General features: G+C 45.5%; 1 protein-coding gene across 7 annotated transcripts; it reads right to left on the reverse strand.

Annotated features, from left to right (window-relative positions):
* Positions 1 to 23,871: 23,871 nt before the first annotated feature.
* Positions 23,872 to 50,024, reverse strand: GJC1 (gap junction protein gamma 1). 7 transcript variants are annotated; one of them, XM_034756106.1, is made up of 4 exons: positions 45,689 to 47,352; positions 38,926 to 39,054; positions 26,148 to 26,223; positions 23,872 to 26,017 (listed from the first exon to the last, which is right to left on the reverse strand). In XM_034756106.1, exon 4 carries the CDS (start codon positions 25,996 to 25,998, stop codon positions 24,817 to 24,819), a length of 1,182 nt encoding a protein of 393 aa, XP_034611997.1. In that variant the 5' UTR covers positions 25,999 to 26,017; positions 26,148 to 26,223; positions 38,926 to 39,054; positions 45,689 to 47,352; the 3' UTR covers positions 23,872 to 24,816. The 7 variants fall into 7 exon arrangements, with proteins under 7 accessions (XP_034611997.1, XP_034611999.1, XP_034612001.1 ...); XM_034756108.1 differs by lacking the exon at positions 38,926 to 39,054 and adding an exon at positions 43,647 to 43,758; XM_034756110.1 differs by lacking the exons at positions 38,926 to 39,054; positions 45,689 to 47,352 and adding an exon at positions 49,925 to 50,024.
* Between the last annotated feature and the right edge of the window lie 22,065 nt (positions 50,025 to 72,089).

Raw genomic sequence — 72,089 nt, forward strand, 5'->3', positions numbered from 1 at the left:
TCTCACAAACTAAAAAGGTCAGTCAGCTGTTACAACGCACGTTCATGCCGGGCCTGAAGGGAATGTCAAATGGTCAGAAGACAATGCTGCAGTGGGAAATGAAACGGCTAGATGTCATCCTCAAGAGGAGGCTGCCCAGGAATTGCAAGGGTTCGTGTTACTTTAAGGCATCAGTCCCAGGCAAAGGCCATTAAAAGCATGAAGGCTGGATTCTGAGGCCTTTTATTTTATTTAAAGTGAATTTTGTAATGTAGTATTACACCAGTAGTGGCTGGTGGGTCTCTCAGTAGAGGGATGGTTCCTGCTGGAGTCTCCCGAAAGGAGCTCAATTTTCCCATTCTGGCCATCCCCTTTTTATAATGTGATTCTGTCTATACCTACATTCTGCTCATCTTCATAAAAGTGTCAGCCCCTACATTCTGCTCATCTTCATAAAAGTGTCAGCCCTCTTTTCTCTTATTGGTCTGTGTCCCCCAGAAACTTAGGGGGCCCCCAATTTTCTATAAGCTGTGTAAGTTCCCTTGGTTCTCATTACCATTGGTGTACAACCTGTATCCTGTGGTTTAAGACACGTCTGAGACAGATGTGCCTTTAGAGTATTTTTATGATCTAATATTAATCTTCTGGGTAATTTTGCGCAATATTACCACTTGGTACCTCTTTTCCCATAATCTCAGGGCATTGGGTTATTTCTTGGTCATTGGCTTAAATCATCATTTCTTGTCTCCAAGGCCTAAAATAGCTAAGCAGAAGTTTTGCAGGCCTCAACCTACAGGTCTTGCGTTTCAGCTTGTCTTACTCATGTCTAATACTTGGTTCCTTTAAATACTGATCAATCTTATACTTTTATAATCCTACAAATTAACTGTAATTAACATACAACGAATATTTGTAATATAACACACTGATTAATCATAATACCACACAATAAATGGATAATAAACTAAAATCATTGGCTCTAATTCACACATCACACACCCAGCCCTCATGCACTCACAAACTGTGCCCTCGTTGCCATCTAGGAAAGGGCACACACAGGTCAGTAGAAGCAGATGCTCTTTGCCTGCAGGGAGCAGCTGCCAATTCCCTCCCCAAGTGCAGCGCATTTGGGATGAGGGATGCCGTAGCAGGAAGCATTTCCACCCAGTGCGTGGGGAGTGCAGGTAATAGATCAGCTGATGAGCCTGGTCTGTTAACACCTGCAGTTTCGCACCTTCACAGCCTCAGTCATGCCCTTTGCTGCACACAGGCAGTGGGGCTCCCGGATACAGGGCTGCAGCAGTCTGCACGTGTGCATTGAATTGCAGAATCAAGACCTAATTCCAAACCCGCCCTGTAAGGTGCAGTAAGCGTGAGCCACGCTGTAGGGAACGGCTTAGGCCCTCAGTTTGCCCGGAAGCTAAGCATCTGCACCGTCCATCATTATTATGTGCATTCGAGTAGCACCTAATGCCCACACCGAGAGAGGGACCCCGTTCCACTAGGCGCCTACTCCCATAGTGAGAGGTGGTTCCTACGTCGCAGCGCTCACACTCTGAAAAGGCAAGACAGCCAACGGAAGCCTCATTCTCCTCGTGTTACACACGGGCAATCGGCGCCTAGCGGGATTACATCCCTAGTCTGTGGCAGAACCACAACCAGAGCCCCGATTTCCTGGGTTGCAGCCCAGGGCTTTAACTGCACGACTCTTCTTCCTCTCTACAGAGCTGAGCACGGGCTGCTTGTCTGAGGAAAGACGCCTGAACAGGACCTTCATTTCTCCTGTCCAGCTGGGGAAGTTTGGGAACATTCCCTGGGACCAGGGAGCGTTTGCAGTCAAACAGCTGCAAAGGGAACAAAAGCAAGATGGGGATTTAAAATAAAAGCAGATTCATTTCTTTCCCCCCTGCTGTGGGACATTTGCTAATTAGGCTCCAGCTGCAAGCGTGAGAAATCAAGGCACAGGCAGGAGGCAGCATGGGGAAAAGCTGGTTCGGTTCTGTCAAGCAGCGCACACAGCACTGTCAGTCTGAACCGCACTTCAGTCCGGCTGCTGCTGTCTGCAGCACGTGCGCTCAACAGAAGCCTTGCCCTGAACGTTGGGTACAGCTCCAGGCTGAGATCGGGGTTAATTTACTAAGCATGAAACGTCTGAAACAGGGGGTTATGTATCGCGTGTCCGGTGACTGTTAAGAATCGGGGGTATGCTGGGACGGCCTCTCGCTCCAGCTGTATGCTGGGTCGAAGCTGGGGAGTGTGAGGTGCTTGCAGAATCTCGATGAATGTTCACAGCAGCTTCTCAGTTACAATGGGTCATAGTTAGAAAGCGACTGGAGCCCATCCTCTGAATTTTCTCTTAGTCACACACATTTAGAATAACAAACAAGCATCCTTGGCCTTAGCTCCCACTGATGTCAATGGAGGCTGTACAGACTCAATGCCCTTGAAAAGTCAGGCTCCCAGGCTCCCTAAGTAAGAGGCCACTTTTGAACATTTGGGTCTAAATGACTTTCCCAAGATCACACAGTGATTCGCGTAGGGTGACCAGACAGCAAATGTGAAAAATCGGGACAGAGGGTGGGGGGGTAATAGGAGCCTATATAAGAAAAAGACCCCAAAATCGGGACTGTCTCTATAAAATCGGGACATCTGGTCACCTTATTTGGGGCAGAGCCAGGAGTAAAATCCAGGGTTTCCCTGCCTCCCTGTCTCATGCTGCCTCCAAGACACTGAAGTAGCACGGCACACTACTAGGGCTTACAAATAGGTTTTACCCTCTCTCTCTTTATGGTTCCATGGGGAGGAGGGTCCTGACACATTTTACTGTTGTAACACAGGGTCGCGGTGTGAAAAAAGGTTGAGGAGCAAACCACATTTTCTGCAAAACTGGGAGCACATTCTCTGGAGCTCAGCTGAGCCCACTGAAAGCAGCAGCAAAAGTCCAAATGGGAGCAGGATCCAAGCTCTCACAATCCAGCGTTACTGCTTGTATAACACAGTCAAGCAGCAGCAACCTGATGGACTGAAGTGAGGGTCAACGCCTGTCTGATCCCTCATGAGTACGACTCCAAAGTGGGACATACTTGTGCTACGGGCAAAATCAGCTTCTCTGTCAAAATGCTGCTGCATCAGTAAGGAGAGGTTACTTACTTGAGCCCTTCAAGATGTTTTGTCCCTGTGTGTGCTCCACCACGCGATGCATGCGCACCTGTGCGCTGTCAATCGGAGAAGGCAAAGCAGAGTGTGTGGGGCCAGGCCTGCACAGAGCAGCGCCTCCTGCCTCCAAGCAAGGGCATACAAGGAGTCCGGGCCTGCTGGCACTCATTTCCTCCAGTTACAAGTGTTTGTCTCTCTGCGTATTCCATTACCCGCACTCCTTCCCCTCTGCTCCGGATCCTGTTGGATTGCGGTGTTCAGAGCGGAGGAGGGTGCGAGGAAGTTGGTAGCAGGGATGCTTGTAGTACTGCCGTTCCTATCCGCAGCTGCAGCTCGAGTGACAGCGGAGTGTGACGCGAACGTGTGGACAGAGCTCCAAGCTGCCGCTCTGCACATGTCCTCTAGCGGAAAGTCAAATAAGGATGCCGTAGAGGCCACCTGTGCTCGCCTGGCGTGATCTGTAATACCACCACGAAGCTTTGCTATTTTGTAGCATTCTGATGTGCATCCTGAAACCCACATAGAAATCCTCTGTGAGGATATGTCCTGTCCATGTGACCAACAGAGTCCGAGAGATTTTCTAATGGGTTTGGTTCTTGGCAGGCAGAACACCAGGGCACACATGATGTCGAGGGAGTGAAGCCTCTTGGCTGTGGAAGAGGAAGGGGGTTTCGGGAAAAATACAGGTAAGTGAATCGATGGATTGATATGGAACTCAGACACAATCTTGGGGAGGAATTTGGGGTATAACCTAAGGGAGACCTTCTCCTTGTGGAATGTTTTATATGGCGGGTTACCATCATGGCTCCTAGCTCACTGACTTTGTGGCCGAAGTTATGGTCACTAAGAACACCACCTTCATAGACAGGTGGGTCATGGCACGTTGCCATAGGCTTGAAGGGCAGACCTTTGAGTGCTGATATGACAAGGTTAAGGTGCCATTGAGCTGTAGATTTAATGACTGGTGGAAAGGTCCTGATCAAGCCCGGGCTGCGGTGGGGACGGGAGAGACGCCTCTCCCCTAGTCCCAGCTCCGGGGTTGTCTAGAATGCCTAGAACTTTAAGGAGAGGAGATATCTAGGATGCCCCTCTCCCGGCCTCAGCTCCGGGGCTGCGGTGGGGACAAGGGAGACGCCTCTCCCCAGGCCCCAGCTCTGGGGCTGCAGCAGGGACGGGAGAGACGCCTCTTCCCTGACCCCAGCTCTGGAGCTGCGGCAGGAAGAGACGCCTTTCTCTCAGCTCCAGGGCTGCAACAGGGACAGAAGAGATGCCTCTCCCCGGCCCCAGAGCTGCAGCGTGGAGGGACACCTCTCCCACAGCTCCGGGGCTGCGGCGGGGACGGGAGAGACACCTCTCCTCCTCTTTGCTTTAAAAAGTTAAGCTTTCTAAGTAACATTCTCTAACTAGCTTCTGTCTTTTGCATGGCTTTTGTTTTACGTGTATACAATTTTGCCTAAAAGTTTAAAAGTCAAGTGATGGAAAACTTCGAAAGTATTCATAAAAATCTTGCGGTTTTAGAGTCTAGTGAATGGTATGGACCTGTGGAGGGTGGAAACAGAGGAGGAAGGTGGCTAAAAGATTTTAGTGATGAGAAATGGCTGGCATTAGCTGCTGGTCTGAACGTTGAAAATATGAGAACTTGCAGTAAAACAACTCAAAACTCAGTAATCGAAATGTAAAAAGTCTTTATTTTTATATTGCTGTTATCAGTAACATTCAAAGCTGTAATGAACGATTTCTTCACCTGTTGGCATACAGCACCGTTTCCCTTCACTTTTAGCCCTAGCATTTGAGGATGCACCATCATTAGAGTGTATTTGGAGAATCCAGACACCTCAGAGCAGCATTACCTAAAAAGAGACATTTTTGCATTTATGGGGGCAGGTATTAGGGTTCACACTAAATAAACATCTCAAGCAGTGCACCTTGTTATTTATTCCTTGTTTTAATGTTCTGTCTTCTTCCATACCTGTAGTAACTTTTAAAAAATATGTATTATATCTAGGTTTTTTGTTTCTACTGATGGCGCACATCCGCACATCACCTCGGTATTGGTGCTGCACATAACAAAATTCATTCCGCACATGGATGGAAAAAATTAGAGGGAACATTGATCATGTCCCCCCCCCCCCCCCCAAATCTCTTTTCCAAACTAAACTTATCCATTTCCTTCAGCCTTTGCTCGTACAGCTGCAGCCCACCCCTTTGATCATCTTTGCTGCTTGCCTCTGGAGCCTTTCCAGTTTCTCCACATCCGTTCTATACACTGGTGACCAAAATTGGACACAGTACTCCAGCTGAGGCCTAAGCAGAGCTGAGTACAGTGGTAAGAGATTGAAGTCCAGGACCTCCATGGTAGCATTCTCTGAAATGCTTCCAGTTCCACACGCAGGGCCAGTTAGACAGGCAGAACCGCAGGGTCTCAATGTGTGGATGAGACGATGGTGTAGGAGGAGGGGTTTAGATTTATTAGGAACTGGGTAAACTTTTCAGAAAGGGGGAGCCTATACAGGAAGGATGGGCTCCACTTAAACCAAAATGGAACCAGATTGCTGGCACTTAACATTAAAAAGGTTGTAGAGCAGTTTTTAAACTGAGAGCTGGGGGGGGGAAACCAATAGGTGCAGAGGAGCACGTGGTTCGGACAGAGACAGCCCTTAGGGGAGACTCTATGAATGGAGACTCTCTATGTCCTATAAAGGAGAAGAGGATGGAAGATGATAAAATATGGGTAGGATCTGATGAGAAACAGTCAAATGGAAAAGAGTCCCATTCAATTACATCATGTAATGGCACACAGCTAAAAAGTGACACATTTTTAAACTGCTTATATACAAATGCTAGAAGCCTAAACAATAAGATGGGTGAACTAGAGTGCCTCGTATTAAATGAGGATATTGATATAATAGGCATCACAGAAACTTGGTGGAATGAGGATAATCGATGGGACACAGTAATACCAAGGTACAAAATATATCGGAAGGACAGAACAGGTCATGCTGGTGGGGGAGTGGCACTATATGTGAAACAAAGCGTAGAATCAAAGGAAGTAAAAATCTTAAATGAATGAACTGTACCATAGAATCTCTATGGATAGTAATTCCATGCTCTAATAATAAGAATATAGCGGTAGGGACATATTACCGATCACCTGACCAAGATGGTGATAGTGACTGTGAAATACTCAGGGAGATTAGAGAGGTTATAAAAAATAAAAAAAAATGAGGAGATTTCGACTATTCCCATATTGACTGGGTACAGGTCACCTCAAGGAAGGGATGCAGCAATAAAGTTTCTTGACACCTTAAATGACTGCTTCTTGAGAGAGCCAATTCTTGATTTAGTCCTAAGTGGAGCACAGGATCAGGTCCAAGAGGTGAATATAGCTGGACCGCTTGGTAATAGTGACCATAATATAATTAAATTTAACATCTCTGTGGCGGGGAAAACACCACAGCAGCCCAACACGTAGCATTTAATTTCAGAAAGGGGAACTATACAAAAATGAGGAGGTTAGTGAAACAGAAATTAAAAGTATCAGGGGGTAGCCGTGTTAGTCTGTATCTACAAAAACAGATGTTTTTGTTTTGTTGTTTTTGTAGAAATTAAAAGGTACAGTGTCAAAAGTGAAATCCCTGCAAGCTGCATGGAAACTTTTTAAAGACATCATAATAGAGGCTCAATTTAAATGTATACCCCACATTAAAAAAACATAGTAAGAGAACCAAAAAAGAGCCTCCGTGGCTAAATAACAAAGTAAAAGAAGCAGTGAGAGGCAAAAAGGCATCCTTTAAAAAGTGGAAGGTAAATCCTAATGAGGAAAATAGAAAGGAGCATAAACACTGACCAGTGAAGTGTAAAACGATAATTAGGAAGCCCCGCAAAAAATTTGAAGAACAGCTAGCCAAAGACTCAAAAAGTAATAGCAAATTTTTTTTATGTACACCAGAAGCAGAAAGCCTGCTAAACAACCATTGGGGCCACTGGTCGACCGAGATGCTAAAGGAGCACTCAAGGACGATAGGGCCATTGTGGAGAAACTAACTGAATTCTTTGCATCGGTCTTCACGACTGAGGATGTGAGGGAGATTCCCAAACCTGAGCCATTCTTTTTAGATGACAAATCTGAGGAACTGTCCCAGATTGAGGTGTCATTAGAGGAGGTTTGGGAACAAATTGATAAACTAAACAGGAATAAGTCACCAGGACCGGATGGTATTCACCCAAGGGTTCTGAAGGAACTCAAATGTGAAACTGCAGAACTAGTAACTGTAGTCTGTAACCTATCATTTAAATCAACTTCTGTACCAATGACTGGAGGAGAGCTAACGTGACTCCCAGAGCCCGAAGCCTCACTGTCTAGAACACCTGCAGCTTCCTGGCACTTCGACTGTCTCTTTGCAACAACTGTGGCTTTACCTGAAGTTGGACTTCAAACAGCAGCCAGTATTTCACAGGACACAAGTTATCAAAGTTTTTGAGCTGAGCCACCCCCACCCCGCCTTTGAGTTACAATTTTTGGTTGCGCCCCACAACCCAGACAGGCTGGGTGGCCCACTGAAGTGAGTCAGGGGGTGCAGGTGGCGTTCTGAGCCCCACCATGTGGGGCCTGCCTGAACCACCTGGGCATTGCTTCTCTCCCCCCGCCCCAAGTTTCTCCACACCCCCGGTTTGAAAACCTCTGACTCTGACTCACACTGCAGAAAGGAAACATACACGAATATGGCTGTAGTTTTAACTGCTGAAAGGAGATTATTAAACGCTGATTAGATTGCCAAATCCTACTAAAGAAAATGCGTTGTCCTCCATTACAGGTTTTTCTCGCATATCCTAATTTGAAAACCACTGGTCTAGTAGATAGCTTCAGGTTAGCAGCCTTGGGAGCCATTGTCAGCTCTTCTTCTGACTGGATTTTACATGAAGGGCACAGCACTTTGCCTCTCTGTGCCTCAGTTACCCTACCCACTTTTTTCCTATCTTGTCTATTTTAGTTTGTAAGCTCTTTGGGGCAGGGACGGTATCTGACTATGTGTTTATACATCACCCTATTAAAATAGGTCCCCAATTTCAGCAGGAGCCACTAGATGCTACCACAAATAGTAACAGGAATAAAAATTAAACATCTGGAGCTACATCACTAGCATAGTATTTGAACCACACAGTCTGTATTGCATTCAGATTGCACATGTGTGGGAGCAGGAGTCATGTTTTCCTGCTCATACACTGCCTAGTGTGCTTCACTCAACAAAATAATTTGTTTGACATAATTCAATCCCCATTAATAACTACTCAAAACAAAATATTTCGTTTACCTCAGTGCACAGATAAAAGAATTATCTTGGCAAGAATCCAAGAGTTATTCCAAGTCATCAGTTCTCAAGTCCATTGACCATTGGTCGCCATGGACCACGGATGGTCTGGGGAGTGCTAGCTGCGCACATAATCTGTCTCCTCATTTCAAGGGGCTAAACTGCACCCAAAGGTAAAAGTGTATTAAACACTCCTAGTGTTACTGTTACTGCCACAGCAGCATTATGGGATTGTGAACATGGGCACCAGCTTTGTATAATTTTTGGTGATGCCCAGAATGGGTCCAAGTCCCACCCCTCCACACCTGCCTTGTAAGCCAATATATATTTTTTAAAATATTGTAAAAATGGACTGGAAACAGTAAGCGTTTAACAGGTTCCCTATAGTGCACAATGTGTGGGGGATGAGGGCTCTGGCTGGGGGGTTTGGGGCGTGGGAGGGGCTCAGGACTAGAGCAGAGGGTTGGGGTGCAGGGCAGGTGGGGGCTACGGCTGGGGGTGCAGGCTCTGGGGTGGGGTCAGGGATGAGGAGTTTGGGGTGCAGGCAGGCTGCCCCGGGGCTGGGGCCAGAGGACTCCCCCCCCCAGCCCTCTTCCCGCCGGCAGCAGCGAGCTCCAGGAGAGGGGCCCCCCTCCACGCCAGCCAGGTCTGCCAACAGGGAGGTAAAGGGGGCAATTGCCCAGGGGCCCGGGCGATTTAAAAGGTCCCAGGGGCCCCAGCTGTTGCCTGCTCTGGGGAACAGCGTCTCTTGATTCAAAGACACTTTTGATATGCCCCATGCAGGTTCCGGGGAGGCTAAGGCAGCGGAGTAGCAAATACTACTGCCGCAGTCGCCCCGGAACCTGCATGGGGCACATCAAAAGCGTCTTTGCATCAAGAGATGCTGCGGCTTTTACCCCAGAGCAGGCTGGGCTGATGTGCCGCAGCAGCGGCTGCCCTGAGGCTCCTCTGTGCAGGTCTGTGTGGGTGCTCGGGGCTTCTTCGGGCAGGGGGCTTGTGGCCCTGGCCAAGGGAGGGGGACTACATCACTACAGAGGGGCATTCAGGATGGGGGATTACCGTATCCGAGGTAGAAACAAAACTTGAATGCCTTAAGGGGGCTAAGTCGGGAGGACCGGACGATTTTCATCCGAGAATATTGAAGGAATTGGCGCGGGAAATAGCAGGCCCGTTAGCGATAATATTTAATGTATCTGTAAACTCGGGGGTGGTCCCGTTAGACTGGAGAATAGCTAATGTGGTTCCTATTTTCAAGAAAGGGAAAAAAAGTGATCCGGGTAACTACAGGCCTGTTAGTTTAACATCTGTAGTGTGCAAGGTGTTAGAGAAAATTCTAAAAGAGAAACTAGTTGAGGACCTGGAGGTTAGTGGCAATTGCGATAAATTACAACATGGTTTTACGAAGGGCAGATCGTGCCAAACGAATCTGATCTCCTTCTTTGAGAAAGTAACGGATTTATTAGATAAGGGAAATGCGGTGGACCTAATATACCTGGATTTCAGTAAAGCGTTTGATACTGTACCCCATGAGGAATTATTGGTTAAACTGAAAAACATGGGGATCGATATGAAGATCCAGAGGTGGATAAGGAATTGGTTAATGGGGAGAATGCAGCGGGTCGTATTAAAGGGTGAACTGTCGGGTTGGAGGGAGGTTACTAGTGGAGTGCCTCAAGGTTCGGTTTTGGGACCCATTTTATTTAATTTATTTATAACTGACCTCGGGACCGATTGCAGGAGTGGGCTGATAAAGTTTGCGGATGATACGAAGGTGGGAGGTGTTGTAAATTCGGAGGAGGATAGGGATATCCTGCAGGGAGACTTGAATGAGCTTGTGAATTGGAGTATCAGGAATAGGATGAAATTTAATAGTAAAAAGTGTAAGGTGATGCATTTGGGGATGACTAATAAAAATTTTAGTTACAAGATGGGGACGCATTGGTTAGAAGTAACGGAAGAGGAGAAGGACCTAGGGGTCCTGGTAGACCGCAGGATGACTATGAGTCGACAATGCGACGTGGCGGTGAAAAAAGCCAATGCTGTCTTGGGATGCATTAGGCGAGGTATATCTAGTAGGGATAAGGAGGTCCTGCTTCCGTTGTACAAGGCGCTGGTGAGACCTCATTTGGAGTACTGTGTGCAGTTCTGGTCTCCCATGTTTAAAAAAGATGAACTTAAACTGGAACGGGTGCAGAGAAGGGCCACTAGGATGATCAGAGGAATGGAAAACCTGTCGTATGAAAAGAGACTAGAGGAGCTTGGGTTGTTTAGTCTGACAAAGCGAAGGCTGAGGGGGGATATGATTGCTATCTTTAACTATATTAGAGGGATTAATACGAGGGAGGGAGAAGAATTATTCCAGCTTAGTACTAATGTGGATACGAGAACGAATGGATATAAACTGGCCGTGGGGAGGTTCAGGCTTGAAATTAGACGCAGGTTTCTGACCGTCAGAGGGGTGAAATATTGGAACGGCCTTCCGAGGGAAACGGTGGGGGCGACGGACCTGTCTGGTTTTAAGATTAAGTTAGATAAATTTATGGAGGGAATGGTTTAATGGTAAAACATAGTAGTCAAGGAAAACCAAGAAATGGTAGGTAAATTGTATAATGGCCGACAGGGGTCAGGCTGGAGACTCTTGCCTATATGCTCGGGGTCTTACTGATCGCCATATTTGGGGTCGGGAAGGAATTTTCCTCCAGGGCAGATTGGCTGAGCCTCTGGAGGTTTTTCGCCTTCCTCCGCAGCATGGGGCAGGGATCTCTAGCAGGAGGGTTTCTGCCAATTGAAGTCACCTAAAACAGGATTGGGGACTTCAACAGCAGAGTCCAGGGAAGGGGTAGGGACGGTTTTATGGCCTGCAGCATGCAGGGGGTCAGACCAGATGATCATAATGGTCCCTTCTGACCTTAAAGTCTATGAGTCTATGAGTCTATGAGACAGGGAGCAGCAGCTAGCTGCTGCCCAGGGACGCTCCGGGCGAGGCACAAGGGGGCAGGGGGCAGGGCCGGGGGAGAGGCCTGGCCCCGAACCCTGGTGGAGCCGGGCCCCCGTGCTCTGAATATTGGTGGAGTACGGGCCCCACAGGCCCATATATCTCGCCACTTCGGATTGTGAATGGTAAGATGTGGGCCATGCTATGAAAGTTTGAAAACCTATGTCCTGAGCTAACTGCCCTTTGTTCTCTCCCTTAACGTGCCAGAAGGCAAGAGGTAAGAACATAGCCTGATCTACACTAGAAAATTAGGTCGGTTTAACTGTGACCCTCAGGAGTGTGAAAAATCCACACCCCTCAACGATGCCGTTGAGCTGACCTAAGTCCTCATGCATCCAGTACTAGGGCAATAGAAGAATTCTTCTGTTGACATAGGTGGATGGAGAACAACTGGCCCCATCCCTGAGGTAGGCAATGTTTATGCTGAAGCACTGCAATGGCACAGCTGGGCTGCTGTAGCATTTTAAGTGTAGACGCCTATAAGAACGGCCAGACTGGGTCAGACCAATGGTCCATCTAGGTCAGTATCCTGTCTTCCAACAGTGGCCCATGCCAGGTGCTTCAGAGGAAATGAACAGAACAGGGCAATTATCGAGTGATCCATCCCATTGTCTGGTCCCAGCTTCTGGCAGTCAAAGGTTTAGGGACACCAGAGCATGGGGTTGCATCCCTGCCCTGACGAGGCTTTCTTCTGGCAACTAGCAGAAATTGCTAGATCACAGGCCCTGGTTCTCATGGGAGACTTTAATCACCCTGATATCTGCTGGGAGAGCAATACAGCGGTGCACAGGCAATCCAGGAAATTTTTGGAAAGTGTAGGGGACAATTTCCTGGTGCAAGTGCTGGAGGAACCAACTAGGGGCAAAGCTTTTCTTGACCTGCTGCTCACAAACAGGGAAGAACTAGTAGGGGAAGCAAAAGTGGATGGGAACCTGGGAGGCAGTGACCATGAGATGGTCGAGTTCAGGATCCTGACACAAGGAAGAAAGGAGAGCAGCAGAATACGGACCCTGGACTTCAGAAAAGCAGACTTTGACTCCCTCAGGGAACAGATGGGCAGGATCCCCTGGGAGAATAACATGAAGGGCAAAGGGGTCCAGGAGAGCTGGCTGTATTTTAAAGAATCCTTATTGAGGTTGCAGGAACAAACCATCCCGATGTGTAGAAAGAATAGTAAATATGGCAGGCGACCAGCTTGGCTAAACAGTGAAATCCTTGCTGATCTTAAATGCAAAAAAGAGGCTTATAAGAAGTGGAAGATTGGACAAATGACCAGGGAGGAGTATAAAAATATTGCTCAGGCGTGCAGGAGTGAAATCAGGAAGGCCAAATCACACTTGGAGTTGCAGTTAGCAAGAGATGTTAAGAGTAACAAGAAGGGTTTCTTCAGGTATGTTAGCAACAAGAAGAAAATCAAGGAAAGTGTGGGCCCCTTACTGAATGAGGGAGGCAACCTAGTGACAGAGGATGTGGAAAAAGCTAATGTACTCAATGATTTTTTTGCCTCTGTCTTCACGCACAAGGTCAGCTCCCAGATTGCTGCACTGGGCAGTACAGCATGGGGAGAAGGTGACCAACCCTCTGTGGAGAAAGAAGTGGTTCGGGACTATTTAGAAAAACTGGACGTGCACAAGTCCATGGGGCCGGATGCGCTGCATCCGAGGGTGCTAAAAGAGTTGGCGGGTGAGATTGCAGAGCCATTAGCCATTATTTTTGAAAACTCATGGCGATCAGGGGAGGTCCCAGATGACTGGAAAAAGGCTAATGTAGTGCCCATCTTTAAAAAAGGGAAGAAGGAGGATCCGGGGAACTACAGGCCAGTCAGCCTCACCTCAGTCCCTGGAAAAATCATGGAGCAGGTCCTCAAGGAATCAATTATGAAACATTTAGAGGAGAGGAAAGTGATCAGGAACAGTCAGCATGGATTCACGAAGGGGAAGTCGTGCCTGACTAACCTAATTGCCTTCTATGATGAGATAACTGGCTCTGTGGATGAGGGGAAAGCAGTGGATGTGTTATTTCTTGACTTTAGCAAAGCTTTTGATACTGTCTCCCACAGTATTCTTGCCACCAAGTTAAAGAAGTATGGGCTGGATGAATGGACTGTAAGGTGGATAGAAAGCTGGCTAGATCGTCGGGCTCAACGGGTAGTGATCAATGGCTCCATGTCTAGTTGGCAGCCGGTTTCAAGTGGAGTGCCCCAAGGGTCGGTCCTGGGGCCGGTTTTGTTTAATATCTTTATTAATGATCTGGAGGATGGTGTGGACTGCACTCTCAGCAAGTTTGCAGATGACACTAAACTAGGAGGCGTGGTAGATACACTAGAGGGTAGGGATCGGATACAGAGGGACCTAGACAAATTAGAGGATTAGGCAGAAAAAAACCTGATGAGGTTCAACAAGGACAAGTGCAGAGTCCTGCACTTAGGACGGAAGAATCCCATGCACTGCTACAGACTAGGGACCGAATGGCTAGGTAGCAGTTCTGCTGAAAAGGACCTAGGGGTCACAGTGGACGAGAAGCTGGATATGAGTCAACAGTGTGCTCTTGTTGCCAAGAAGGCTAACGGCATTTTGGGCTGTATAAGTAGGGGCATTGCCAGCAGATCGAGGAACGTGATCGTTCCCCTTTATTCGACATTGGTGAGGCCTCATCTGGAATACTGTGTCCAATTTTGGGCCCCACACTACAAGAAGGATGTGGAAAAATTGGAAAGAGTCCAGCGGAGGGCAACAAAAATGATTAGGGGTCTGGAGCACATGACTTATGAGGAGAGGCTGAGNTCCCCTGCCTTATAGGTGGGGAATTTTCTGGGATGGGAAGTGGTACCTGGAGAGGGGTTGTTAGGATTGGCTGTTGTATCCGGCCTAGCCCTTGCTACTTCCAGCTCATGCTTCCTCTCTTTTTCTCTCAGCTCCATAGCTCTCTTGTGGGCTCCTCTTTGGCTTTTTCTTCTCTTTCATCCTGCTCTCTCTCGAGTTTTTTTAATTGAAGCAGTCTCTGATGGTTTTTTTTCATTTTCTTCTGCTTCTAGTCTGGCCAATTCTATTTTGTTAGCTACTTCTTTGGTAGTCATTTTCCTGTTTTCTTGTGCTGGGCCACACCCCTCTGCAGTTGACTGAAACTGGGATGCACTCAGCTCTGGCTGCTGCTGAGGTAACAGAGACTTTCTAACTGGCTTTAACTCTAACTCTAACCCGAGTAGAAAGAAAAAAAAACAATTCAGCTTGTAAATTCCTTTTACCAGTTGTTTGCTCATTGATTGAACCCTTCTCTTAACAAAGACCCTTGTTAAAAAAACTTAACACCTCTGCCTTCAGGCAAGGAGACATAAGATATGCATCTACCTTCAGCTCGGCTTTCCAAGCTGCTAGAAAGGAGAAAAAAAAATCTTACTGGCTTTTGGTTTAAAATGATCCCACTGCTCTGCCACCATGTCAAGGCTGCTTCCCCACTTTGAACTTTAGGGTACAGATGTGGGGGCCTGCATGAAAACTTCTAAGCTTAACTACCAGCTAAGATCTGGTCCGCTGCCACCATCCCAAAGCTAATTCCCTTCCCTGGGAAGCCTTGAGAAACCTTTCACCAATTCCCTGGTGAATACAGATCCAAACCCCCTGGGATCTTAAAACAAGGAGAAATTAACTATCCCCCTCCTTTCTCCCACCCACTCCTGGTGGATCAAGATCCAAACCCCTTGGATCTTAAAACAAGGAAAAATCAATCAGGTTCTTAAAAAGAAAGCTTTTAATTAAAGAAAAAGGTAAAAATCCTCTCCGTAAAATCAGGATGGAAAAATAACTTTACAGGGTAATCAAACTTAAAGAGCTCAGAGGACCCCCCTCTACCCTTAGGTTCAAAGTACAGCAAACAGAGATAAACACTCTAGTAAAAGGTACATTTACAAGTTGAGAAAACAAAGATAAACTAACACGCCTTGCCTGGCTGTTTACTTACAAGTTTGAAATATGAGAGACTTGTTCAGAAATATTTGGAGAACCTGGATTGATGTCTGGTCCCTCTGTAAGGTGGATAGAAAGCTGGCTAGATCGTCGGGCTCAACGGGTAGTAATCAATGGTTCCATGTCTAGTTGGCAGCCGGTTTCAAGCGGAGTGCCCCAAGGGTCGGTCCTGGGGCCGGTTTTGTTTAATATCTTTATTAATGATCTGGAGGATGGTGTGGACTGCACTCTCAGCAAGTTTGCAGATGACACTAAACTAGGAGGCGTGGTAGATACACTAGAGGGTAGGGATCGGATACAGAGGGACCTAGACAAATTAGAGGATTGGGCCAAAAAAAACCTGATGAGGTTCAACAAGGACAAGTGCAGAGTCCTGCACTTAGGACGGAAGAATCCCCTGCACTGCTACGGACTAGGGACCGAATGGCTAGGTAGCAGTTCTGCAGAAAAGGACCTAGGGGTCACAGTGGACGAGAAGCTGGATATGAGTCAACAGTGTGCTCTTGTTGCCAAGAAGGCTAACGGCATTTTGGGCTGTATAAGTAGGGGCATTGCCAGCAGATCGAGGAACGTGATCGTTCCCCTTTATTCGACATTGGTGAGGCCTCATCTGGAATACTGTGTCCAGTTTTGGGCCCCACACTACAAGAAGGATGTGGAAAAATTGGAAAGAGTCCAGCGGAGGGCAACAAAAATGATTAGGGGTCTGGAGCACATGACTTATGAGGAGAGGCTGAGAGAACTGGGATTGTTTAGTCTCCAGAAGAGAAGAATGAGGGGGGATTTGATAGCAGCCTTCAACTACCTGAAGGGGGGTTCCAAAGAGGATGGAGCTCGGCTGTTCTCAGTGGTGGCAGATGACAGAACAAGGAGCAATGGTCTCAAGTTGCAGTGGGGGAGGTCCAGGTTGGATATCAGGAAAAACTATTTCACTAGGAGGGTGGTGAAACACTGGAATGCGTTACCTAGGGAGGTGGTGGAGTCTCCTTCCTTGGAGGTTTTTAAGGCCCGGCTTGACAAAGCCCTGGCTGGGATGATTTAGCTGGGAATTGGTCCTGCTTTGAGCAGGGGGTTGGACTAGATGACCTCTTGAGGTCCCTTCCAACTCTGATATTCTATGATTCTATGATTCTATGATTCCATCTTGGCTAACAGCCATTAATGGACCTATCTGACATGAACTTAGCTAATTCTTTTTTGAACCCAGGTATACAGACACCTGCAGTAGGATTCAGCAGACATGGCTAAAATGGAGAAAGCCTGCATACACCTCTGCAATGAAAAGCAACTTTGTTGTAAGAGGCTCCATACTGCACACAGGGAAAACATCTGCCCCGTTTCCATAGTCTCGCTAGGATAAATCACTAGCTAATTCACACTGGCCCCATATCATTATTCATACAACAGTAGCATCCAGAGCCAAGACTGTTGCTGTATTGTTCGATAGTGAGAGCAAGCCCCTGCCCTTAAGGGATTACAATCTGAGACGACACAACAAAGGAAGGACCACTCTGCCCATTTAACCGATGGGGAACTGAGGCCCAGAGATTAAGTGATTTGCCCAAGGTTGAACATGGTGTCTATGGCAATGGTGGGACCTGACCCCAGACCTTGTGAGTCCAGTTCAGTCTCTTAGCCACAAGACCAGGGGTTCTCAAACTGGGGGTCGGGACCCCTCAGGGGTCACAAGGTTATTACATGGGGGGTCGCGAGCTGTCAGCCTCCATCCCAAACCCCGCTTTGCCTCCAGTATTTATAATGGTGTTAAACATATAAAAAAGTGTTTTTAATTTATAAGGAGGGTTGCACTCAGAGGCTTGCTATGTGAAAGGGGTCACCAGTAAAGAAGTTTGAGAGCCACTGCACAAGACCATCCTCTTTCTCTGCAGGGGTCTCATAGATTTATAGACTTTAAGGTCAGAAGTGACCATCGTGATTACCTAGTCTGCGCCTCCTGCACATTGCAAGCCACAGAACCTCACCCACCCACTTCACTCTTTTACAGCCTTGGTTATTTCAAGTTTCTGCATAAATCATGCTTTGCAGTTACTAGAGGAACATAAAGGATGGGGATACAGACAGATACGTAAGTTTCTTTGGCGTTAATCTTGGAGACTGTGGATTTGTCTCAACTGCAAACCCACAGAAGAATCTACATGCAGTTGATGTAATCCAAAGGTCTCAATGTTTCAAAAGCTGTCTGAACTCTTAACAACTTTATTACCAAATATGGTTGACTCATCTGACTTTTTCTGATTCAGGCTTTTCTTGTTAGACAAAGGGGTCTGTCGGTTCTGCATGAATGGTCTTTCTCGGCTCAGTGGAAAGCGATTTTATTCTCAAGAGAAGATTTAAAGGACATTGTACAGAGGCCAGATTCTCACACACAAAACTTCCCTGCCAACACTTCATTTGTCTTATGGGTCTTCAAATTAGCCAGGGAACTGGTTAACGAAAAGGAGTATCTTCCTGAACCAGCTCATGTAAATACAATTTCCATAGGCCAAAATATCCAGTTGCAGCTTCTCTCCTTGCGCTCCTCTCTTCTCCCTAAGGCAAGGGACTCTGGAATCAAGCTGATCTGAGCATAGGGTCATGGAGCTTTCACCTTAACTTCTCCTCCCTGCATTTCCACAAGCACAATAGCCAGCTACAGTGCAGCACTTGCTGGGTGAAAGGGCTGACAGGCTTTTCCAGCCCGTAACACCATTTTAAACGGACTTCCAGGAAACATGCGTGAGCCTGCAGAAAATTCCACCTTGCACTTATACAGAACTTTGCACCAGAGGATCTCAACATGTCTACAACCTATCCTTGGGGTAATTCCACTGAAGTCAATGGACTTACCTCAGGGATAAATTTGGTGTATTAGCTCTCAACATCCCTGTGAGGCAGGTAAGCAATATATAGTAATCACTTCATCCACCACTGAAACGCCAGGTTTTTTAACACTGCTTAGCAACATGTGCCAGCAGTTCAAACAGAAAATGAATACCACTATTAGCCAGTTAAAACGCAAGAGGAATTTAGGTTGGCAAAATGTAATTACTCAAATTAAAATCCAGTCAGGACACAGGGATTTAGATCCCCCACCTCTTACAAAAATGACAGGAAATCTTTAATGTTCAGAGTGGTCAGGTCAATCCAAAAGCATTAGAATACAGTAAATATTTAGTGCTACGTTTAATATAAGTGCATAACAGCAATGTGAGCCATACAGAATAGGATACATTGCCAGTATTCTACATTTTCTTGTAGCGGATTTCAGCTGGTTTCAATTTTGGGGGAAAAGATGCACAAACCACAAGATAAATCTTTAAAAACTCTGTTCAGGACTCACAAAAAATTCTTTCAGATGTGTAATTTTATTCTTTCACCGTGCTGTTATTTTAGTTTTTTGACTGGTCTGTGCATTTCATAATTTTATTTTTCTTATGCTTAAATTTAATTCTTTGAGTAGTGAGTTCTAAAATGCCTAACCTGTCCTGGCTGGAGTAATTATTCCGATGGTAACTTTTTAAAAATATGTATTATATCTAGGATTTTTGTTTCTACTGGTGGCACACATCTGCACATACCTTGGTGCACATAAACTTGACTCCACACATGGATGGAAAATATAAAAGGGAACATTGCTGGGCACCCAACTCCCTTAGGCGCCTTCGAAATCTCAGTCTCAGCTAACACGGCACTTTCCACCAGTGGATCTCAACGTGCCCATTCATACACACAAACGCAGGTTTCAGCAGGCAAACATTTCCATGTATGTCGGTCTTGTCCAAGACAGACCCTCAGGCCTGGTCTACACTACACAGTTAGGTCGATGTAAGGCAGCTTATGTCAGTGTATACATGACAGCCTTGCTCCCGCCGATATAAGTGTCCTACTACACCAACTTCATAACTCCACCTCCACAAGAGGCGTAGGGCTTATGTCGGCGTAGTTAGGGTGACCCAGTGTCTGTGTAGATGCTGCGTTCCTTACATTGGCTGGTTGTTGTCATTCTTGTCTCCAGAAAGGATTGAAATTGACAAGAAAGCTGGGCTGTCACTGGGGTGACGGTAGGGGGGCTCCAGCTAGACCCAGCCACCCCTTGGGTCTGTGCCCCCTGCTCCCATCCAGGCTGCTCCCACCCCACTCCCCACCTGGCTGTCCCCCGAGTCCTAGCTCCCTGCTTCCACCCGGGCTGCACCTGCCCCACTCAGAGCTCAGCTGCCCCCTGGTTCTCTGGAAGGGGGCACCTGGGCTCCCGGCAGGGACTGCGTGCAGAGCTGAGATCCTCTCTCCCCCCCTCCCCTCTTAAGTTGGTGGAAGTGCTCCTGGTGAGGATGCATTAGTAGGAACGTTGCCGGCAGATCGAGGGAAGTGATTATTCCCCTCTGTTCGGCACTGGTGAGGCCATATCTGGAGTACTGCATCCAGTTTTAGTCCCCCCACTACAGAAAGGATGTGGACAAATTGGAGAGAGTCCAGTGGAAGGCAACAAAAATGATTAGAGGGCCAGTGCACATGACTTACGAGGAGAGGCTGAGGGAACTGGAGTTATTTAGTCTGCAGAAGAGAAGAGTGAGGGGGGGATTTAATAGCAGCCTTCAACTATCTGAAGGGAGGGTCCAATGAGGATGGAGCTCGGCTGTTCTCAGTGGTGGCAGATGACAGAACAAGGAGCAATGGTCTCAAGTTGCAGTGGGGGAGGTCTAGGTTGGATATTAGGAAACACTATTTCACTAGGAGGGTGGTGAAGCACTGGAATGGGTTCCCTAGGGAGGTGGTTGAATCTCCTTCCTTAGAGGTTTTTAAGGCCCAGCTTGACAAAGCCCTGGCTGGGATGATTTAGTTGGGGTTGGTCCTGCTTTGAGCAGGGGGTTGGACTAGATGACCTCCTGAGGTCTCTTCCAACCCTAATCTCCTATGATTCTATGATGTGCACTACCAATAGAAGGAGGGTAGGGTAGACATCAACCACCGTAGCAATTACCTAACATGGGTCGACTTAAGTTTCTACTGTAGACATGCCCTCACACAGTTTGCCTTTTTTTAAATGTGCTATTGTTCCACTGGTCACTGAAGAGTGAATAATTTGCAAAAAGGCACTGTTAGTTTCTAATGCGCAGTCTACGTGACTTTAAATAACCCCAGGTCAAGTTTATGAAAAATTACAAGATCTGGGTCTATGAACTATAAGACAAAGCATCACGGCACACATGCACATCTGTATACCCACAGACCGTAACTCATCACTGATAAAAGAATTCAGAGTGTATTTTTAGCAAATGCTAGATAGTTTCTTTCAAAAAAGTGTCCAAAAATAGAAAACTCTGATAATGCCAACAAAAATCCAAGTTATATTCAGTTTTTTGTTTAAAGTCTCTTCTGAATATTTATTTCAGATGGCCCAGATTTAACCCAAAGCCGCCTCCTCTCTTCCGAAGAGGACACCATTTTAAAGCAATACATGTGAAAATTCTTCAAAGGGAAAATTAAAATGCACTTTGAAACTGATCATCATAAACATGAAAATGTACAGCTTTAAAAGACACCCACCTCGTGAGTAGCAAAGACTCAGTTTCAAAGTAAAATGTGCACTTTTTACATAATTGAAAATAATACAAAATAGCTACAAAAATCTGAGTTCAGTTACTTTGCATTTCTGGGATGAGTTCAGTGCACACTGTGGAATAATTATGTATATTTTAAACAAAATATTGCTTTAAAGTAATGGAATTATTTCCTGTTTTTGAAGGAAATCTCACAGGATTAACATGAGCTAGTGGTTTTAAACGGGTAATTGTTTAGGGTCAAATGGAAGGATGACTTGCCCCCCAAAAGTAAGCAGTAATGACTAATACAGAAAGCATATGGAGCAGCTGGCAGTAACTGACTGTCAGGTAATTTTAAACTACAGGTGTGGTACACGGGTACAGGAGATGTAAACAATAGCCAGGGGCAAAGGATTTTAAATTACTGCAGTCCTGCTTATTAAACAGCATTCAAAGAAACTACAAGGGGTTAAGAGCAATATAACCCTCTTGGGAAGCTGGAGAGAACAACCAAGCTGCAGCATTTGTGGATAATGTTTATCTCCAGGCTCCAAATGTCTTTTCCACAGTTCTTTCAGACATCACTGATTTTCACCCAGCCTCCCCATCACTCTCATATCTTCCCTCTGGCTAACCTAACCCCTTCTGTCCATCCTCCGTCTCAGTAGTCTTCCCTTCAGACGATCACTGACATTCTGTCTGACCAACACAAAGTTAGTGACACAAACCCATTTCTCGCTGGCCAGACTGTCTGGAATTTCACTTGCTGTTTTAAAGATGACAACATAACCTGGTCTATTCTCCACTTAAAATAAAATAGACCTCCCCAAGAACTTTTAACATGTAGGGATTAAGTGCTAAAATACAGACTTCAGACACACTTCTCAGACTAACAGGGGATGAGCGTATTGCAAGAGAAGAAGCGGGAAAGCAAGTTTTATACCTGTAGCATGGAACATCTTGCTGCCTGGAGCAGCCTACCAATGTGCATCTAAAGGAGTCTGTATTGGCTTGGGCTGATCTTTGGAAGAAGGTCTCTATCTTGTTCCCATTTAAATGAACGCTACTTTTGCCACTGACTTCAAGGAGAGCCAGACTAGGCCCTGCTGGTACATCTACACAGCAAAAACCAAACAAACAAAAAGCCCCCCAAGCCTTGGAGTCTGGGTCAACTGCCTTGGGCTCCTGGGGCGCCTGCTGCAGAGATAAAAATAGCAGCATAGATGTTCAGACTCCAGCTGGAGCCCAGGCTCGGAGACTCTCCCCCGCCTCGCTGGGTTTCAAAGTCCAGGCTCCAGCCTAAGTGGGAATGTCTGTACTGCTATTTTTAGCCCCGCAGCGGCACGGGCCTGAGTCAGTTGACCTGGTTCTGAGACTCACTGCTGTGGGTCTTTTTTTGACATACAGACATACCCTAACATTAATAATGCTCAGGAGGGAATTAAAGGGGGAACAGTGTGGCTTTCCATGGAACTAGTACTTTCAGGGCTCAATTCAGCAAATCATCCCTTAGCAAAGCACTTAAGCATATGCCTATGTCCCATTGATTTATTTTTAACATTAAGCATATGCTTAGGTGCTTTGGGAACAGGAATTAACTTCTACTTAAGTATTCTGCTGCACTGGGGCTTGAGCTCCCTTACTGCCTCATAAGAACGGCCAGACCGGGTCAGACCAAAGGTCCATCCAGCCCAGTGTCCTGTCTTCTGACAGTGGCCAATGCCAGGTGCCCCAGAGCGAATGAACAGAACAGGGAATCATCAAGTGATCCATCCCCCGTCGCCCATTCCCAGCTTCTGGCAAACAGAGGCTAGGGACACCATCCCTGCCCAGCCTGGCTAATAGCCATTGACGGACCTATCCGCCATAAACATATCTAGTTCTTTTTTGAACCCTGTTATAGTCTCGGCCTTCATAAAATCCTCTGGCAAAGAGTTCCACAGGTTGACCATGTGTTGTGTGCAGAAAAACTTCCTTTTGTTTGTTTTAAACCTGCTGCCTATTAATTTCATTTGGTGACCCCCTAGTTCTTGCGTTATTTACTCCTTCTCATAACACTTCCTTATTTACTTTCTCCACACCAGTCATGATTTTATAGACCTCTATCATATCTCCCCTTGTCATCTCTTTTCCAAGCTGAAAAATCCGAGTCTTACTAATCTCTCCTTATACGGAACCTGTTCCATACCCCTAATCATTTTTGTTGCCCTTTTCTGAACCTTTTCCAATTCCAATGTATCTTTTTTGAGATGGGGCGACCACATCTGCACGCCGTGTACCATGGATTTATATAGAGGCAATATGATATTTTCTGTCGTATTATCTATCACTTTCTTAATGATTCCCTTTCTCACCTCTGGAAACGTGCTCCTGATTAACTGTAACCAGGGTGGTGTGGGAATGAGGGAGCCTCACGATAGAACAGGAGTTTCCCCTTAATACTTTCCCCCAAAATCTATTAAATGGACTAAAATTTCACAGAAGAGAAAACAGAGCATGGCCTTGACTGTATTATAAATAGTAGCTAAAAGCATATACAACTCATCAGCATCTCTCAAACGTTAATGCTTACCCTTGCCAAAAAGACACTGCCAAAGGCAGTAATACTGCGTTCTCCTTTTTCTAATTATAAATTTAACTTTAATGCCAAACCCTCAGAATACTAAATCCAACTAGTCTCTCAAGCAGAAATCTAATATTTACATATTGCTCTGTTTGAGCTGAGTTCCTAGGACACAATGGAAGAAAGATGGCTTGGGGGTGAGGCATCTTTGTCAAGTTTTCAATATATTCCTATAAACAAAGTTTTCGTTGTGGTTTTTTTGGGGAGGGGACTATCAAAAGCTTCCTTCTAATGTAATGCACAACAAATACAGTTTACAATGACTACTCAAAGTCAGAGCATTTTGTTAAAAATAAATAAATAAACAAACAAAAACCAGTTATCCAGAAGTTACTGTAACAATTTAATGCCCTCATTGGTTTTTGTGCTATAGTAAGACCTTACGAAACAAATACCTTATCATGGATTTCACATAAATGTCATGGAATTATTGAATACACAGTAATTTCTACCCATATTTTTTTTTAGAACATTTTATAGTAGTTCTAAGTTTCTCTTTCCCCTGTTGGATAAAGCTTACAAAACCCTGCCTGCCCCAATTATGTATGGCATTCTTGCTTTGAACTGATGCCTTCCAACCTGCATATGTTTGTCTAAATAATGTAAACCACAGGGTAGAACATTCTGGCACCTTCTGGTTAGTATATGACACTTCCATTTTGTGAGCTGCACATAACTGTATAAAGATGTAACCAGTGGCACCATTAAATATTCTCCAAACCCTTGACTGCTCTGCTGATAAGCAGTCAACACTAAATAGGCTCCCTAGGTAACTGAAGTATCCTCTGTCTTGTGCGCATGTACAAGGCACTTCTGAAATGCAGCACAGACAGCTTCACATTTCAAACAAAAAAAGAGAAAAATAAGTCTGTTGACCACAGTCATAGAACTAGCAAAATGCTAAGCATTATCTGTATTGTTTTCTTTTCTTTAATATAAAAAGTATAACTGCAGAGGTCCAACGTACAAATACAAAAAATTGTGCATAATAAATGCACCATAATACTGTACATACAGTGTAAACCGTTCAACAAGAATGATTTAAATATACCTGTTCTTCTCCTGACCTGGAAGACACAAGAATAAAATTCTGTAACTCTAGGGCATGTGCATAAACTTTTGGAGAGCTTGGATCGCTAGCCGACAGTATCCCTGAAGATAAACAGAGTCAAATGTTTACTTAATGAAAGTAATTATTCAGTGAATTGCTGGTTATCATTAACTAAGAAAAAAAGTACAAGTTCCGCGAACATTAAATCCACACAGAGGTCTTGCCATCCCCCGATTTGCTACTGGCACTACTTTTGTTTGAGCCTGCTTTGGATTTCTTCTCTCTGGAACTGCCGGGATTGTTCTGGTTATTATAGGCCTGGATTGCAAGGTCCAGACGTTCCTGAGCCACTTTAATCTCCCTCTGCAGGTTTTCTAGGTCGGCCGGAATGTTTTCTTCGTTGCTCCCATACTGCTGTTCCTGAGCGATATTAGCCTTATTTTGCTTATAGGCCATTTTGGCGTTGGATAATTCAGTATATTGGATTTGATCTGGCTTGACTGCAATGTTATAGCCAGGAGGAGCAGACGGAGTATTCCAAGTAAAAGGGTAGTTATAAGTACCAGAGTCTTCCAGCTCTTTTCTTTTACTGTTTAAGGTGTCTCGGATTGTACCGAATCCCAAATGGAGCATCTCCCAGACATTCAAAAGTAAACACAGGCAGCTTACCCCATACATTATTAAAAGGAAAATGGTCTTTTCAGTAGGCCTTGAAATGAAACAATCGATCTTGTGTGGGCATGGTTTCCTGCTACACACAAATGTGGGACTGACTTCGAACCCATACAAAAAATATTGACCAACAAGAAAGCCAACTTCGAACATAGTCCTAGACAGCAGCTGCAGCACATAGATTTTCATGAGCCCATCCTCTCGAATTCGCCGCCTGCCATCGTGTTTTGCTTTAGTGAGGGCTGGCTGCTCCTTGTTCTCCCGCTCACTTTCTAGCTCTATTTCTGGGTACATCATTGGGTCTTCTTCGTGGTCATCCTCTGTCTCCTCCAAGCCACGGTGTTGTTTCCAGCGCATTGAAAAGGTTTTGCTCCTGGTTCTTTTGTCAGGTTCGTTATGTTCCACCATTCTGGCAATTTTATGAATGGCATAGCCTAAATACATCACCGATGGAGTAGCGACAAGAATGATCTGAAATACCCAAAATCTCACATGCGAAAGGGGAGCAAAAGCATCATAGCAAACATTCTCACATCCTGGTTGTTCCGTGTTGCACACAAACTTGCTTTGTTCATCATAATAGATGGATTCCCCTCCCACAGCAGTAAGGACAATCCGGAAGACAATCAAAACCGTCAGCCAGATTTTGCCAACAAATGTTGAATGATTGTGGATTTCCTCTAACAGACGAGTCAAGAAACTCCAACTCATGGTGGTCAAATCGTTTTATCTTAAAAAAAGAGACACACGTTAAGAGTTTAAAACACTCAGTCCCAACACTGCCAACATTTAATCAAGAGAGCAAGGAAATTTAATCATCCATACAAAAATTCTACATCTAAACTCTTTTGCTGTCTCACCTGTTATCCAGAATCTCTACCAGCCAAAATTTGCCTGAAGAATCTAAGTTTCCTTTGTAGGTTTTCAAGAAAGCCACTACAAACAAAGAAGAAGAAAAAAGTCCTTAAGTCCCAGTCCACAAACAACTGTTTCCAAGGTTATTACTAAAAGGTGGGATAAACATGCTGATGCTTCTGTACCTCAAATTTGAATAAAAATGACTGTTTACACATTTAGGCTGAGATTCTCATAGCAACCTATGGGATACGAAAACCCAATTATGATGAAATGTAATGGGAATGGAGTATCCAGAACTCAATGTGTACTCTCACTAAAACATTTCATCAACTCTCTTGTACGCTTGCATTTAAAAAAAAAAAAAAAGATTTAACAAACTCCATCCATTTTGTCCTTGAACTGTGAAAAATACAGTACAGAGAAAGCTGAGTAACGCTAGTAACAACATCCTTACAGACAAGAAATTGTAGCATAACTGAAACATAACTGCACCTTTTCCTCAAGGAGGATTTTATTCCAAGGCCTTATTCCCAAGCCTAATAAAGTCAATGGGAGTCTATTGACTTCAGTGGATTTTGAATTAGGCTCTTAGTGATGCTAACATAAGTGTAACATTTTCCATTCATTGCACAAAAGATATTTAAGAAGTGCCTACTCTGATAGGAGTCACCATAGATTAATAGGCAGTGCTAGTGGGGGGTGGGGGAAATGCAACAAATAGGAAAAAGGGAAATCAATAGCAATCAGTAAAAATTACTGAATTTTTAAAGTATTTTAAGACCAAAAGAAATCCTAACAATGGTACAGGCCTATTACTAGACAGAGATGATAAAACTGTTAACAATGATGAAGTAGTATCAGAGGGGGGAGCCATGTTAGTCTGTATCTACAAAAACAATAAGGAGTCTGGTGGCACCTTAAAGACTAACAGATGTATTTGGGCATAAGCTTTCGTGCGTAAAAAACCCACTTCTTCAGATGCATGGAGAAAAGATGGAGAAAAGGCCAACGTGTTGAATAAATATTTCTGTTCTGCATTTGGAAAGCAGCAGGATAATAGACTCACATCACAAGGATGACAAAGTATTTCCAGAGATAAGCTGGGTGAGGTAATATCTTTTACTGGACCAGCTTCTTTTGGTGAAAGAGACAAGCTTTCATCAAGCTACACAGAGCTCTTCTTTAGATAACCAAGGATGTTAAACTAGATCTATTGAGGATAAGCACATTTAAATTAGCAGACCAACATAACCTGCACCCAAAAGTCCTACAAATGTTGGCTGAGGAGATCTCTGCCCTGCTGATGTTAATTTTTAATAAATCTTGAAATACTGGGGAAATTCCAGGGAGATTGAAAGAATGAGAATGTTCTGCCAATATTCAAACAGGACAAGCTGATGACCCAGGTAACTACAGGCCAGCTAATCTGACATAAATCCTGGGCAAAATAATGGGAAAAAATTGATACAGGATGCAATTCATAAATAATTAAAGGATATGAATATAATTAATGCTAGTCAACATGGTTTTATGGAAAAAGGTCAGGTCAGATAAACCTAATTTCATTCTTTGTTGAGATTACAAGTTTGGTTGATAAAGGTAACTGCGCAAATGGAATATACTTAAGACATCTGTAAGGCATTTGACTTTATACCGCATGGCATTATGGTTAAAATATTATCACTATACAATTCCAAGAGAGTGCATGTTAGATGGATTAAGAACTGGCTAAATAACAGATCTCAAAACGCAGTCACCAATGGGGAATCTTCATCAATTGAGGTGTTTCTAATTGGGTCCCACTGGAATCAGTACTATGCTTTTCAACATTGTCATCAAATTAAAATTTGCAGATGACACAAAGATTGGCAGAACAGTAAATAATGATGAGGACAGGGCATGGCTCACATGGTCAGTGGGTCCATTCAAACAAAATACATTTTAATTAGAGTGAATAATTGATTTTTTGGTTCGGGGCCAATCCTAACCTCTCCTCCAACCTCTCAAATTGGCTTTGACCAAAACGGATTTTTCCCCCCCATTTTTCTGAAACAGACAAACAAAAACGGAAAAATTCTGTTTCGGGTCAAACAGAATGCTTCATTTGACCCAAAACTATATTTTGTTTTGTTTCAGGTGGTTTTTCACCCTTCTTTAATCAGCTATATTTCAAAATGAAACCCCATTTCATTTCAAAATGGCCAAAAACAAACATTTCTAAATGAAAAGTCAAAACATTTAGTTTTGAAATGGTCAAAATGAACCATTTCAACTTTTTCTAAATGTTTTTTCCTTTTTTTATTTCCAAATCTGATCTGAATCTGCGAGTAGTTTTGATGCCCTGAAAATGCATTTTTTGGGCAAATTTACTATTTCTCGAAATATTTTCACCTAGTTCTAGCTTTAATATAGCCAAACGCAAAGCTGTACATGTAGGAGCAAGAAATGCAGGCCACATCTACAGAATGGGGGACTGTATTGTGGAAAGCAGGAACTCTGTAAAGGATTTAGAGGTCATAGCGGGCAAGCAACTCAAGATCAGCTCCCAGTGCAATGCTATGGCAAACAGGGCTAAAGCAATCCTGGGATGTATATACAGAGGACCAATGAGGAGGATTACAGAGGAGATTTTACCTCTGCATATGGCACTGGTGAAAAGTTGGGGAGAGTGCAGAAAAAAAGCCAAACAAATGGTTTAAGAGTTGGAGAAAATGTCTTACAACCGAGAGACTTAAAGAGATCAATCTATTTAGACTCTCAAAAAGAAGATTGAGAGGTGACTTGATTACAATGAATATGCAGAAAATGGGGAGAAAATACAGGGTTCCAAAGGGCTCTTTAATCTAGCAGAGAAAAGCACAACAAGAACCAGTGGCTGAAAGCTGAAGCCACACAAATTCAAATTAGAAATAAGGCACAATTTTATAACCGTGAAGGTGATTAACCCCTGGAACAAACTACCAAGGGAAGTGCTGAATTCTCCATCTCTTACTGTCTTCAAATCAAGACTAGAGGCCTATCTGGAAGATATGCTTTAGTCAAACACAAGTTATTGGGCTCAACACAGGGTAACAATGAAATGTAATGGCTCGAGACACACAGGAGGCCAGACTAGATGATCTAATTGTCCCTTCTGGCTTTAAACCATGCAAATCTAGTTACCTGAGAATTCTGACTGTACAGATGGACCATGTATGATGCTAGTTAATATCTTGGTAGTTGGCCAGTGAGCCACAAAATGTACTTACTTTTTTTTTTTTTTTTAATTGATGACATCTCAACTCAGAGCAAAATTTGGCCCTAAATTTACTTTAAGTAGCCACAATATACATCTGAAATGAATTCAATGAAGCTACACCCGTGTAAATGTGGAGCACAAGCAGAATTTGGCCTTTAATTTCCAGACTGCATCAATGTTCATTCCAAGTTCCCAAGAGCTGAAAACAGAGAAGCCAACTTTTAAAACAGACCAGCTTACAGTACAACGGAGGAAATTGGGTCATTAGTTTTAGAAGACATTTGTCATGAAATCTAGCAAGTTTATGTTAGTTAAAAGTCCCTTCAGTTGCTTTTCCTACCCGTGAACCCTCCCCCCACTGCCAATTTTTTTGTGATTTTACAGCACATTTTAAAAAAAAATTCTCATCTTGCTGTGTGCCAAAACAACACAAACAACATGGGAAACAGACTAATTGCACCCAGTGCTTTTAAATGCAAGCACAATGAAAATTTCTCTCTCTCTATGATCTGTCAGTTACAGTGATCATAGGTGTGACAAATAACAGGAGATAAAAATAATTACAAATAGAAGTGTGATTTTTAAGTTGATGGTATCCTTTAATAGCCTTATGAAACTGGCTGCAGCTACAGAATACATGTCTCTGCCTTTACAACATGTATACTGCAGGACTCAGCTATAACAGTAACCTTCACATACACACTGTACACTTAATACTTCCCAGATTTGCTGTTCTGGGAACATTTAACTTAATAACTCTCTATTGTTTGAAACAAAGGCTTATGGACAGTGACACCCATCTGAAAAAGGCAAATTGTCAGCAATTTCCACTAATTTACGTCATGCCACGAAAGGCATTTGAGAGAGACCTTCATTCCTTATATTTGTCATAAGTCCATAACACCACTTAGAGCAGCAAAGGCTGCTCAGAGCAGGCAGAGCAGACAATACGAACAGCATGATCTTTTTCTCTGGCTGTAAATTGGTCCCGACCACACCTTTATTAATCAAATTTTGCCTACCTGCTTTCAGATGGCACTCTAAGGAGGAACTGAAAAATGGACTTGGCATAAACACTGACTCAGAGTTGGGATGAATTATTGTAACACTCATTGGTTGTTTGCAGTGATGTATAACATTAGCTCCATCATTCACAGAGTTTGCTGGAGAAATTGGTCAGGAGTCAACACTCTATCGGCCAAATCCACTGCCCTGTCCAAGCCTGAATAAATGGGTTTGGAACAAAGGTGTCCTGCAGCAACCGGGCAGGGAATGGAATCTACCCAGTTCACCAGCTATGGAGTAGAAGTAGAGCTGCTCCACACATGTCCCTATGTACGGAGTCCAGCCAACAGATCTACATGGTCAAACCCGTCCCTGTATATGGAGTACAGAGGTCCCATGGACCTGGGGGGAGACAGGTACGGCCCTCACGTGGACCTCACCAGATCCAGCCTCCTGTCTCCTGATTTCTAAGCCATATGTGACCAAGAGGCCTACCTGACCACAAGGGTTGGTGGATCTCCCTGTGTATTATGGCTGGACTTTCCAGAGGAGCCTAAGGGCGTTTGACTGCCAACTCCCACTGAATTTTAATAGGATATGAGCACCCAACTCTTTTATACTACTTTGAAAAGTTCAGCCTTAAATAGTAAGTATGGGCGTGTGCTCATTTGCATCGCGAACAAGCAATCATTTAGGAGGAAGGCACTCAACTAAGGGGATTCCTTCACTCCCACATCTTATCACATCTTCTCCAATTAAATTAGGTCCATTCACGTTCTTCAAATCATACTCACTTCATTTTGCTTTCAAACAATTTAGCAGCTGTGTGCTGAGAAGAACGTGGGAGTTAACATTTGGTAAGTTCATTGGTAACCAATTGAGCTTCCAAGAAATGCAGAATGAAATTTAATAGGCCCCATAGGCCAATTAAAATGACTAATCATGACTATTCATTCAAATCTCATTTCTATTCAAACATCAGAGATCACAAGATGTACAAGTGCTTGAGAGGAAGGGAAGTAGCTTCCTTTTAGCAAGATCTTATTGCTCATGAAAAGAGAGAATAAAAGTCATTGGCTTGTGCTGAACCCAATACAGGCACTGTGCAAGCTTCCCCAACACAGCACGGCCAACAGGCATCTATCTTGACCTGCAATTCAGTTCCGAGTCCCTCCTGAATTAGACAAGCGGAACTGTGTAGGAGTTTTGCAATGCTGACAAACGGAGACTGGGATGAGACGATGTAATATTATTAAGCTTCCTTCACTTAGAATCAGAGAAGATTAGGGTTGGAAGAGACCTCAGGAGGTCATCTAGTCCAATCCCCTGCTCAAAGCCGGACCAACACCAACTAAATCATCCCAGCCAGGGCTTTGTCAAGCCGGGCCTTAAAAACCTCTAAGGATGGAGATTCTACCACCTCCCTAGTGAAACCCATTCCTGTGCTTCACCACCCTCCTAGTGAAACTTGTGACATGAAATGGGATTTGATCCCAACTCTCCACTCATCCCTGGCACCACCTATCCCAGAGTTGTTAATTAAAGTTTATGATTTTACACAGCTGAAATAGATTCATGTAAAACCAGTAGCACTGGATAAAAATGCTTTGTTTCTATGTGCTTATATAACATTTCTGACTGAGGATTCAGCTACTTTTTTAAAAAAACCTGTTTTTCAAATAGCTGGGCTATTCAGTCTATCTTGCAAGTCTCATGTGACATGTAAAAAACAGAAAAGGGTTCAGAAAAAGCCACACTGTCAATGTCTATTTGGAGAAGATTCCTGAACAGACATTTGACAACTAGTCTTATTTTGCCCTCCTATTTTGGGCATTTTAACAAGGTTCTATTGATTCCCTACATCATTTCCCCAGAGTTTAAAGTTGTATGTTAAATTATGAGACCTTAGATCCCATCCTGCCTATAAACAAGACTTTAAAACGGGAGATAAATGGGTTTTGCAAGGAATAGATTTTTATGAATAAATGTTTGTAAACGTCAATTTCACTGTATACGCACCAAGAGATAAAAGTATTTCCAACAATAATAATGGAAAATTAAAGACAGACAGAAAAATGCTGATTGAGAACTTATTAGAGTTTGATTTAAGGATATTTACTTTGTATATTTTGACATGTGATGTTGACAATTTGTGTTTTAACTGTTCTAAAGCTTTAACTTTTTTAATTTTGGCTATTCTCTACTGTCATTCAATAATTGTCTAACTCCCCACATTGTCTGACCCTCCATAATTTGCTGCAACTGTGAAAATGTAAATTGATAAAAATAGGGGGAAATGCTTTAAAATAAAAATCAATATTATCTGTCAAAACTTTTAAAAAAAATAAATATCGAATTCTGCCAAGCCTAGATAGAACCATGAAATACTTGTAATGTCAAAAAAATGAAGAGGTCAAGTACAGGTCTTTCCTTTTTGAACAATCCACATTATATAAATCAGATTAGAACACAAACCTGAATGTACAGCTAAGAAATGAACCTCCAAGTAGCCTGCTGTGCCCTATAGGTGAACTAATATGGATGCAAAAATGGCCTTCAATTTAGGAATGCTCCCCTACAGCTCAGGTAACACAGTTCACATGAAAGCATTACATACTTCATTACGTCCAAAAAGGTGGTTTCCAGTGCAATGTGTGAGGAAGAATAACAACTCCCACTAACAAAAAGAAATTGAATATCTAAGAATCCTGTCCATCATGATGCAATTAATTCTGAGAGAGAGAGAGAGAGAGAGAGTGTGTAAATCAGTTCTTTTCGTTCCTCCACCCAATCTAACTGCTGTGGACTCCCCACATGACAAGAAAAAAAAAAAAAACCCTGCTTTCTAAGGCGCCTATCACAGTGCTATGCACACACACAGAGAATCCAGGTTTCCCAAAACAGGCCTACGCAACAAGCACATTTCAACAGCACAGGAACAAGCTCTACAGAAACCTGTTCACATCTAGTTATCAAGCTAGGAAGAATCCAATTCTCCAGCAACTTGGGAAAAGAAAACCCATGGTGAAGATGAAGTATTGCTGCCTGCCAGTAACTACTGACCAGCACCTAAAACTTCTGGGTATATCTACTGTCTGTCTGGTAAATCTGACTTGAGGCAGAAAACAGAAGCTGATCTTTCCCCTCAGTTTCCTTGTAATTGCTATCCCATAGTAGTTTATTTTATTCATTCATTCGTATTTTGATTGTGGCAACACGAGCTCACAGCCCAGCCTCTGGACACACTCGGATGAATGTCCCCAACCCAAACTCTTAGCAACAAGTCCTTCACATCCAGACCATCTCAGGAAGAAGTCTGCTAGTCAGCAAACAGCTCCCACTAACTGACAAAGCATGCAAGTTCCAATCTGAAGGAACCTACATGGACAACCCCCTGCCTCCAGTCTCCCAAACAGTTGTCAGCGCTGTAGAAGATCCCAAACATCGGAAGTTACACAGGGACAAAAGGTGGTATCATTTAAGTTGTCAGGCTTTATACAAGCCATCGCCAATTGCATTCAGAAGTGAACAGCAAGCCAGTGAAGCACAACTGTAACGAACGCAGAAAAGTCTGAGCACTCAGAAAGCAGCTTGCAGAGTCGTGCCTTAGCTGAACCTTCTGGATGGTCTTTGAGGGTAGATGCAAGGATCACAAGTTGCCACCGTCCAGGCTAGAGGTGGCAGAGGCACAGAGAACCATGGTGAGATCTGCACCCCAGAGAAAAGGTCAAATTCTCCCAGCCAAGCAAAAATAGGTAAAAGCTCTGCTACCTGGCAATCGAGGAGTGGAGAAGAGTTCAAAAGAATGCCTAGACTGTAAATCTCTCTGATGGCCATATGCTCTCAGCAGAGAGAACTGAGAGCACCCAGCAGCTTCATCTCCATCTCCATCTTCGCAGAGTAAGCTTGAGTCAGCTAACCTGCATCCATGCCCTGTCTCAGTCATGCACCAGGAAAAGGAGACTGCACGGGCTGGATGTGATAAAAGACAGAGCGAAATGACCACAGCACACTGAGTGCACTACAGCCCCAAACCCCTCTCATTATCTCCCAAAGGGGACCCTCCTGTGTGTTAAGTACTGGTGATGACACAGGCCTGCAGAAATCCACCCCACAAGGCAGCTGGGCCAAATATCACCCTCAGGGACATTTCACTAGAGGGAAAGAAGCCACAGAAGAGCAACTCTGTCCATTCTTGCTAGTCTGCAGGCAAGTCAACCGCACCTCATGGTCAACTGTATAGAAGACTGTTAACAAAGACAACCGCATTGGCATGAAACCTGACCCATCTCTTACCAGATCATGATGGCCAAATAAATCTGTCTCTGAACCACACACAGGCCTGAAGCCTGATTGGCAAGAACGGTGTGTTGAGAAAAATCAAGAGACCAGAGCTGCTTCACCACACTGTTCTCAACCACCTTCCCCACAAAGGGAACATCTGACAGATAACTGACAAAACTGCCAAATTCAAGCAGTGATTCCCTGAGCAGAGCCCTTGGGATTGCTCAGCTGAGGGAAGCAGATATCCTCTCTATGAATATCCATGAGTTGTAGACCCCAAATCCCCCCAGCCATGAAGCATAAGATGTGAAGGTGTACCCCATAAGTCTTCATGGGAATATGCTTATGAATATATATATATGATCTAACTGGAATATGTTTTATGCTACATATGCCATGTAACTTATCTATGTAATGGTTATGATATACTGAATACATTCCTTCTATTTGTATGCATGTATCATTTTTGCACTTGAAGTTAGGAATATTGGCTGTATACTTGCTTGATTTCTATTGAGAAAGGAATGTGCAAATTAAATGCCCAATCAAGAGCCACTTAAGCCAACAATGAACTCGAAGATGCCAGTCCACATCGGAGCTTTCCCAGGAACGTGGCTTGGCTGACAAGAAACTCAGTCGTGCATGGACATGTGACTTGCCCATGGGACTCCAAAACTCCATCTTGGAGCTGGACTTTGCATGGGGGGGGGTGTCTCTCCCCACAAGAGAAAGTCTATTTAAGCCTGTGGGAGACCCCTCCATTTTGTCTTCAGCTGGATAAAGAGATAGCCTCTCCACCCCCAAGGATACCTGAAAGAAACTGGAACAAAGGACAGTAACTACAGGGGGTGTGAGTGATTGCTGGACCCAGACTAGCAGGAGATTAGTCTGTAAAAGGAAGCTTACTGGAACTGGTGAGGTTTTATCTGTATTCAGTTTTCTTAGACGTAGATTGGCATGTTTTATTTTATTTTACTTGGTAATTCACTTTGTTCTGTCTGTCACTACTTGGAACCACTTAAATCCTAATTTCTGTATTTATTAAAATCACTTTTTACTTATTAATTAACTCAGAGTATGTATTAATACCTGGGGGGGAGGGGGAGCAAACAGCTGTGCATATCTCTCTATCAGTGTTATAGAGGGCGAACAATTTATGAGTTTACCCTGTATAAAGTTTATACAGGGTAAAACGGATTTATTTGGGGTATGGACCCCATTGGGAGTTGGGCATCTGAGTGTTAAAGACAGGAACACTTCTGTAAGTTGCTTTCAGTTAAGTCTGCAGCTTTGGGGCACCTGGTTCAGACCCTGGGTCTGTGTTGGAGCAGACTGGTGTGTCTGGCTCAACAAGACAGGTGCTGGGGTCCCAGGCTGGCAGGGAAAGCAAGGACGGAAGTAGTCTTCGCACATCAGTTGGCAGTTCCCAAGGGGGTTTCTGTGATCCAACCCGTCACAAGGATTCTATCAGGTTGCAGCACTTATACCACAGTCATTGCTTTGACATACGAGTGCTTTCTTAGCCTGATCCTGTTACCCGAAATTGGGCCAGCTAGTAAGCTTAGGGAGGACTCATAACCCACCAGAGTTTGGCAGAAAGCAGCACGTTTATTATATTGATAGCTAAGCTCAAAAGAAGGGGGAGGGGAGATCACATTCACACTCACATACTCATGCTCCCAGGACAGGCACAGCACTGGAGATGTCAGGATCCTTCAAGGTAAGTGTCCCACAGCGCAGCGATGGACGGTGCGATGAAGGTAAGTCTTCCCGAGGCAAGATGGAATGCAACGCGGCGAACCACTGGCCAGCGGTCCGGGCGAAGGGCCTTCATGGGAGGTACAAGCTTGTGAGTGCACATGGCCCCTTCCCCTTTTAAGGGCCTGCTCCTCATGGCCTGCGACTAGAGATGTCTTGGCCGCATCTGGTTGGTCACACGCCACCTCGGGCAGTGTCCATGCAGTGGGTGTGTGAGTGCTGCCTAATTAGAGTCCCAGACACCTTGTCTACCTAGAAGCTCTTCTGATCTTCCAGCTGTTCAACCAGCCCATTCATCCCACAAGAATTCCAGGAGGGAGTGGGAGGGAGAAAGGCACTTCACAGGTATTCAAAGAGGGAGGGGGGGGGAGTGTAACAGACCTTTTGAGCATACAGGTTATACATAACATACAGATCACTGGTGCTCCTACAACAGATCCTGCTCCCACAAAGACAGCTAATCGGGTGCTAAAAAGGGGCAATTTACCTGCAAATTGTAGTGGAGAAGTTAGACTGCATCTGAGCAGCCAGCCTGGATTTAACAGGCTACGCAGCACTTTGAAATCCCTGCTGGTCTAGGCTTTGCAGGAAAGGAAAACTTTCTAAGCCTCTAGCACAGCACAGGACCGCAAGACTCCTTCTACAGCAAGCACTGAACTCTGAGCAGGACGCCTGCCACCAGTGAGCTGAGCTGAGCTGAATGGCCTTCTTCACAACTGCTTCATCTGCTGCATGTTGTCTGCATACCAAAATGACTTATGAGCAGCATTTGTAGGGAAGGGTCATCTGTGCTCAAGGGTAAAAGATGACTATGCTGTCCTACCAAACCATCAGCAGAGTTTTCTAAACCACACTGTATGCTACACACATAACCGGTGGGTGCCATACAGCACTATATGGACACCCTGTGTCTAGCCATGGGCACCCTTTCCAAAGTTCAGTACAGGTGCAAATAATGTAGTGGAACACAAAGAGATTAGCAAAACAGCAGGTTGGGCAAGCAAATCATCCATTCCTTCTGCAAAAAGATTAGCCTGCTGTCTCAGTTTCCTTGTAAATGCTATTAACTACTAGAATTAACTGAAGCGTCAGCGCCACTAAATCAGTTGTGCCACTTGCTTTGTTTTGGGAAAAGCGAATATCGTAAGCTGGAGCTGTTGCTGGAATATAGTCAATGCTGGGGGACACATTTCAATTTAACAGGAATTTAAAAACCTTTATTTTCTAAAAATACTCAACCCCCCCCAAATATGGAACACAAGCATTGAGTAATATTCGAATTTTTATGGTAGGTTGATGAAAAATGGGTGGAGACTAAGAACAAAAATTTCAAAATTACCACTTTCTAAAAATTGGATTGAGCGTCTGATCTTTTGTGGACCCTTTTAACAACAAATCTGGAATCCTAGGTTTTACACCATATATTGTTCTTCATGTGCTAATTATTACAATATAGGTTTTGCTTTGGCTGTATTTGTTCGTCTAATGATTTTTCACTTTTTAAAATAACCGAAAAGAAAAGCGCCACAGAGTAATCAGTTGTATTTAGAAGGGGAAGAAAGAAAAAGACCTTCATGGACCATATCTTATAGCCTGGAGAAAACTACATTAAGCTAGGAGCCTAGATCGTGTGAGTTCAAACCTTGCCTCTATTAACTGCAGTTTATATTGCCATGTATTTCACCACCCTTATTATTAAGGCCAAGAAACCTACCAGCAACCTCCAAAACCTTAATGCATATTAACTTCCCAACTGCACAGAATGTGAGCCAGTTAGATGCATCGATCTGCTGATACGAGAGCATATGAAGTCACTGCTAAGGTTCTGCAGAAGAGTGCAAGCCGGGGGACATATTACTTTTAGGAGTGGGAAGGGAATGTTTTATGCTGGAGTGTGTTACCAACAGCACTGTAGGTAATGTGAAAATGTCACGGAAGCCAAGAGACTCCTTTAATTTCTTATTTCCATGCTTTCAAGAGTTTGGGTGAGTAGGGTGTATCCTGAGACAAGCTTAACACTCACTAAATTAAGTTTTTGCTTGTGTATACACACTTTACTTGAACAGAATTACTGCTTAGTAAGATTATTATTCAACTTCAGCCTCAGCACAGAATTTTAAGTGCTGGCCAGATCAGATTAGCAATTTGTCCTTACAAGAGGGACTTCACAAACATACAACCCAGAACACAGCGAAATCTTTAAAAAAATCAATTTGGATATTTAAAAAAATAGTGGCAAACATACATTCTCTTGTCAGACAACCAAACTTGAGATCCAGGTTGTCCTTGGACAAGACACTTTATTTCCAAGACTGGGCAGGTTTACACTATGAAATATGGATCCCAATAATCTTCCACTTGCTTTACAACAATAAAAATTTAAGAGGAAACTGTAAAGATAGAGAAAAATGTTAAAACATTCTAGACAAGCTAGTTTTTGTTCTAAATGCTTCAACACACATCCATACTATTTGATGTAACACATGTGTATTTACCAATAATTTGGAAGAGTAGCAGCACTGGTCTGTCCAAACTGATGTAACTGTTTTCTGATTGAGACATCAGCAAGCCTGCTTAATACAAAGACGATTTGAGCCCCGGCCACATTTTCTGCCTCATTCACTCTGAAAGAGAGGACAGACGCGAGCTCTTCATCCATAATGGCTGCCAGCAGGGTGTGGGAACAAGGAAGCACTGATTATCTGTTGGTTTATCATCTCTAAGGCACCATCTACACTAGGAAATTTCCCCTTTCCTGACTTGGTGGAATCAGGTCTCAATTGTATACGGGTGCTGAATACAGTTTCCTTCCCATCACTTCATCTATGCTACCAGGACAGCTGTTTTGACCACCATTTCAGGGGGATCCTGATAACCATTATCAGCAATGGGTTAATTTCCTAGTGCACATGGAACAAGTCACAAGTAGATCACAAAAGACAGCACCTCCTCAGTATGCATGTGCTAGACATGAAAACAACATACCCAAACCAATCAGCTGGAGTAAGACAATAATAAAGTAAAAACAATTGTGCCACTGGTAATTATTGGTAGACGAGTCACGCTTATTGGATTAGTTTGCTTAGCGGCTGAATTTCACTTCCCTCCTCTTCCAGAATGTAGCTCATGGATTCGCTCAAGGTAATATATACACAGCCCTGAATGCCAGTGAAAATAGCCACATTTTGCTGACACTGAGATCAGTAAGAATTCTGCCATGGACTGCAACGGGAGTAGGATCAGGCCATTCTGTAAAACAAGCTGAATTGCGGCATGGCAATGTCGAGCTGAAGAGATGGAAAGTTCCAGTGAAGGGGGCAGCAGGAACATAGAAAAAGGCTTGATTTGGGAGCAGGACTAGGGAAGATAATTTTCAGACTGATGGAGTGAAAGTGAAGATACCTGCACACAGTTTTTTTGTACACTTGAATTTATTTTTTTAATAAAGTATTTTTATTTGAGTTCTGTTGAAGCTTTCCATTGTAAGAGTATTTCCACTTTTAAACATGTTTTAACCTCAGTATCTTTGCATTAGCCTGGGTATCTGTTTTAAATGGATGTCTGCTTTTAACCAAAAGTGTACATGTATTTTTAAAAATACTTGAAAAATGTTTGAAGTGAGAACAGGGAGATTATTTTTACTTTAATACAATCGAAAAGGAAGTTGTTTGATACAAGAGAGCTCAGCCCTGAAGACAAATGTATTCCACGTCTGTAAACCCTGGTCGGTATTAACTTTGTACTCATCCTTTCAAACTAGGGAGGGAGTGGTATCATCGCCCTGACCCCCTAAAAGTGCCTCTTCCAATGAAATGCTCTGATCCTACTTTCCTTACTCGCCTGAGTAATGCTGACTACTTGAACAAGTAAGGTTTTCCGGAGTCACCATTAACCCTTAAAATAAAAAGTACCCCCACACCAGAAATTCAATGCATCATTCAGGTCCTTTGGATAGCAAACTGTTATATAAACACATACCATGGGTTACGGTAAGAGAGGGAATGAGAATACAGGATGGTGTGATGTAAAGCACTTTATAAATGGTGATTAGATACACAGATGCTTCATCAACGAGTTAGCAATGGCCACATTATTCACAAGTGGCCAAGTCATGGGTGAGTTATTCAGAGCTCCCCAAATGAGTGCCAATAAAGCCGTTACGCCAAACGGTACTATCATTTATTCTGTAGATGCCACATATTTCAGAAATACTTCACAGTTTAATTTCTCTTTTAAAAAAAAAAAAAAAAAAAAAGCATGATTATTTTTCACATCCCTTCACCTGTAAAGCCCAGGTCCTTTAGTAACATCAATCCAACTGCACAGACAGAGGAAAAAGACATGTAATAAATTTAAGAATCCTCTAAAAAAATGACCTAAAATTGATCCTACTAATATAGTATCATACTACTAAAGTCTAATGTCTCAGGAGTTTCCAGGAACCTTTCAAATAACAAAGTGCCCAAGTCCAGCCCTTCATCAGCCATTGAACTATATTGGACTCCTAGACTTTAAGGTCAGAAGGGACCATCGTGACCATCTAGTCTGATCTCCTACATATTTCAGGTCACCAAACCTCACCCATTCCTGAAATAGGCCCATAACCTCTGGCTGAGTTACTGAAGTCCTCAAATCATGGTTTAAAGATTTCAAGTTACAGACAATTTACCATTTATACTAGTTTAAACGTGACTCATGACCCATGCTGCAGAGGAAGGCGAAAACCCCCCTGGGTCTTGGCCAATCTGACCCAGGGAGAAATTCCTTCCCAACCCCAAATATGGCGATCAGTTAGACCCTATCACTAATCCAGTGCTGAATGTCACCAGTTCTGCTCCTCTTACCAGTACAAGGGTCCACACTTGGGGAGTAAAGAGGAATCAATACTCCAACAGGCTGTTTCTTGAATGAGAAATGGCAACTGTCTGAAGCTGTTAAGAAGTTTTAAAATAGGCCTAGGGGGCAAGGATTAGTGTTTAGAGTACAGGTGAGACTTGGGGCAAAGGTGATGACAACATGCAATGTATCACCTGTTCAGCAGCACCAAATATGTGGTGTTTGCATAAAAGAGTTTGGTATGTAAGACTTGCTGATTGCCTGTTTTCAAGTTTACATTTCCTTTTGAGTACTGGAGCCCAGACAAGTACCATAAGCTGTTATAATTCTGTTGTCTGACGAACCTGTATCTAAAAAGGTGGAACTAATTTCTGTTATAGTTGAAGACCAATCCCATGTCCTTATTTAGGCAAAACTTCTGTTAAGAAAGGAATGCAGGATTTACCCTCATTTCCTATGTGGAAATTTAGATCCCAATTCAGCAAGTCACTTAAGCACATGCCTAACTTTAAGCCACCGACATCAATTGGGCTACTTAGTTAGACACATGCTTAAAGACCTTCCTGACTTTGGGCCTTGGCGGTGAACTAAAAGACACTGAAAATAGGTATTTAAAATGGAAGTGTTCACAAGTTAATCCTGGTGGTGTGAATGGAACTGCTAATGTTAAACTTGCACTGGAATAGACTGTGTGTCTGTGTTTTGAAGCATCTGTTCAAGTTTAAGCATATAAAACATTTTTCAGTCCAATGATTCCATAGGGAAATGCCTCAAACATCAGCTCAGCTGACTCAAAGTTTTCATTGCATTTCCCTTAATACAGCTATGACCATAAATACACCATTCATTATTTCAAATATATCTTCTTATTTATAGGGTTAAAAAAGAAGCTTCTAATTCATTTTATCACATAAATCCTGAGATGTTAATTTAAACATCACCACTACTTAAAAAATATCTACTAGCCCATAGTCCAACATGTTTTATAGCTAGCCTTTAACTAAGCAATATACATTTTCAGCAGGTAAAATGCAGTTGGTCTTTTTACTTCTGTGCAATGGTAAGTATTGTAGCTTGCTGCAGAAAAGCTCTGAACTTTAAATTACACACATAATCCTCCCTCCAAAAAGTTTTACTTCTGAAAATATCACTTCATTAGAATGTTGCTGTGCTCTGTTACCAAAACACACTTGGCAGCATGGTAATTTAAAATAGTTCATAAAGACTTTGTGGCCCTTTGCCCTTATTTTTCATTTTGTGATTAAATTTAGAGTATTTGCAATAGCTGATTTCATGATTCATTTAATTTGTTTTCTGAACCTCAAAAGCCTTCTGAAAGTCTAAAGGACAAACTCTCACCTAGAGCCACATGTTCTCTAGCCCCCACCCAGACCACACAAACACACACCACAACTTAGCAAAACCTGTGCAAGAATTCAATCCTTATCAGCCATACACAGTCTTTGTCTAAGAAAGAATTCCTCTTCATAAGTTTTGAAAAGTTGGATTGGTTTGAAACACAGCGAAAACCATCTTAAAAGACCACTCACAAGACTGACAGAAATGGGTGGCTTAGCAAAAGTAGGTCTAATATCAAAACTGTACTCAACATGTTTGGAATATTTGATGGTCTCTTAAAACAGATTTCTCTATAATCAAATCAAAAACAACTTCTCAAACCTATAAAAAGAAGTTCATTGTTGGACCAAGACTTTGCATGTGACATTTCAATTCAGAGCAAAATGTTACAGTCAAATTACAGCTACTCAAATAGAAAAGAGAGAACCTGAAAACTGAAAAAAATTCCTTTCACAGGAGTTGTAGATATATTTGTAAAAGACACCTTCCTAAACTTGATGTAATTCAGCCAAAAGACTCTAAAATGGTGATCAGTCTGAATGTAGAGCTGACTTGGTTCATGAACAGCACCTGAACCTTTCCTCTGCCTCCTGCATACCCTTGATTGAGAACCACTGCTTTAGAGCCTTTAGCACTCAATTCCAAATACTGTCAGGGCACTTTACAACTACTAGGCCGTAGCTGGCTTAAACCCATTCTGATCTGCCCAAGCAAAACTTGCTGCTAGTGATGTTTCAAAGTCTTAAAACAGCTGCTAGCATATTTATATCCTTCTTCATCCCCCCCCCTACACACACACACACACACCCATCCTTGCAACTGGACCACAGAATATATAGCTCTCATGGGTACAGCATATAGTTTCATTACAAGGAACCAAACAAACAAAAGTTGACCACCCCAAATCTACACCTCCTGGCCAGCCCCATAGGTGCTGTACTGCATACAGAAATACAACTTTTTCCAGCTTGCATTTTAAATTACTCCACTAAGCTTTATAGAAGTCAGATCAAATACCTACCTCAGTTCAATGAATTTTGGGGAGAACAGGACAGACTGTACGTACACCAGTCCTTCAGGAGATTGCACCTCAGAGCAGAGTGCACGCAGCTGTGTACTTCCACATTTCCTGTCTAGGCACACAGAGAAGTCAGACGGCGCTTCTGTTGCTAAACCCAGGTTGGGAACAGTCTCTTCTCTTCTTAGCCCAGGAGTTCTCAAACTGGGGGTTGGGACCCCCTCCGGGGGTCATGAGGTTATTACGTGGGGGGTCGTGAGCTGTCAGCCTCCACCCCAAACCCCGATTTGCCTCCAGCATTTATAATGGTGTTAAATATATAAAAAGTGTTTTTAATTTGTAAGGGGGGGGTCACACTCAGAGGCTTGCTATGTGAAATGGGTCACCAGTACAAATGTTTGAGAACCACTGTCTTAGCCTATCACCATTTTAACAGTTTTACATAAGTGTAGTAAGATAAGGTGATTTAAGGTAGCTATTTGCAACCTCATTTTGGTGCTGTTGGTAGAATTTAAAATTTGGGGCCAAAAGGTCATGAGATCAAGTTCCCACACTGGGATTTGTACTTGCACCAAATGCTTGCAGGCTATTTTGGAAGGCAGAGGTGGGGATGGGGAGAAACAGTATAGATGTGCTTGTAGAAGTGCATCCTTACATGAAAGCGTATTAAAGGTCCATCTGCTTATCGCGGTTCCGATGGAAATTATAGACTCCTTGGAACATCTTGAAACCAGGAGAAAGTAACCCTGTGATTTGGGGCCAATATTCTCTATCAAGCAAAAAAGCAAGTGCTAATACTGAAGGCTGTGTTAACATTACCCAATCCTTACACTACCAGGTTATAACATGTTCCCTCCAATGTCAAAACATATATATGGAAGTAAATGTTGTTCTACTTAGACAAGGAAGAGATTGCATCACAACGAATTCAGAGATCTTCAAGGCTTAAAGTCTATATGCCCATAATCTGATATTTATTTGGCATATGCACTGCTAGTTGGATTGTCTGCTTCCCCAGACCACAGACAAGCTGCAACTGGGTACTTATGGGGGACACGTCCTGAGCACCAATCCATTGTCCCCCCATAATCTGATACAAATACTTCATGCTAACACAGAAGTTTCACCTCCCATGATGGCCAAACATCCCATTTAGTTTCAAAAAGAATATCTAAAATCCTTTTTCATCTATAAAACTGTAGCTTTGCCCAACAAAAACAGCTACTTGGAAAGATTTACAGTCTTGGTTCTTAGTAAAAAACAGCTCTGATAACAAACGACATTTCACAATTAAATTTTCTAGACTCCTGCACTTTTTGGCTCAGGAATATATACACATTTAGTCTTAATGTGCATCAGCTGCTTAGGTTTTCCATGCAATCCTTTCTGTCTGCTCACTAAGCAAGCCTTTTTCACATTTAAAACCTAAGGGAAAGATTTTCAAATGGCAGTTAGGCACTTAATTCCTATTGATTTTCACCGAGTTAGGTGCCTTTGAAAATCTTCCCCTAAATCTAGTATACGTTACTCCCTGCAACGTCCAATTTTTTTGTAAATTTTAATAGTTAATTTGTAATGGCCCAGAGAATTAATTTGGTAAAATAACCTCTAAATTGTTGACAATTCAAATGATCAAGTTACATCAACAACAGCTAAGTAGGGCTCTTTGCTTCACTTTGGAAAGTTTTCAAACTAGAAAAACTATTGTAGTATTGTATCTGGCCCACACTCATCAGCTAAGGTTACTTTTAAAACTTCCTTTTAAATAATAATTATGAAGAACAAATTCAAAACAGCAAATTCCAGCCTGCCTTTTGAACTCTGCTACAAAAGAGCATGATCTATAAAAACAGCTTTGACAGGACTGATTTCACTAGACACATATTGTTAAAGCTTCCCTTTTACCTCTGTGATCACAAGATTGTTGAAATTGCAGCACACTTGAAACCAAAATTTCACAAAGTAAGAAAAGCGGATTGGATTTTTTAACCGAAAGAGAGGGGAAAGACAGAAGCAGCACAGAATTATTGCTAAAATTTACTCACATGGTTCACTGGTTCCTAGTGGAAAAAATATTAGACTCAATGCGAGGAGACGTCAAGTGTTGTACCAAAAGGACAAAGACAAGATACTCAAAATTATATTGTTGAATGTGTAGAAATAATAATCTGTGAGCATCTATTTCAGCTAGGGTGAATATTAAAGTGCTCTTGAAAAAAAATATTGATAGAAGAAGCTGAAACACAAGAAAGTCATTTTCCAACACTGTTATTGTTTGAAAACCTCCTAGCACAGCCCCCTTCCTCCTCCCCCTATATTGTGCAGACAAATTGCAATGCAAGTCAGAACAACTCCAGGGGGATACCATGGGTTTTCCTCTCATACTGGAGCCTGAAAACCTTTATGACAATAATCTGTAATGATGAGAAAAGCAAACTCCAGTCTCTTTCTAGCTCTATCCTCTCCTAGCCAATTATTTCAGCAAAGTAGTTCAGGCAATAATATTTCATGAATCTTTTCCCTCCCCTCTAATTATAGCAGATATCTCAGACTCCATGTGTGCAGGCATAGCTACTGGGAAGCAAAATGCAACCATGACAGAGACACTGAAACAAAGCTGTTGAAAAAAATAATGCCTATCACCAAACCATGCCAACCCACCAACACCACCACACCACACCCTAACAAATTCAACCCTCACCCAAAAGCACAATCTCTTTGTAACTGCAGGTGGCTTGATAGGTTTCGTTTAAGCACAACCCCTCCTCCACAATTCAAATAAGAATTTAAATTATAAACATTTTTATTATCCTAAAAGCAGCCAAAACAAAAAAAGAAACCAAAACAAACTTGCACTCACTTCACCTGGTCTCACTGGGGCTTGAGCGTGAAAGCAAAAGGGGGACAGGATCCTAGCTGAATGGACTGAATGGAACCCCAGAAAATAATGGGGAGTACCCAGAAGGAAAAACTGTTTTCCTAATGAGATGGCTTGCTCCATCATCACAAAAGTTTCCCCTCTAAACTTCTGCCACGCTCAGTCTGGATACACTAACTCCAGCTTGGCTCTCTACTGCTCTCAGAAAGTTCTTCCAAATTTGCTACTTTGGCTATGTCTACACAACGCCGCTTTTAGCGACGGGGTTATGTCGCTACAGCCGTGTCACTAAAAGGAGCGCGGGGTAGTTGCTGTTTGTCGGCTCTCCTGCCGACAAAAAACTTCCACCGCCAACGAGCGGTGTTAGCGTTGTCAAAAAAGAGCTTTGACAAAAGAGCTTTTCACACCGCTGCTTGTCGTCCGCAAAACTTTTGTCTTTCGGGAGTGTGTGTGTGTGTTTTAACACCCCTGTAAGACAAAAGTTTTGTCGTTCCGTTGCCGGTGTACATTCCTTCCCCCTCTTTTGCATTAACTAGCTGAAGACTGTTCGTAGCCCTACACTTTATCTATAACCCTCTTTTGTTATAGGATTCATAATAAATGCTCTAAAAGGGTTTTGAAATTTGTTGGATTTGGGTATTTTCCAAACTATACACGTTTATAAGAGACAAGAGGGTCCCCTCTTTTCCCTCCCGCTCTTCAGTCCTCTCTCTGACAAGGGCCAACTCCCTGCATGAAGCTCATCCGTATGATCAGCAGGGTATTTACTTGCCATACAGGGCCCTACCCCTGCCCGTCACCTGGGGGTCTCTGTCCTTCCTGTAACTGCAGTGATGGTACTAGCCCACTGGGGGGCCTAATAAAACACACACTAATCATTAATGGGGAGGGCAAGTAATTGCCTGGTCTGCTTATGCCCAGCACTGGCTCTGCTGAGCTGCAGCCCCACAGGACCCGGGCGACCGGGGAACCGCGGGGAAGTTTAATGCTTCAAAACTCACAGGACAGAGGCAGCTTGGAAACCACCCTGAGTCCCTGACACACACTAGATGTCCACTGCCCCCCAACCCTGCCAGCCCCAGTACCCTCAACCATCTGCCAGCCCCACTGCCCCCCAACCGTCTGCCAGCCCCACTGCCCCCACCAACTCTGCCAGCCCCAGTACCCCCAACCGTCTGCCAGCCCCACTGCCCCCACTACTCCCCACCAACCCCCACAACCCTGCCAGCCCCACTGCCCCCACTAGCCCCACTGCCCCCCAACCCTGCCAGCCCCAGTACCCCCAACCATCTGCCAGCCCCACTGCCCCCACTACCCCCCACTGCCCCACTGCTCTCCAACCAGCCCCACTGCCCCCCACCAACCCTGCCAGCCCCAGTACCCCCAACCATCTGCCAGCCCCACTGCCCCCACTACCCCCCACCAACCCCCACAACCCTGCCAGCCCCACTGCTCCCCAACCAGCCCCACTGCCCCCCAACCCTGCCAGCCCCAGTGCTCCCCAACCAGCCCCACTGCCCCCCAACCCTGCCAGCCCCAGTGCTCCCCAACCAGCCCCACTGCCCCCCAACCCTGCCAGCCCCAGTGCTCCCCAATCAGCCCCACTGCCCCCCAACCCTGCCAGCCCCAGTGCCCCCACTAGCCCCACTGCCCCCCCCCCCGCTCACTCACGCGGCCGGCGGCTGCAGGGCGCGGCCCGGGCGGGGTCTCTGGCCGGTCCGTGCCCGGGGAGGGGGCCGGGAGCCGGGAGCCGCCCCACATCGCCCCCCAGCCGGCCGGACCCAGCGCTCGGAGCCTCCTGGGGCCGCCCCCGCCAGCGGAGGGCAGCGACGCGCATGCGCAGCTCCCCACCGGCCGCCTCGGTCCGCAGGGGGCGGGCTGCGCTCCGGGCTCACTCGGGCGGTGCTCGGCGCGGGGCGCACAGCGGTGCCGGGCTGCAGCGGTTTGCACACGCGGTGCCGGTTGCCCCGTGCAAGGTGTTTGCACGCACGATGCCAGTGCACAGCGTTGGGAGTTCAATCCTTGGGGGGCCACTGGGGGATCTGGGGCAAAATCAGTCCTGGGTCCTGCTAGTGAGGGCAGGGGCTGGAGTCAGTGACCTTCCAGGGCCCTTCCAGCTCTAGGAGATGGGATATCTCCATTGAAAAAGAAAGGTGGTGTTTGCACACGCAGTGCCCTTTGAACGCACAGCGCAAGGCATTTGCATGCACAATGCCAGTTGCCCAGTGCAAGGCATTTTCACGCGTGAGGCCAGTTGCCCAGTGCAAAGGGTTTGCAAGTGCAATGCAAGTTGCCCAGTGCAAGGTGGAGTTTGCACATGCAATGTCGTTTGCACACACAGTGCAAGGTGTTTGCACACACAATGCCAGTTGCATAGCACAGAGTGGTTGCACACAGGATGCCTGATGCATGTGTTTTTGTATATGGTGTCATCTGCACATGGTAAGCTCCTGGCTGACGCCAGTTACACATTGATACCAGCTGCACATTGCAAGTTGTTTGCCTGATGCTAGTTAGATTCTAAGGTGTTAATTTCTAAAGTGTTAATCTCTGTTAATTTCATCCCATTTCTCTTAGTTATACCCCGGCACACCCCAATACAGCTATTCCCCAGCCTTGAAGGGTGTCCAAAATATCCTTTCTCAATGCTGAGACATGTACCACATCCCCTTAGTCATCACTTAGCCAAGCTATACATAGTTAGCTCTTTCGATCTTCTAAATCAATGGCTTCCAACCTTTTTTTCATTTTCAGACCCCTACAAAATATTAAATGGAGATGCGGACCCCTTTGGAAATCTTAGACATAGTGTGTGGACCACCAGGGTCCGTGGAGCACAGATTGAAAACCACTGTTCTAAATCATTCTCCCCAGCTCCCTGGCCACTTCTGAATTGCTCTTCTCCCAACTCCATCCAGTTTGTCAATATCTTTCTGGTAATAAGGGCTCAGAACTGAATGCAACAAGGTCTGTTGTTCTGCTTTGAACATTCATTTCTGGTTAGATGCTGGCATCCCAGATCTAATCCAGAAAGCAATTTATTTAAAACAACATTTAAAAAATATGTGTTCCCCCACTCCAAAATATATAAAACATTTTAAAAAGTAATTATTCTATACTAGCTTCTCTCTACTTATCAGAGAGTCAGGGTGGGGGAGGTGATATCTTTTATTGGACCAACTTCTGTTAGGGAGAGACACTAGTTTTCCAGCCACACAGAGCTTGTCTCTCTCACCAACAGAAGTTGGTCCAATAAAAGATACTATCTCCCCCATCTTAGCTCTCTAATATCCTGGGACCCCCCCCCATGGCTACAACTACACTGCATCTTTCTACTTATGACATTTTGAAAACTAAATACGAAACAGCAATAATAATAATAATAACAACACAGGACTAGTACCTTATGTATAGTTCCTTTCATCTGGAAGCGTGCCCACACCGAAATACAGCCATTTCTGCAGAGGACAGAGGCAGCTGTTGAGCGGAGAATACCACACTTTAGGGCAGGAAATGCAGAAGAATTCTATATCCAATTGAAATTACAGGCTCAGTGTGAGAGGGCAGAATGTAGAACCTACGTCAGAATGCTGCCAGAACACTGGAGTAATATTGGTAACTACTTTTTTCAAAATGCTTATTACATCAATATGAGATACATGTCTCATTTATAAAGTCAGTCTCGTTCATTTCAAATTAATTTCAAGGCAATTTTTAAAATAAACTATCTTCTTTAAATAGTCGGTCAATCTGAAATATTAAAAATTATGCATCTAGGAAAAAAACCCTTATACGAGGATCTTCAAGCACTTTACAAAGGTCGGGGAGTATCATTAATCCCATTTCACAGATGAGGAACCTGAGGCACAACCTCTCACAGGGAGTCAGTATCTGAGTTGGGAATAGAATCCACATTTCGTATTCCCCATTCTGCTCTCCAGTAGCATTCCTTGCAATGCTTTAAAATACAGGGAGCAAGTAGATCCTCCACAGGGATACATTTTCACAGGTCCATTGACTTCAATGGAGTTAGGACCGTTTACACCAGCTGAGGATCTGTCCTCACATCTATAAATAAGCATTTGTCATATCCAGGAACTGTTCCCTCGAATAAATAACATGACATTTTAATCAATGTATAATGATGTATAAGAAGGTACAGTGTTTTCTTGGTGAATTCCCGGCCCCATCGAAGCAATGACAAAACTCCCATTGACTTCAATGGGGCCAGGATGTCACCTCTTGTGTTTAAATTAGGACTTCTGGTGGCAGGACTCTGGGGGGTTCAGTTCTCAGCTCTAATTCTGTGAAAGACAGACTCATAGAAACGTTGTGCTGGAAGGGGCCTCAAGAGGTCATCAAGTCCAGACACCTGCACCAAGGCAGGACCAAGTAAACTAAGACCATCCCAGACAGGTATTGGTGTAACCCAAAGATAGGATATACAAATACCTCCCTTGGAAGCCTATGTGACGCTGTATGGAAGATGGGAGATCATTTATAATATTAGTGATACTGATATTATAAAATTGCAAGGAATCTGACCTGATATGCCATGTTATGATTTGCCAAGGATGATCATCTTGTTTATATGTTTGTATCACCTTTGTACTGTGAGTTATAGGTCTGTAGGGTATATCTGTATTTCCAGACTTGTGCTGTGTTTCTAGGTGACACCCCCAGACAGATTGGCATCAGCACTGCCGAGCCTGTTCGATGGTCTATCAAAGGTCATCAACTGTACGATGAACCCATTGAAAGGAACTAGGGGATACACCTTATGAGTCAGCAAGGCATGTGGCATGCCTGTGGATAGAGAACTCTAAACCTTTTCCATGCTGTGTGCTGGGCAGCTTGTTTTTGGAACAAAGGAAATACAAGCTACATGGCAAAAAGAATATAAAGGGCAGCTGCATCTTCTCCATTTTGTCTTCATTCCTGCTTCTTACCTCTGGAATAACTTTTCCACCAAAGAAGCTCTGAACAAAGGGTTGAATGACCCATCCAAGCTGTGGTTCTGTTCTAGAGGGACTTTCAAGCCAGCACACTCGCCAGTACTGCTAAGAACCTGATATATGGACTTTGAAGCCTCTGTATGGATCTGAGCGCTTTACCATTTAACCAGGGGGTAGCCGTGTTAGTCTGTATCTACAAAAACAACAAAGAGTCTGGTGGCACCTTAAAGACTAACAGGTGCCACCAGACTCTTTGTTGTTTTTACCATTTAACAACTCTCTTCTTGTTCTTTCTTTTTTTTCTTTATAATAAACACTAAAGGATTGGCTGCCAGCGTGGCATTTTGGGTAAGATCCAAACTCATACTGGCCTGGTAATGAACATTTTGTATAAGTGAACGGAAATAAATATCTCCTTACTTTACTGGTCCCATGTGCTGATTGGGAGCCAGAGAACTGGAACGCAGTAGAGGGGGCTGTATGATTCCTTTTCCAGCTTCTTGATAACCAGTGTGGGGAATCAGGAGCACGATTTGTGACTGGTTGGCGAGTTTATCTTTACTGTTCTCCACCAGTTTGGGGAGTGTCTGCTCTCCCTTTTGCAGCCTGCCCTGACCTTCGTATTTTCAGTCAGGGCTGCCCCAGGCACCCCAGGTAACAGCCTATTCCAGGGCTTAGCTACCCTAATAGTCAGAAAGTTTTTCCTAATAGTTAACCTAAATCTCCCTTGCTGCAGATTAAGCCCATTACTTTTTGTCCTACCTTCAGTGATGACTTGATCCTCGTCCACTTTATAACAGCCCTTAATGTATTTGAAGACTGTTGTCAGATCCCTTCTGTCTTCTTTTCTCAGGAATAAACATGTCCAGTTTTTTTTAATCTTTCCTCATAGGTCAGGATGTCCAAACCTTTTAGCATTTTTGTTGCTCTTCTCTGGAATCTCTCCAATTTGTCCACATCTTTCCTAAAGTGTGGCACCCGGAATACACGGTACTCCAGCTGAGGCCTTAGCAGTGCTGAGTAGAGCAGTGAGAGACAGCCCAGGCTGGAGTGTTAAGGGGGCACAGTGGTCCCACAGTCCCAGGCTGCACCCCGGGGATCCCATCACACTACTCACTTGGGGTTGCAGCTGCGCTAAGCACGGCCCGGGCAGCTCAGGACAGGACAGTTACCTCCTGTGTTCCCTCTCAGCTGCACTGCACACCATCAAGTGCCATGCAGGCTTGCATATCCCCAGCGATGGCGGGAGGACTGCGCCCGGGAGCGGGGCGGGACTGCAGAACAGCTGCCGTGGAGGGGGCGGTAGGGGGCCAGCTGGGGCCGAGCAGCTGGAGGGGAACTGCGCGGCGGGGAGCACCGATCACCCTGGCTCATGGCGAGGTAGCAGTGGTGGGGCACCTCTCTCCGCAGCAGGTAGGGCTCAGCGCCAGGCGGGCCCCCATCCCGCCCCACCCCAGGACTTGCGGGGCTGCTGCACAGCACCCTGCCCTCTGATTTTTGCATAACATCCTCCCATCCTCCTCCCCCGGGCGGTGCTGCATTGCCGGGATGGGTATGATCTACTCTCCCGGGCCTCTCGCTGAGAAGGAACCAGCGAGAGCAGAGGCTTGAAGTTGTGAATGGCTGCGAAGTGGCTGGGAGTTCAGGGTAGTAACAAAGGGACCAGGAGACAAGCGGCTGAGCTGCCCGGGCCGTGCTTAGCGCAGCTGCAACCCCAAGTGAGTAGTGTGATGGGATCCCCGGGGTGCAGCCTGGGACTGTGGGACCACTGTGCCCCCTTAACACTCCAGCCTGGGCTGTCTCTCACAATGCCTTGCTAGTGACAAGCAGCAACCCCCTCCAGGCGCTGTGATTACTCAGCACCACAGCATGCGGAGCCCTATACCCAGCTCTATTGCATGAATGCTCCCAGAGCCACTCATGAGTCTCGCAGAGAAAGGCACCAGAGCCAAATCTCCCCAGCTCCCAGCACTGTACCTCAGGAATATACCATTGTGCACTGCTCAAGACGAGCAATGCAGATTTATTAATTGGTTCCCCACCTCATCAATGGAAAGTGGATATACACCAGCCTTTGCAAAACCTGAACAGATTTGCCACACACTTCATACAAACTCACTGGTAAATATAAACAGGAAAACAAATGTATTGACTACAAAAGATAGATATTAAGTGATAGGCAAAAAGTCAGAGTTAGTTACCGAAAGAATAAAATATAAGCACCCAGTCTAAACTCTCCACCCTATTAGACTGGGCAGCAACGAGATTAGGCAATTTTTCTCTCCCCACTGGCTATTGCAGTCCATAGTACACAGACTTCACCCTTGAAATCTGGGCCAGTCCCCTCAGTTGGCTTCAGAATGTCCTTGTTGCTTGAAGCGTAGTGGATGAAGGAGAAGGCCCAGCACGTGGCCATTGGGTCTGTTTTATACCCTCAGTCCATGTGCTTGGAGAACACAAGTCTAGGCCTGTCCGGGGGCATTGCTGAGTCCCCAGGCCAGGCTGAGCAATTCCCAGGTGTGACCTTAGGCAGTGAGTCATTGCATCATAGCTCCCTTGCTGGACAATGGCTGGTGATGGTTGTTTGACACCCCGCCCGGGTGTTGGTTACTTTCCTTGCTGTTGCCTCTGGAGAGCTAATGTCTGTCTGATTCCCCAATTTACAGCATGTTTTAGTGACCACCATACAACACAATTCTCATAACTTCATATGCATTAATGATACACATCTATGGATAGAGAAATGACTTTCAGCAGGTCATAACCTTTCCCCTGACACCTTTCAAGGCCTGCTTTATATGTGAGATCATGATCATACAAAAATGAGGAATATGGGGTTCCAGGACTCTGTCTCCCCCAAGGTATAGAGTGTCACAAGTAGCACCAGCAACAAGTAGCACCAGCCCGTGATTGGCACACACGAGGGAACCCGAGCTGGGAATCCTGGGCTCAGGGGTATTGGATCTGGGGAGAGAGTGAGCGACTTCTCTGGGCACAAAGGCATGGGTCTGATTCTGGGCTACCAATGCTGTTTGCACTCTGCAGAAGTGGAGGGAGGTTGCTGAAACAGCTGGGGATGATGTTTTTTAAAGCAAAATTTTAATTGCTCTTCAACTCTGGACATTGCATTGCTCCCTCGACACCCCCCCACACACCTTTTTCATTCTTGCTTTCTTTCTGTTAAAGCTCATGCAATTCCTTAGAGAGTTGTTATCAAGTACTTTAACAAAAAAGTGGCTATAAATCAATCAATCCACTTCATCAGGAATTCGGCTGCAACATAGTCTAAAAAAAAAAGGATTCAACTGTTGCTTTTCCAAAAAAAAAAAAAAAAACAGCAGTTATTTTCTGTGTAGATTTTAGTAGCACAAGTCTGTGCTTTTTAAAAATCATGCAACTAGGGTTTTTTGTGTTTTTTTTAAAGATGAAGAATTAAAAGAAAAAAAAGAAACGGAAGATGCCCTTTGCTGTATAGTTGGAAGTTTCCAGTTGGAAACGAATTCAGGGCTACCTGTAGATAATCTTTCTAGAGCAGGGGTGGCCAAACTTACTGACCCTCTGAGGCACATACGACAATCTTCAGAAGTTCGAGAGCCAGGGCACGCCTGCCGGAGCTCAGGGCTTCAGTCCTGTGGTGGGGTTAGGGGCTTCTGCCAGGTTGAGAGGTCTCAGGCTGAAGCCTACCCCTCTCTCCCCCCCGCTCCCCAAAACAGTCTGGTAGGCAGAGAATCGGGGGGCCGGTATGGGGGGCTCACAGAGCCACCCTTCAACTGTAAAAGAGCTGCATGCAGCTCACAAGCCATAGTTTGGCCGCCCCTGGTCGAGATAAACAACCTGCACATCCAAAGAAAGTGGTTTCTTCTGAATTTTTGCAGGGAAAGCTTGATCTTTGTGGTACGTACGTTGTTTGATTTTGACTCTTTAAACTTTCCTCAAAACACTTCCTAAATAAATGGGTTTGGTATTAATCTATTTGGGTCCTTCATTGTATGCTAACTCCTGCTCCTGTTGCAAAAACTCCCATGAACTCTAATGTGCTGAATACATTGGCAAATATTGACCATTAGCTTAATATGTAGAAATAGCAACCCACTGAGATAATGTAACAATCAATACTGCGTTTCTGTAAGCTCCATGTAGTTTCACAATACACTGTGTTAGACTCAGGTAATTTTCTCCTTTGGATTATAAATGTACTATGTATTTTTTAAGATGAAAAGAACACTTTAACGGTGCATGTACTGCTGTTAGTACTGTACTGGAGTAATTTCCTTTCAAATATATGCTCTGTGTGGAACTCGCTTTAAAGAGGACTAATCGGGATTCTAATTTTCAGATTGCCTGCGTTGCTAGCAGGTCTCAGCTATGAAGCTTGTACATAAAGATTTGAATTTTGTTTTCAGATTTCACATTAATAGAATGCCGTGTAGAAATACTTCACTGCACAATTATACTCCAGCTGTTTTGTTTTCAAACTGACAGCTTGAACATTTGATGTTGCCAGACAGCGGGTGGACTGAATTTCTGAATGTGTTGAACTTGAAGGTGACAATCCAGGTTTAAATATGCTGCTGATTGTAGATTTTTGAAAGTATTCACCTCCAGGGCCAAATTCTGCCATCGTTAGTTAAGCAAAGCCCCCATGGTATTTCTGCTCAAGTGAGGAGCACAGACTTTGGCCCTAGTTTAAATTGCTGCATTACCATTAATGAAAAAAACCAGTTGGGCTAAACTATACTATATAATATGTGAGGGTGATTTATATCTAGGTTTTTTGTTTCTACTGGTGGCGCACATCCGCACATCACCTCGATATCGGTGCACATAACAAAATTCATTCCGCACATGGATGGAAAAAATTAGAGGGAAGATTAGTTACCTCTCCTGTTTTACATATGACACTCCTGTCAATACACCCCAGAATGATATTTGCCTTTTTGCAATGGCACCAGATTGTTGGCTTATATTTAATTTGTGATCCACTATAACCCCCAGATCCTTTTCAGCAGTACTTCCACCTCACCAGTTATGCCCCAGTTTGTAGTTGTGCATTCAATTTTTCCTTCCTAAGAAGCAAGAGAAAGACCAAGGACAGAGTAGGCCCATTACTCAATGGGGGGGGGGGGAGACAATAACAGAAAAAGTGGAAATGGCCGAAGTGCTAAATGATTTTTTTGTTTCAGTTTTCACCAAAAAGATTAGTAGACTCATAGACTTTAAGGTCAGAAGGGACCATTATGATCATCTAGTCTGACCTCCTGCACAACACAGGCCACAGAATCTCACCCACCCAAACCCCTAACCTATGCCTGAGTTATCGAAGTCCTCAAATCGTGGTTTAAAAAGACCTCAAGGTGCAGAGAATCCTCCAGCAAGTGACCCGTGCCCCACACTGCAGAGGAAGGCGAAAAACCTCCAGGGCCTCTGCCAATCTGCCCTGGAGGAAAATTCCTTCCCGACCCCAAATATGATGATCAGTTAAACCCTGAGCATGTGGGCAAGACTCACCAGCCAGCACCCAGGAAAGAATTCTCTGTATTAACTCCGATCCCACCCCATCTAACATCCCATCACAGGCCATTGGGCATATTTACCTGCTAATAATCAAAGATCAATTAATTGCCCAAATTAGGCTATCCCATTATACCATCCCCTCCATAAACTTATCAAGTGTAGTCTTGTAGCCAGATATGTCTTTTGCCCCCACTGCTCCCCTTGGAAGGCTGTTCCAGAACTTCACTCCTCTAATGGTTACAAACCTTCGTCTAATTTCAAGTCTAAACTTCCTGATGGCCAGTTTATATCCATTTGATCTTGTGTCCACATTGGTACTAAGCTTGAATAATTCCTCTCCCTCCCTGGTATTTATCCCTCTGATATAATTATAAAGAGCAATCATATCAGCCTTCTTTTGGTTAGGCTAAACAAGCCAAGCTCTTTGGGTTTCCTTTCATAAGACAGGTTTTCCATTCCTTGGATCATCCTAGTAGCCCTTCTCTGTACCTGTTCCAGTTTGAATTCATCCTTCTTAAACATGGGAGACCGGAACTGCACAAAATATTCCAGATGAGGTCTCACCAGTGCCTTGTATAACAGTACTAACACCTCCTTATCTTTACTGGAAGTAGTGATCAGACATTTTACATAGTGAACACCAGTGAAAATGAGGTAGGATCAGAGGGTAAAATAGGGAAATAACAAGTTAAAAATTACTTAGACAAGTTAGATGTCTTTAAGTCACTAGGGCCTGATGAAATATATCCTAAATACTCAAGGAGCTGACTGAGGAGGTATCTGAGCCATTAGCGATTATCTTCAGAAAGTCATGGAAGACGAGAGAGATTCCAGAGGATGGAAGAGGGCAAATATTGTGCCCATCTATAAAAAGGGGAATCTGAAGAATTACAGACCAGTCATCTTAACTTCAGTACCTGTCAAGGCTGATTCCCCACTTGGGCACTTCGAGTGCAGAATGTGGGGCCTGCCAAGATTCTAAAAATTAATACTTGCCACTCCAGGTTTGTATTAAACTCGCAAGGTTACAGCTTTTCTCTGACCTTGGATGGGCAGATGCTGCCACCACCCAAATGCAAAACCCCTTGGAACCCAGAAAGCGCACTCTGAAATTCCTCCCTGTGGGGCACCCTCAAGCCCTTTCACACCCCGCCCCCCCCTGGGAAGAGCAGAAAAAGAAAACAAAGGAAATTAGCTGTTGCCCCCAGCTAATTAAACAACATATGTACAAACCTCTTAGGACACCAAAAATCCAATCCTGTTCTTAAAAAAGGTAAATTTTATTAAAAGCAAAAAGAAAGAAAATACATCTGGAACTTAGGCTTTTGCTAGATTTAAAAAACCCACTTACAAAAATTAAACATCAAGAATAACCTTCTTGAGGTCCAGCTTAAAGGTTACAAGCAAAACAAAAAGCATTTGGGGTTAGCATTTGTTCGCGGCGTAATAAGCTGTGGGAGGGACGGGGGAGGAGCAGGAACGCGGCATGCGCAGGGAGGAGGCGCGGAAGAGGTGGGACCGTGGTGGGATTTGGGGAAGGAGTCTAATAGGGGCAGGGAGGGGGCGGAGTTGGGGCGGGGTCTTTGGGGGAGGGGTTGGAATGGGGGCGTGGCAGGGATGGGGGCGGGGCGGGGCTGGGAGCAGAGGGGCACGAGCACCCACCGGCACCAGGAGAAGTTGGCGCCTATTAGCAGGAGTGTTGTAAGCAAGACACAAGAAGTAATTCTTCCACTCTACTCTGCACTGATTAGGCCTCAGCTGGAGTATTGTGTCCAGTTCTGGGTGCTACATTTCAGGAAAGATGTGGACAAATTGAAGAAAATCCAGAGAAGAGCAGCAAAAATTATTAAAGGTCCAGAAAACATGGCCTATGAGGAAAGATTGGAAAAAAATGGGTTTGTTTAGTCAAGAGAAGAGAAGACTGAGAGGGGACATAACAGTTGGAAAAAAAAAAAAAACGAGGAGTCCAGTACACAAAATATTATTACAAGGATGTGGGAGGTACGGTAAATTGTTCTCATTAACTTCTGAGGATCGGACAAGAAGAAATGGGCTTAAATTGCAGCAAGGGAGGTTTAGATTGGACGCTTGGAAAATCTTCCTTATTGTCAGAGTACTTTAGTACTTGAACAAATTCCCTGGGGAGGTGGTGCAATCACCATCATTGGAAGTTTTTAAAAACAGGTTATTCAAACATCTGTCAGGAATGGCCTAGTTATTACATAGTCCTGCTTTGTGTGCAGGGGACTGGAGTAGATGACCTGCTGAGATCCCTTCCAGTCCTATGATTCTACTTTGCACTTATCTCTATTGAATTTCATCTTGTTGATTTTAGACCAATCCTCCAATATGTCAGGGTTGTTTTGAATTCTAATCTTGTCCTCCAAAGTGTGTGCAACCCCTGTCAGCTTAGTGTCATCTGCTAACTTTATAAATATACTCTCCATTCCATTATCCAAGTCATTAATGAAAATACTGAATATTACTGGACCGAGGACTGACCCCTCTGGCAACCCACTAGATACATCCTCCCAGTTTCATAGCGAACCATTGGTAACTACTCTTTGAATACAGTCTTTCAACTGGTTATGCACCCACCTTATAGTGATTTCATCTAGACAACGTGTTCCTAGTTTGCTTATGAGAATGTCATGTGGAACTGTGTCCAAAGCCTTACTAAAATCAAGATATATGACGCCTACTGGTTCCTCCCTATCCACTAGGCCAGTAACCCTGTCAAAGAAGGAAACTAGGTTGGTTTGGCCTGATTTGTTTTTGGCAAATCCATGCTGGCTATTCCTTATAACCCTATAATCCTCTAGGTGCTTACAAACTGATTATTTAATAATTTGCTCCTGTATCTTTCTCGGTATTGAAGTTAAGCTGACTGGTCTATAATTTCTGGGTCCTCTTGGTTCCCCCTTTTAAAGATGGGTGCTGTGTTTTCCTTCTCCGGTCCTCTCGGACCTCACCTGTCCTCCATGAGTTCTCAAAGATAACTGCTAACAGTTCCATGATTTCTTCAGCTAGTTTCTTAAGTCCCCTAGATAAATGTCATCAGGCCCTGCCGACTTTAATACATCTAACTTATCTAAGTATTCTTTAACCTGTTCTCACCGTATTTTGGCTTGCCTTCCTTCCCCCTTGTTGTTAATATTAACTGTGTTGAGTGACGTTTTTAACCCTGTTAGTAATTTGATCTAGACCACATTTCCCTGGATAGTGCCTCAGTTTTCCCATCTGTACAATAAGGATAATTATTATAGGTGGAGCTTGTAGCGCTGCCTATCATGAAGATTGTCTGATACTTACCATTTTAAATCTCAGTTTTCAGTTGCTTATAACATCACCAAACTTTAACTATTTAGGCTGAAAATGTCCATGTCCGGTGTCTGGCTCAGACAGAATGTTTCTGGACAATTTCAGCCAAGAGGGTTTGTTTCCAAGACCAAGACTAGGGAAAAAGACATTGCGTATTAAACTATTCTGGCAACCTTTCCTTTGAGAACCTCTGGTTCCCACATGCTTTGGAGTAGGGGCTTTGTCATTTGGCCTTAGTATCGGGGATGAGCTTTTTGCCATCACTCTGAAAATCTGCCCAGATTTGGCCACGTTATCAGTCTTTGAAAAATTGCAGTTAGCGAATGCTCAGTAGAGACATCTTTGATTTTAAAGGCGAAGTTCCCCCAAGATTCCCTCCCCACTGGGCATGCCTCAGCCCGCGGCTTAGCTGGACTCTCCCTGCAATTGCAGCTCCGGGCTGCTGCAGGCAATGCCGGGTCCAGGTCTGGGCCCAGAACTAGGAGACTGTCTTTCCTGTGCTCTGAATGCCCCCCCGCTATCGGGCCCAAGCAGCGTGGAGGAGGAAGTTGCCTGATTTGAATGCAGGGGGAACAAGAGCCGTTATCTGTGGGGGTGGAGGAGTCAAATGGGACAAGTAGACTGGGGAAAGGGGGCGGAAAGTGGGGCTGGAGACAAGCTGGGATGAGAGGGACACTGGGACTGGCTGTTGTGGGGAGATTGGGACTGGGAGCCAGTCGGGGGTGAAAGTAGGCCGGTATGGGCCGGTACTGGCCCGTATGCCGCCGATGTTAAAGCACTGCCGTGGTAGCACTTTGACGTTGCTGCCCCTTTTGCCCCCCCGTCGGTGACCCTGCCAGTAGGGATCCTACCAGCAGGGCTGCCAATGGGGTGGGGCAAGAGGGGCAGCTGTCCCAGGGCTGGTGCGCGGCGGCCAGGAGCTCTGGACCCTTTTAAATATCCACTGGAGCCCCAGGTGGCGCGGGCCAGGCAGTATGGATGGGCTGGCTGGGGGAGGCTGACCCCCAGCCCCGCCCCTTCCACTGAGACTCCACCCCTTCTGCCCAAAGCTCCGCCCCTTTTGGGGGTCCGGAGTTGGGCCCCTGTACCGGTAAGTGTTTCATATTACTTTCACCCCTGGCAGGGCCGGCTCCAGGCACCAGCAAAGGAAGCAGGTGCCTGGGGCGGCCAATAGAAAGGGGCGGCACGTCCAGGTCTTCTGCGGCACTTGGGCGGCAGCTCAAGCGCTCCGTTTCAATCTTCAGTGGCAGCGGGGTCCTTCACTCCATCTCTTCCTCTTCGGCGGCACTTTCGGCGGCACCTCAATTGGGTTTTTCTTTTTTTTCTTGTTTTTTTTTTTTCCTTCGCCGCTTGGGGTGGCAAAAAAGCAGGAGCCGGCCCTGACCCCTGGAGCCAGTGGATATGAAGAAAGTGGTGTGTGGACAGGCAGTCAGGGTGGGCAGAGATACAGATCAGATGAGGAGACAGAAGTACTGGGCATAGAGACTGGGACTGGAATGAGAAGCCTGGGGACTGGAGACGAGGACTGGGTAGGCAAGGAGAACAGGATTGGGATGAGGAACCTGTGGTGGGGAAGAGACGGTACTGGGACAAGCTCCGGTTGGAGGGGGTGAGGCAGAAGGGGTCAACGTCAGTGGGAATCAAGTATCAGGGGGTAGCCGTGTTAGTCTGTATCTACAAAAACAACAAGGAGTCTGGTGACACCTTAAAGACTAACAGATTTATTTGGGCATGAGCTTTCGTGAGTAAAAACCTCACTTCTTCGGTTGCATCCGAAGAAGTGAGGTTTTTACTCACAAAAGCTCATGCCCAAATAAATCTGTTAGTCTTTAAGGTGCCACCAGACTCCTTGTTGTTTTTGTCAGTGGGAATGAGCATCAGAGCATGTGTCCATCTCATGGGGTTGCTGACCCCTTTAAGGGGAGTCTGGACTCCGCCTGCCTGTGATGACCTTATTTAAGGAGCCCATTTGGCCGTTAATTGGACAATGAGCACCCGGATCTGATCAAAGGCCATCAGGGTACAGTGTCTGGTGATGCTGAGAAGAAGACAAGCTCTTGGAAGAGAGAGGAGCTCCCAGAGAGCACAAGCCCTGTGGAGCAGGACTGTGTGAGTCCAAGGAACAGGCTTTAGTTCAAGGCTCTTTGGCTTTAATAAGACAGAACCGCAGCAAGGGGTTTTTGTGTTACTACCTTTTGGATTGTGGGGCGTTCTTAAAGGGCTTGGAGAGATGGGAGGCAGGGAGTGCTGCAATGCTACAGTGTCTCAGCAGGGGGCGATCTACTTTGGAAGACCACTGATACCAGCAGTGGGGTTCTGAGACTCTGCCCATAAAGGCAGGACCCCTGCCTTGGCTACGAGATGATTGCCGTCACACCCTGGCATACAGAGGGGCAGCCACAGCTGTGGAGCTCCAGGTTAGGGAAGTGCCCAGGTGGCAGCAGAGTCCTGTTGAGGAGGTTCTGCAATGGGAAAGAGTCAATTGCCATCACCCCTGAAAGGGAAGAGGACAGGGGGCTGACTGGCTGTGAGGGAGTGAGGCCTGCGGGATGGCCTGTGGTTGTACGGATGGTCTCGCTGTAATGAGCACCAGAGGAACCCTGGAGAACCAGGCTGCCACATACCCTGCCACAGACATCTGGAGCCCGGGTTATTGGGAAGTCTGAACAAAGAACTGTGGGGGGCCCATTTTAGGGCAAGGCAGGGTGATGCCCCAGGGACAGTCTGTTTTGGAGGTGGGGAGAACAGGCACATAGAAAGGTGTTGCCCGCTATCAGTTTTGACTTGGGCAGATGGACTGTAATTATGAGGAAGCGAAAGCCTGCAAGAATAGGCGAATATGGAAAAGTCACGGAGCTAAGTCCGGAGGTTAAAATTAAAGGTGGGAGGATGGCCGTGGCTTTTGCCCTCCTCATTGGTTAGGGGAAATGCCCTGGTGCCACTCTCAGCCCTAGAGCACGGGAGCTTGGGGAACTCAAAGAATTTGGTAAAGGAGTCAAATCAGACCTAGGAACCAGACCGGTGTCCACTCAAGGGGGAGTCTGACTAACTCCCCGGTGGGGCAACAGGATTCCTGCAACAGGTGGAGCAGGCCAGAAAAAAATGGAACTTGACTCAAGGGCTCTGGAGGGCCAAGGAGACACTGGCAACAAGAAGCCGGATGTGGCTGTTAAACAGTTCTGTAAACTGCAGGTCCCCATGGACGCTCTCTAGCAGGAGCTGCATAGCCAGATAAGAATTCAGGAGACCCGAGTCCAAGGAGTGAGGTGGAGAACTCCCAGGCTGTGCAGAGGCTGACTGCATGGCTGGAACGGACCAGGCAAATAGAAGTGGACCTCGAGAGTGAAAAGCAGGCATAGGAGAGCGCATGGGAGAGGCTGATGACCAAGAAAACATTTTGAACTCACAGAAAGCAGTGACAAAACGGTAAGTCAGCTGGAAAAGCAGCTCTGGACAGCTGAACCCCTTGGAAAGCAAGTCAGTTAAGCCAGTAGATAAACTGGTGGACCAGGAAGCCCAACTGCATATGAGGTAGGACTTACTGCCAAAACATCTTAGTACGTTCCCTCTTCAAACCAAGCAGATATTCCAATTTCTTCTGTCTCTCTTTTGGGTCAGAGAGGTTCTGTCTCAAGATTTGGGTTTTGCTTGGCTCCTCCAAACATCTGCTTCTTTAAGTGCTTCTTGTCATCCTCCATCTGTTCCAGTGAGGTCCTGAGACTGAGCGCCTGGATCTAGATAATGTCAAGTCTACCTTAGAGCAGCAAGTTACCAAGACAGTGAAACAGCTGGAGGCGAACACTAATGAACTCCAGATGGTGGCCTTTGAGGTAGTCGCCCTACGCATCCTGGCAGAAGAGACAGTGCTGAGTAGGAGTGCAGGACCAGGGCGCTGCAGCCATGTCAAGACATGTGATAAGATGGTGAGCACAGAAATGGATTACCAGGAGGCATGTGTTGATACAACGGGGTTGACTGACATGCTAGGCCTCCAGAAAGGGCTTCTGAGAGGAGCAGTCGACTATTCGATGAAGGATTGGGTGTCATAGAATCATAGAATATCAGGGTTGGAAGGGACCTCAGGAGGTGTCTAGTCCAACCCCCTGCTCAAAGCAGGACCAATCCCCAACTAAATCATCCCAGCCAGGGCTTTGTCAAGCCTGACCTTAAAAACCTCTAAGGAAGGAGATTCCACCACCTCCCATCTGTCCCATGGCACAGATGTCAAGATCATATGCATAACAGAAGCTGTGATAATGGCAATAGCTGTCTCAGCTACACAGCAGACCTCTACGGTAAGAGACTGGAGCGAGCTGGAGGAGAAGGCTGTTACGGCTGATAGGAACCAGGCTGAAATCTTGGAGCTGCAGATGCAATTGGCTGAGTATTGGCAGGAGCTGGAAGTGATGTGCTCTTCTTGGGAAAGGATCATAGTGCAGTCCGAAAAGCAAGAGCAGCCTCAACGCTGAAAAAGAGACCAGGGAGCAGGAGTGTTTGCTGCTGCCCAGCGAGCTGACTAAGCTCCAGCCAGGTTTGAAGTCCAACATGGCTAAGAATGAAGAGCTGGGACTGTGCAGGGCGAGGTCACTACGACAGGCAGATGGCTTGAGCAAGGAGGGACATCAGCCGGCTGAAGCTAAGAGCTGCCCTGCCACGGGTCTAAAACCCCGAGTTCACGATGCTGCTGCAAGGCCAAGCTACAAAGAAGGGGTCTAGTCCAAGGAAAGAGGAAGATCTAGACAGTGCTATGGCCCAGAATATCATTCCAAAAGTACCGTGAGTCTGGGAAGTGCAGAAACGGGCACCTTTATGGAGTGGTAATAGCTGTAGGAAAAAGGGTGCAGGCCTTAGTGTTTGAAGGTTGGGCTTGGACAGAGACGTTTTCAATTCTGATGGCAGCCCTTGTGTTTGTATCCAGGGAGGCCCCACCCAAGAGCCCAAGCAGTGGTCAGTTCAACCATGGGGAAAGTTCGATGCTGTTGACCACAACCGAAGTGGACCACAACCCTGGACTTCTGAAAAGCAGACTTAGACTCCCTGAGGGAACTCATGGGCAGGATCCCTGGGAGGCTAATATGAGGGGCAAGGAGTCCAGGAATGCTGGCTGTATTTTAAAGAAGCCTTATTGAGAGCCTCAGGAACAAACCATCCCGATGTGCAGAAAAAATAGCAAATATGGCAGGTGACCAGCTTGGCTTAACAGTGAAATCTTCAGTGAGCTTAAACTCAAAAAGGAAGCTTACAAGAAGTGGAAACTTGGACACATTACTAGGGAGGAGTATAAAAACATTGCTCGAGCATGCTGGGGTGTAATCAGGAAGGCCAAGGCACAATTGGAGTTGTAGCTAGCAAGGGATGTGAAGGGTAACAAGAAAGGTTTCTACAGGTAGGTTAGCAGCAAGAAGAAGGTCAGTGAAAGTGTGGGATCCTTACTGAATGGGGGAGGCAACCTAGTGACAGAGGATGTGTAAAAAGCTGAAGTACTCAATGATTTTTTGCCTCGGTCTTCACAGACAAGTTCAGCTCCCAGACTGCTGCACTGGGCAGCACAGCATGGGGAGGAGGTGAGCAGCCCTCAGTGGTGAAATAACAGGTTAAGGACTATTTAGAAAAGCTGGACGAGCACAAGTCCATGGGGCCGGATGCACTGCATCCGAGGGTGCTAAAGGAGTTGGCTGATGCGATTGCAGAGCCATTGGCCATTATCTTAGAAAACTCGTGGCAATCGGGGGAGGTCCCGGACGATTGGAAAAAGGCTAATGTAGTGCCCATATTTTAAAAAGGGAAGAAAGAGAACCCCGGGAACTACAGGCCAGTCAGCCTCACTTCAATCCCCGGCAAAATCGTGGAGCAGGTCCTCAAGGAATCCATTTTGAAGCACTTGGAGGAGAGGAAGGTGATCAGAAACAGTCAGCATGGATTCACCAAGGGCAAGTCGTGCCTGACTAACCTAATTGCCTTCTATGATGAGATAAGTGGCTCTGTGGATATGGGGAAAGCGGTGGATGTGATATATCTTGACTTTAGCAAAGCTTTTGATACGGTCTCCCACAGTATTCTTGTCAGCAAGTTAAAGAAGTATGGGCTGGATGAATGGACTATAAGGTGGCTAGAAAGCTGGCTAGATCGTCAGGCTCAACGGGTAGTGATCAATGGCTCCATGTCTAGTTGGCAGCCGGTATCAAGCGGAGTGGCCCAATCCTGGTGCTAGTTTTGTTCATCATCTTCATTAATGATCTGCATGATGGGATGGATTGCACCCTCAGCAAGTTCACAGATGACACTAAGCTGGGGGGAGAGGTAGATACGCTGGAGAGTAGGGATAGGGTCCAGAGTGACCTCAACAAATTGGAGGGTTTGGCCAAAAGAAATCTGATGAGGTTCAACAAGTGCAGAGTTCTGCACTTAGGAAGGAAGAATCCCATGCACCGCTACAGGCTGGGGACCGACTGGCTAAGCAGCAGTTCTGCAGAAAAGGACCTGGAGATTACAGTGGACAAGTAGCTGGATATGAGACAGCAGCGTGCCCTTGTTGCCAAGAAGGCCAACGGCATATTGGGCTGTATTAGTAGGAGCATTGCCAGCAGTTTTGGTCCCCTCACTACAGAAGGGATGAGGACAAATTGGAGACAGTCCAGTGGAGGGCAACGAAAATGATTAGGGGGCTGGGGCACATGACTTATGAGGAGAGGCTGAGGGAACTGGGCTTTTTTAGTCTGCAGAAGAGAAGAGTGAAGGGGGATTTGATAGCAGCCTTCAACTACCTGAAGGGGGGTTCCAAAGAGGATGGAGCTCGGCTGATCTCAGTGGTGGCAGATGACAGAACAAGGAGCATTGGTCTCAAGTTGCAGTGGAGGAGGTCTAGGTTGGATATTAGGAAACACTAATTCACTAGGTGGGTGGTGAAGCACTGGAATTGGTTACCTAGGGAGTGGGTGGAATCTCCATCCTTAGAGGTTTTTAAGGCCTGAGTTGACAAAGCCCTGGCTGGGATGATTTAGTTGGTGTTGGTCCTGCTTTGAGCAGGGGGTTGGACTAGATGACCTCCCGAGGTCTCTTCCAACCCTGATATTCTATGATTCTAAGTAGCTGGGTTACTAGATATTCGGACACTGCATGGGCAGCCTTCGTTCTGGCATTTCCTGACTTCTGAGTGCTGGACTTTCAATTTGGATGCTGTTCTTTTAATAGAGTTTTTTGTGTGTAATTGTGATACACCTCACACAGATGTTGTGAAGTTTAATTTATTAACATTTGTGGTCCTCACGTGACGGTTGCTATGGAAGAGCAAAATATGATTAGACATTTTACAATATTTTATCTTAAAAAGGGGCCTTGCCCAAATACACATTTATCGCTAGCCAGCCTCTCTAATGGTACTTTGATAAGATGCTTTTCACCCGAGTCTCTCAAAGTGCTTTCCAAGGCAGGTAAGTATTATCGCCATTTGACAGATAGGAAACTGAAGGGCAGTGACTTGACTTAAGCTTTGTCTTCACCATTTTTTTTTTACCATGTGATAACTAAAACGTGGTAACATCCTCGTGTGGACACGGCAGTTGTGCTTGTCACAGGTCAGCTGCTCGAGGTGAGCCCTGCTGTTTACCTTGACCTGTTAACACGTGTGAGAGCGACATGATTGCCTTGCCACACTACGATGTCACCGTGTGTTACTGCTGGGTTTAGCTTACATGTGATGAAAAAGTGACCTTTTGTCCCAGTGTGGACACACCCTTAAAGATTCCACCACGTCCCTGGCAACTTGGTCCAGCGGCTCATTATGCCGACAGAAAAGGGGTGTACAGGAGACATGCTGGGCCAGGGATCTGTAATAATACTGGCGCCATCCAGCATCCTGGAGCAATCGAGGTGGGTTACCAGCGTCTCACGTTTGTGGAGAAACCTTTAAGGAAGATCTGGGCTGGGGGGGGAGAAGGGGGTAAGCTATGCAACAGCTTACGGCCCCTGAGGACGAACTGCATTTTAAACAAATATTTTATGGCTTGAAGACACTACCTGGGGGGGCGGGGGGAGCATTTAGCTCTTTGGTGCTCTAGAACTTGCTTTGTGACTGGACCAGAAAACAATCATTTGTATTTAATATGATCCTATAACGGACACTTGTCCATAGCTAGCGTTGGATGCTGCAGGGAGCCCAGGGCAGGAACCATCAGACCCAGCTCAGAAGGAGTCAGTTGCTTCCTATAAAGGCCTTGGGGATTGAACGTGTCTCCCCCCATCCCCCGGTGAGTGCCCTGACCAGCTGGCCTCTCTCCTGGGCCCACTGCATATTTAATCATTTATCCCCAGTGGAGCAGCTTCCACTGGAGAGACTGAGGGAGCCCCCATCGCAATATCCCAGAGCTCAGTGACCAGGGCACTCTCCTGGGGGGGTGGGGTGGGGGGGAGACGACCCCTATTCAAACCCGTCTCCACATCGAGGGGCGTCAGGAGCTGAGAAAGGATGGTCAGGCCTAGTGCTTGGAGCAGCAGCGGTCGGGCCGGGGACTGGAGCCAGGGGTCAGCACAGGAATCAGGAGCGGTGCTGGAACAAGGCCGGAGCAGGAGCATTCTGCCAGCACCATCAAGCCGAGGGGGATACTCCCGGCGAGGTAGCCGCACTGAGCAGACTGGAGTGGGCTGCTCTGTATCCCTGGCGAGGGGGTCACCGGGTTAGACCTGCACCTGTGGCTTGGCCGAGCCCTGGAGCCCTGGCGGAGGGGTGACTTATCAGCTCAGCAGCACTCCTCAGGCTCCGGTGGGGATAAATCATTGCAGGGGGGATTGAACCTGGGTCTCCGGCGTCCCGGGCGCGCACCACAAACCCGACGTTTAGCACGACCACCAGCTCGTCGCTAGCATGGCTGTCAAACACCATGCTGGGAATCCCAAGCAGAGACTGGCACCTCTCTCGGACCCAGAGTAAGGCACTTGCATCCCTTTGAGGGATGGGGCTGTGGCCATCTCGTCCTCTGGGCATTTCCTGCTGGCTAGCTTAGGTAGCTCCCCATTCAGCACGCTGGCTGTGGTGGATCCCTTCCAGGCACTGGGTAGGGAGCCTGGGAGCCTAACTCTGGGCTGTGGACTCCACTGGGAGGCAAGGACCTAGGTCCCTTTTTGGCTCTAGCCCTGAGGCCCCTGTTGTAGGAGTGGAGAGGGAAGAGATGCCAGAGATGGGTTTTCAAATGCACTTGCTGGGAAGCAAATGGCAAAACTCCCATTGACTCCAATGGAAGCCGAGACTGGAAAGTCCCACCCCGTGTTCTTCCGCAGAGAAGTCCTGCCCGGAGGCCTCTCAGTGAACGAGTTCTGTCTCCAGCACATAAACTCCCCAGCCCTCAGCTGAGCAGATCCTCGCATGCATATGGGGCCCACTGACTTCACTGGGACTCTGCATGGCTACGAGGATCCCCCTCCTGGGCCAGGGCACTAGAGAACTCTCCTGCAGTCAGATCCATGCAGGCAAACACTCCCCAGACAGACTTCAGTGGGAGCTGTGCCGGCGGGTGCAATGACTAGCCCCGGGACCCGGATTCAATAGGAAAAGGAAAATCTTGTGCTGCGAGCTGAAAGGAGAGCTGGGCTGTGGATAACTTACCAGACGGGTTTTGACGTCTTTAGGCATGGATACATTTCCGCCCATTATTAACCCTGTGTGTCTTAGAACCATTCTGGGCCGTGAAGCCGTGCCCCGGCTCCCCAGGCCTAGCGTCACTGGCGGCAGCAACCGAAACTCAGCAGTGTGTTGGTAGTACAAGAACCACAGCAGCGTGGGAAGGAGGTCCAGTCGTACCTAGGGTGCGAAGGAGTCGTGCTGCTGAGTGCTCCAGGAGGAGGTGAAAACCTCGCCTCAATGCCCCGGCCATGAGGGGATGGCAACTGTGCATGTGAGCGATGGGTCCAGGCCCAGGGACGCCCCATATGCCATCCACAGCCACAGAGTCATGGATGCAGAGACATGGGCAGAAGGGAGCACCATGATCTGCCCTCCTGGGTGACACAGCTCAGGAACCTGCCCTGAATTAATACCTGGTTGAACTAGAGCAGATCCAGTCTTGATTTAACACTGGAGAAGCTCTGGGGACGTCATTCTAATAGTTAATGATCCTCCCTGTTAAAAACGTGCCTTATTTCTAGTCTGGGTTTGTCTGGCTTCAACTTCCAGCCGTTGGCTCGTGTTATCCCCTTGTCTGCTGGACAGAAGAGCCCCTTGCCACAGCTCCGTTCCCCACACAGGTACGTACAGACTGTGATCTGGTCGCCCCTTAGCCCTCCCCTTGTTAAGCTAACCAGCCGAGCTCCTTGAGTCTATAGCATGACAAGCATTTGTTCACATCCTTTCATCGTTCTTGTGGCTCTTCACTGACCCCTCCCCAATTTATCAACATCCTTCACCAGAACTGGACACGGGATTCCAGCAGTGGTCACACCAGTGCCAGATACAGAGATAAAATAACCTCTCTGCTCCTACTCGATTCCCTTGTTCCTGTTTCCCAGGATGGCATTAGCCCTTTTGGCCACAGCGTCACATTGGGAGCTCATGTTCAGATGATTAGTTGGGGATTGATCCTGCTCTGAGCAGGGGGTTGGACTAGATACCTCCTGAGGTCCCTTCCAACCCTGATATTCTGTGATTAGCCACCACAACCCCAAACCTTGTTCAGAGTCCCTGCTTCGCAGGATCGAGTCCCCCACCCTATACGTACGGCCGACAGTCCTTGTTCCTAGAGGGATACATTTACATTTGGGCACTCTAAACTGCAAAGTGTTTGCTTTTCCCAGCCTACCAAGCAATCCAGCTCTCTCTGTATCAGTGACCTGGCCTCTTCATTATTTACCACTCCCCCAATTTTGTGTCATCTACATATTTTCTCAGCGATGATTTTATATTTTTTTGGGTCATTGATAAAAATGTGAAATAGCGTGGGGCAGGGGTTCTCCACCTTTTTCTTCCTGAGGCCCCCCCCAAAGCTATAAAAATTCCATGGCCCACCTGTGCCACAGCTGGTTTTCTGCATGTACAAGTCAGGGATGGTGCTGGGGGTAGCAAACAGGGCAGTTGCCTGGGGCCCCATGCCAGAGGACCCCCTGCAAAGCTAAGTTGCTCCAGCTTTTTGGCTTCAGCTCTGGGTGGCAGAGCTCCGAGCCACAGGCATCGGCCCCTTGCTGCGGAGCTTCGGCTTGCTGCCCCGAGCCCCAGTGGGTCTAATGCTGGCTGTGCTTGGGGGAGCCCCTGTAACCTGCTCATGGGCCCCCAGGGGCCCCGGACCTCTGCTTGAACCGATCTCTGAGGGCCCCCACTAGAAACACACCCGTTCAGTGATAATTTACTGTTTACAATTACAGTGTGAGACCTATTAGTTGGCCAGTTTTTAATCCATGTAATGGTGCCATGTTGATTTTGTATCCTTCTAGTTTCTTAGGATGTTGTGCAGTACCAAGTCAAACGCCTAACAGAAGTTCAAGTCTATTACATCAGCTCTATTACCTTTATCTACCCAACTTGTAAGATCACCAAAAGATATCAAGTTAGTTTGACAGGAGCTCTTCCCCATAAACTCACGTTGGTGGGCATTAATAGATTACCCTTGTTTAATTTGTTATTAATCAAGGACTGGATGAGCCTTCTATTATTTTGCTGGGGGTCAAGGTCAGGCTGACAGGCCTGTAATTACCTGGGTTGTCCCATTTATCTTTATTGGCACGTTAGCTTTCTTCCAGTCCTCTAGAACGTCCCCGGGTTCCAAGACTTATCGAAAATCAACATTGATGGTTCAG

Source organism: Trachemys scripta, chromosome 23 (assembly GCF_013100865.1).
Source record: "Trachemys scripta elegans isolate TJP31775 chromosome 23, CAS_Tse_1.0, whole genome shotgun sequence".
Classification (NCBI taxonomy): Eukaryota; Metazoa; Chordata; order Testudines; family Emydidae; genus Trachemys; species Trachemys scripta.

Coding starts and splice junctions, on each gene's coding strand:
- GJC1 (XM_034756110.1), bottom strand. CDS start 25,998: ATGAGTTGGAGTTTCTTGACTCGTCTGTTAGAGGAAATCCACAATCAT.